Source organism: Leucoraja erinacea, chromosome 37, assembly GCF_028641065.1.
Source record: "Leucoraja erinacea ecotype New England chromosome 37, Leri_hhj_1, whole genome shotgun sequence".
In the NCBI taxonomy this organism is placed as follows: Eukaryota; Metazoa; Chordata; class Chondrichthyes; order Rajiformes; family Rajidae; genus Leucoraja; species Leucoraja erinaceus.
Window position 1 is genome coordinate 7,031,656 of NC_073413.1, and position 59,103 is coordinate 7,090,758.

The 59,103-nt window shown below is 47.0% G+C and overlaps 1 protein-coding gene across 1 annotated transcript; it reads left to right on the top strand.

The window, feature by feature from the left end:
* The first annotated feature begins 252 nt into the window (after positions 1 to 252).
* LOC129713865 (lethal(3)malignant brain tumor-like protein 2) lies at positions 253 to 48,490 on the top strand. Its single transcript, XM_055663219.1, has 17 exons — positions 253 to 384; positions 2,551 to 2,794; positions 5,222 to 5,355; positions 6,946 to 7,069; positions 8,795 to 8,874; positions 9,860 to 9,977; positions 13,100 to 13,234; positions 14,470 to 14,558; positions 15,089 to 15,320; positions 18,666 to 18,742; positions 19,385 to 19,489; positions 20,004 to 20,151; positions 23,019 to 23,098; positions 25,252 to 25,486; positions 28,382 to 28,435; positions 31,663 to 31,755; positions 48,419 to 48,490. The coding sequence occupies exons 2-17, from the start codon at positions 2,569 to 2,571 to the stop codon at positions 48,454 to 48,456; spliced, it is 1,968 nt and encodes a 655-aa protein (XP_055519194.1). The 5' UTR covers positions 253 to 384; positions 2,551 to 2,568; the 3' UTR covers positions 48,457 to 48,490.
* The last annotated feature ends 10,613 nt before the right edge of the window (positions 48,491 to 59,103 follow it).

The following is a 59,103-nucleotide window of genomic DNA, read 5'->3' on the forward strand; positions in this document are numbered from 1 at the left end:
TGTAACCTTAGTCTGCTTCTTCTTCTTGCATACGGCGTGCACAGCCTAAAGTTGGTAGACAACTTGTTCTATTTGATTGTGCACGCCGGGTTGATTGCATTCGTCGAAACTGGGCGGACAACATGAAGGTTGCAATCACCCACCCTGCCTTAGTCTCTATCTTCAGCAATAATGCTTCACAATTGGACTACATCTCCCAGAGTCCTTCGCCAACGTGCCACCTAGTCAATAGGAGCAGTGCCCATTGGTTGAGGAGGATGGTGCCCCGTCCAGTAAGGAGATGTTTTATAACCAGGTGCTGAGCTTCCCAAGATGGCCGCGGTGTGTGTAGTGTGATCTTGGTTCCATAGTCAAGTTCTGCTGGAACTGAGCAGCAGCTGAGAGGTATTGTGAGTTTTTTTTAAATAAAAGGCTAAAATAAATTGCAAAAAAAAAAACATTTTGCATCTGATATGAGCTGCAAATCGAGTGAGGATTCGCTGCTTTGCCTCTCACAATGAAGCACCTTGTTTTGTTCCTTTAACTCTTGGATTGTGTTTATAATATATTTTCAATGCTTTGCTTATAAGTTAGTTTGTATCCAGATTGTACTTCGGACGTAAAAAGGGATGACATTGTTGCAAAGAGGTGCATGAAGTGAGAGTTGGTTGGTGTTAAAGGAGGTGTTATTGTTACTAAGATAGACACAAAAAGCTCGAGTAACAGAGGCTGTTTTATGTATTACTTCTGAAGCACCAGAGTTGTGTCCAGAAACCTGGAGGTGATCTTTACTGTAACAATGTTAACACATAGTGAGGCGTTTTTTTAAAACTTTGTGCAATCCCCTGCTTAATGAACTAAAAGTAATTTTACAAGAAATAATTTATTTGTCTGAAGAAGGGTTTTGGCCCGAAATGTTGCCTATTTCCTTCACTCCATAGATGCTGCTGCACCCGCTGAGTTTCTCCAGCACTTTTTGTCTACCTTCGATTTTCCAGCATCTGCAGTTCCTTCTTAAACACTTATTTGTCCAGCTGATAGACACAAAGTGCTGGAGTAACTCAGCAGGTCAGACAGCATCTCTGGAGAAAAGGAATAGGTGATGTTTCGGTGCGGGAAGGAACTGCAGATGCTGGTTTAAAGCGAAGATAGCCACAAAGTGCTGGAGTAACTCAGAGGGTCAGACAGCATCTCTGGAGAAAAGGAACAGGTGACGTTTAGGTGTGGGAAGGAACTGCAGATGCTGGTTTAAAGCGAAGATAGACACAAAGTGCTGGAGTAACTCAGAGGGTCAGACAGCATCTCTGGAGGAAAGGAATAGGTGACGTCTTGGGTTGAGAAAAATGGCAGGTTGCATGTTTCAGGTCAGGATCCTTCAGTCTGAAGAAAGGTCTCAACCTGAAACATCACCTATTCCTTCTCTCCAGAGATGCTGCCTGACCCGCTGAGTTACTCCAGCTTTTTGTGCCAATCTTGGGTGATATTTTGGGTCGAGGCCCTTCTTCAGACTCTGAAGGGTCCTGACCTGAAACATGCAACCTATCATTTTTCTCCAGTGATGCTGCCTGACCTGCTGAGTTACTCCAGCACTTTGTTTTATTTTTAATTGTAAACCAGCATCTGTAGGGCTGTGTGTCTCCCTTGCTGTTTGATGGGTCATACAATGGGCGGAATGGCTTACTGCAATCACGTATGATTTGAAGCTGCCCACACACTGGTTAACAATTTGCCTGATCGCATCTTTGGAAGACAATGCCCCATTGTCAACACATGCCACAAACAGGGACTATTGCAGTCCTTATAATCTTACCTTCCACTGCATGGGGAAAGATTTAATAAGAATCTGAGGGGTACGTTTTTCAAGCAAAGGGTGGTGGGTGTTTGGAACGAGCTGCCAGAAGAGGCAGTTGAGGCTGGTACTATCGCAACGTTTAAGGAACATTTAGACAGGTACATGGATAGGACAGGTTTGGAGGGTTAGGGGCCAAACGTGGGTCTGTGGGACATGTTGGCTGGTGTGGGCAAGTTGGACTGAAGGGCCTGTTTCCACGCCGTATCACTCTATGACTGTGATATAGAAATGGACCATTCAGCCCCTCAACCTATGCATTCCCGTCAGCCCCACTCCCCCGGGTATTTCCTGTAACATGTTCTCTGCCATCCCCCATAGGAAGGGCCAGCCAATACTCCCCTCCCACACATCTCTCCCCCAGAGACTCTCGAGAAACTCTATGTTAGTCCTGGGTCACAAATGGCCAAAAGCAGACCCAGAGCCTTCCATCAGTTGAGATCCTGGGCTGAGATGATGAAAAACGTTTTCACCCAGAGAGTTGTGAATCGGTGGAATTCTCTGCCACAGAAGACAGTGGAGGCCAATGCACTGGATGTTTTCATGAGATAGTTAGATACACCTCTTGGGGCTAACAGAATCAAGGGGTATGGGGAGGAAGCTTGAAAGGCGTAGTGATTTTGGATGATCAGTCATGTGATCATATTGAATGGCTCGAGAGGCCGAATCTCGTAATCCCACACCTATTTTCTATGTTGCCTGTGCCCCCATTGTTGTTACAGCTGCAGAACGCTACAAGAATGGCCTATGCAGATGACGCTGATGAAGACTACAGACTATTCGATGGCTCCGACAGTCCGGAAGCACATGAGAGCTGCAGTGATTGGAACTTCAGCACTGGTGAATCGAGTAACGAGAGCTCGGAAGAGGAGGAGAGGGTTCAGCAGCAGGAATTGGAGTCGGGATCGATATCGGGAATGACAAACAATGATGAGGATTCATCCATGAATGACATTCCAGGACTGGGTATATATTTTAATGGCGAAGACAGACACACAAAGCTGGAGTAACTCAGCGGGACTGGCAGCCCCAAGAAGGGTCTCAACCCGAACTGTCACCCATTCCTACTCTCCAGGGATGCTGCCTGTCCCGCTGAGTTACTCCAGCGTTTTGTGCCTATCTTTGGTATGATCCAGCATCTGCTGTTCCTTTTTACACCTATTGTTTAACGGCGCTGTATACTTGTGAATGTCTGATATGAGTTGAATGTTGGGAGCTGAGCTGTTTTTAAAAAAAAATTATTTCAGCTGGTTTTTAATTTTCGATTCTTATCATTTCTTATTCTTTTTTAAATTTATTTATTAGAAGTAAGTACAATACAGTGGTACCATTTCTCAGGTGCCAAATATATATGTTAACACGATACATTCTCTGTACAACTCAATTTCTTTTTTAAAGAGAGAAATAAGAAAGAGAGTAGAAAAAACGTGTAGCGGTATATAAAAAAAAGAGAGAAATAGTGGGGAAGAGAAGCTGATTTTTGAGGGGAAAATATGGAATAGGTAGTTTTGCATTTTTAGGTTGTGTGTGTGTGTGTATATATATACCCTTAACTGAACGGTCCTCTTACCAGCTAGCGTGCGGTCCTAACCTCCCATCTACCTCATTGGAGACCTTTGAACTATCTTTTATCGGAATTTATCTTGCAAATAAATACTGTCTGTACAGTCTTTTTGCATACACTGTGGATTTGTCTTCTATTTGATTGTATGACGGTGCATTTGTCGAAAACAGGACGGAACCATAAAGTTGTAGGACAACGGCTTGTTCATGTATTTGATTGTGGTACACGCATAAAAAATGTTTGCATTGTACCCTCGGTACACGTGACAAAATACTTAAACTAAACCCGTACCAGACGGATTCCTGGGATGTCAGGACTGTCTTAAAGAAAGACTGGAATCTCCCACCTCTCTAGAACACTAAGATTGACGGCTTGCTTACAAAATTCTTAAGGGGTATGGACAGGCTAGATGCAGGATGTGACTGGGTAGGACAAGGGGTCACAGCAATATAAAAATCCTTTTCAAAACCGAGATGAGAAGAACTGTACCTCGAGTGGTGACACGTCTCTGACAGGGGGTAGTTGATAATATTTTAAAGTAAACCCGTACGTCAGGGGGTATGGATGAATGCAGCTACGGAATGTTGGAGATCTGATATTGAATCCCTTCCGAATGGCCTACTTGCACCTAATTTCTATCTTTCTATGTTTATTTGTTCCAACCTGATCTCTGCCTTTCTTATCTTTGGCATCCCACCCAGCTCCCGCCCCCCCTGTCCCACATACTACATCCCCCAGCATTATCGGCCCGCTTAGTTTCCACTGTTTGTATCCACTCATTATCACCAACAACAGACCATTGTGGGCTCCACCCTTGGTCATCGTTGGTGGCTGTGATTTGTTCTTTTGCTCTTTGTGCCTTCTCGTATCTCTAGTTTCCCTCCCTCATAACTCTCAGTCTGAAAAAGGGTCTCAACCTGAAACGTCACCTATTCCATGTTCTCCAGGGCTGCTGCCTGACCTGCTGAGTTACTCCAACACTTTGTGTCCAAAAAGTGATTTTTTTTTTTTTTCTTTATGGGGGAAAAAAAAAGATTGTCAGAAGGCAAACCTGGCCAATAATACATCAAGCGGCAAAAGTCACAGCCCTCTGCTCTTGTCCTGTAGCCCTGCAGATTTCACCGCTACTATTGACTATGCATCTTTTCAGGATGTGTGTTGCAGCTAGCTGTATGTGTGCAAGTACATGTGTGCGCGTGTGTACATAACTAGGAAGGGTAGAGGTGAATATAAATACAGCATTTAAAGACACTTGGACAGATACATAGATAGACAATAGACAATAGTTGCAGGAGTAGACCATTCGACCCTTCGAGCCAGCACCGCCATTCAATGTGATCATGGCTGATCATCCCCAATCAGTACCCCGTTCCTGCCTTCTCCCCATATCCCCTGACTCCGCTATCTTTAAGAGCCCTATCTAGCTCTCTCTTGAAAGTATCCAGAGAACCGGCCTCCACCGCCCTCCGAGGCAGAGAATTCCACAGACTCACCACTCTCTGCATTTTGAGAAAAAGTGTTTCATCGTCTCCGTTCTAAATGGCTTACTCTTCATTCTTAAACTGTGTGTGGCCCCCGGTTCTGGACTCCCCCAACATCGGGAACATGTTTCCTGCCTCCAGCTTGTCCAAACCCTTAACAATCTTTGATAGGAAAGGTTCAGAGGGAAGTGGGCCAAGTGTAGACAAGTAGGTCTAGCTCTGTTAGACGACTTTGTCGGCATGGATGTGTTAGGCTGGGATTGGATTTTAAACTGCTACAGTTCTGCTGTTTTTATAAAAATAAAAAACAAATCACAAATCTTGTGCTTTTCTGTTTTTTCCTTGAAGCTACATGTGAGATGTGCGGCATTAAAGGGGTCAGGGAAACCTTCTTCTCCAAAACCAAGAGGTTCTGCAGCGTCTCTTGTTCTCGGAGTTACTCCTCCAACTCGAAGAAAGCCAGCATCCTGGCTCGGTTGCAGGTGGGTCATCCTTGCCGCTTGGCCCGTCACCGTGCGATGTTCTGAGCCAAACCCTATAGCTGTCGCATGCTTCTTCCTGGTGTGCTGTGCGACTTGGCTGCATTAGGTCGCAGTTTGAAATGAGGATCTGCAGATCACAAGTAATAGGAGCAGAATTAGGCCAGTCGGCCCATCGAGTCTACTCTGCCATTCAATCATGGCTGAGCTGTCTCTACCTCCTAACCCCATTCTCCTGCCTTCTCCCCATAACCCCTGACACCCCTTATCTGCAGGGGGCAGTACGGTGGCGCAGCGGTAGTGTTGCTGCCTTACAGCGCCAGAGACAAGGGTTCGATCCTGACTACGGGTACTATCTATACGTAGTTTGTACATTCTCCCCATGACCAGTGTGGGTTTCCTCGGGGATTTTTTGGTTCTCCCCCTCTCCCGCCCCCTCTCTCCCTCCCCCCCCTCTCTCACTATCCCCTTCTCCCCCTCTCCCCCCCCCTCTCTCCCCCCCCCCCCTCTCCCTCCCCCACTCCTCTCTCCCTCTCCCTCTCTCCCTCTCTCTCTCCCCCCCCCCCCCTCCCTCTCCCCCTCTCTCCCCCCACTCCCCCCCCCCTCTCCCCCTCCCTCTCTCTCCCCCCTCTCTCCCCCCCTCTCTCTCCCCTTCTCTCTCTCCAGCTCCTCCCCCTCTCTCCCCTCTCCCCCTCTCCCCCCCCCTCTCCCCTTCCACCCCTCTCCCTATCCCTCCCACCCCCTCTCCCCCCCCCTCTCTCCCCCCCCTCTCTCCCCCCCCCCTTCCCCCTCTCTCCCCCCTCCCTCCTCTCTCCCCCTCCCCCCCTCCCCTCTCCCCCCCTCCCCTCCCCCCCCCTCCCCTCTCCCCCCTCCTCCCCTCTCCCCCCCCCCTCTCCCCTCTCCCCTCCCCTCCCCTCTCCTCCCCTCCCCCCCCCCCCCTCTCCCCCCCCCCCCTCCCCCCCTCCCCCTCCCCCCCCTCCCCCCCCTCCCCCCCCCCCTCTCCCCCCCCCCCTCTCCCCCCCCTCCCCCTCTCCTCCCCCCCCCACCCCCCCCCCCCCCCCCTCTCTCCCCCCCTCTCCCCCCCCCCCCCCTCCCCCCCCCTCTCCCCCCCCCCCCCCCCCCCCCCTCTCCCCCCCCCCCTCCCCCCCTCCCCCCCCCCCCTCTCTCCCCCCCTCCCCCCCCCCCCCCCCTCTCCCCCCCCCCCCCCCCCCCCCCCCCCCCCCTCCCCCCCCCCCCCCCCCCCCCCCCCCCCCCCCCCCCTCCTCCCCCCCCCCCCCCCCCCCCCCCTCCCCCCCTCCCCCCCTCCCCCCCCCCCCTCCTCCCCCCCCCCCCCCCCCCCCCCCCCCCCCCCCCCCCCCCCCCCCCCCCCCCCCCCTCCCCCCTCCCCCCCTCCCTCCCCCTCCCCCCCCCCTCCCCCCTCTCTCCCCTCCCCCTCTCTCTCCCCCCTCTATATATCTCTCCCCCCCCTCTCTCTCTCCCCCCCCCCTCTCTCTCCCCCCCCCCCCCCCCCTCTCCCCCTCTCGCTCCCCCTGACCGACTGATCATCTCATCAGTTTCTGTTCATGTAACAATTGCTTTCTTGTTGCTACACAGGGGAAGCCACCGACAAAGAAAGCCAAAGTGTTGAACAAAGCTGCGTGGGCATCCAAACTGGGCAAGTTTCTCCAATATCACTCTGGTGAGGCGACGACGAACAGCAGTCAGAAAGCCGGTTCTGGTAAGACATTGGAGCAAAACGCAATTGGGAAAGCCAAGCCAGGCTAGTGCAGGAGATAGTGCTCTGTTTCTGAGGTCGGACTGTGGAGTTTATTTAAGAACCTGGAGTTACTCAGGGGGGCAGGCAGCATCTCTGGTGAGAAGGAATGGGTGACCCTCCCTATGACCCGAAACGTCACCCATTCCTTCCCACCAGAGATGCTGCCTGACCCGCTGAGTAACTCCACTCCAGCATTTTGCGTGTCTATCTTTGGTTTAAACCTGCACCTGCAGTTCCTTCTTACACTTATTTAAGAAAAGTGACGGTTGTAGGAAAGTAACTGTTTGTGAGCCTGGTGTTGTGGGGCTTCAGGCTTCTGTACAACATGTGCTTGCAGCGAGCAGAGGGCACGGCCCTTGATGATAATTACTGTTAATGGCATGCTAAGAAACTCGCAGGAGACCAGTAACTCACGTGTTGCATCAATCCATTAATATGAAGAAGGGTCTCGACCAGAAACGTCACCCATTCCTTCTCTCCAGAGATTCAAGTTTTCAAGGTTTGTTTATTGCCACATGTGCCAATTAAGCTCCAGTGAAATTCAGCTTGACATTCAGACGTACCAATAAAGAGCAGCAAGACACCTAAATACATTTTTAACATGAACGTCCCCCCACATTCCTCACTGTGATCCTGTTCCCTTCTTTGTTCTCCCGCGGTCGGGGCACTCGAATCTTCTGTTGTCGGGACGATCTTGGCTCCCGCAACCGGCGGTTGAACCCTCCGCATAGGGAATGATCAAGCTCCCGTATCGGGTGGGGGGGGGGGGGGGGTCTCTGCTCCCCAGCGCCGGGCGATCGGACTCCCAAGTCGGGGCTGGTCGAACCTCCTGAGGCTTGGGGCTTCCCGATGTCAGTTTCCACCCAAGGCTGCGAGCTCCTCCATGTTGAATTCCGTTGCCGCGGTTGGAGCGTTGATGCCAGGCACGGGATCGCAGGCTCAGATGATAGGTCCACGGCCCCACAGTGGGGCTCGGAGTCGGTCTCGAGCAAGGCCGCCAGATATACGATCCAGAAAAAAATTGCAGCTCCGGCAAGGAAGGTAAGAGATTGAAAAAAAGTTTCTCTCTCCCCCCCCCCCCCCCCCCACATCCCCCCCCACCCCCCGCATCCCCCCGCATCCCCACATAATACAAACCAGAGAAACATTACACACATACTTTTTAAGCCACACTAAAAAAATAACAATAAAGGACAGACAGGTTGTAGGCGAGGCTGTGTTACTCCAGCATTTTGTGTCCAGCACCAATCTATTATTTAAAGCTCAAGTTCAATTGGGATTGAGCCCAATCATCTGGTTTAAAAACAGAAAATGCTGGAAACACACAGCAGTTCCGTCAGCATCTGTGGAAAAGTAAAACCGTGAAGGGTTCCGGTTGGTCCGAGATGCTTTATTCAATGAAAAGTCTCGGAATTGAAATTATTTCAGTGTCATTTCACTTATCATCTCTGTTCCTCTTCCCACAGACCCAATCTGTTTCTGATTTCCAGCATCTGCAGTTTTTTTTTTTTTGGGCCTTCAAAAACAACAAGATTTTCAGATCTGAAGAAGGGTTTCGACCCGAAACGTCACCTATTTCCTTCGCTCCATAGATGTTGCTGCACCCGCTGAGTTTCTCCAGCATTGTTGTCTACCTAAGATTTTCAGACCTCTTGTTTCTTCTAATCACTGTTTATTTCTTTCAAGATGCTGCCCAAGGGTTTGAATGGGGGAAATATATTGAAGAACAGAACAGCAAAGCTGCCTCTGTTGGCTGCTTTAAACATGTGAGTAGCTGTGGCATGTTAAGGGCCTGTCCCATGAGCATGCGACCTGCATGCGGCAAGCGCGACCAAACCGGAAGCGGGGGCCGCGCGGAGGTCGAGTGAGCGACATGAAGTTCGAGCGAAGTCCGCGGGAAGTTTGCGCGTGACGTACGGCGTCGAGGCGGCTGCGGGCCGTTGCCGCGCTGAATTTTTGAACACGGTCAGTTTTTCGGAGCCCCGCGTGATGTCGGGACCACAACTCCATACGGCTCCGGCGATCGAAGTGGGACCGGCCCCGCGAGGCCGTACGGCTCAAGCGACCACGTTAGGTTGCGCTTGCCGCATGGAGTCGCATGTTGGTGGGATAGGCCCTTAAAAAGTTATCTTCGTTAAAGGTGCCCCCCCCCCACCCCCAGTTCTTTCCATTCTCCGCCAGTTCCTGACCAATTGGTTGGTGTCTGAGGTCAAGAATGTGATATTGTCAAATGTCCCAGATAGAACAATGAAATTCTTACTTGCAGCAACACCACAGAACACGTAAACAAGTGCAAAACGACAATTTTTACATTTACCAAGCCAATTAACCTACAAACTAGTGTATGGGCATCGCTGGCCAGTGTGGACTCGGTGGGCCAGAGGACCTGTTTCCGCGCTGTATCTCTAAACTAATCTGGAAAAAATTGCGCTACTTCACTGAAGAGTCGACCTCGTTGTTGCGGGAATGAAGAGACGCACACACACACGCACACGCACACATACACACACACACACACACACACACACACACACACACACACACACACACACACACACACACACACACACACACACACACACACACACACACACACACACACACCACACGCCTCGATTATCTGCTCACCTAAAGCAGTATTTAAATTCATGATCTTCAGAAGTGAACGAAATGAATGTAATTCAGTCAAGTCTCATCTCGTAAAAAGCCGAGAGATGTGGACTAATGCAATCCCTGGTTTTTCTCATTTAGGTTCCACTATATGACCAGTGGGAAGATGTTACAGAAGGCATGAAAGTGGAAATATTGAATCATAACTGTAATCTTCCTAACAAGGTCTACTGGATAGCCTCAGTCATCAAATTAGCAGGTAGGTCCCTTGTCTTGTTCTTGCTTGGAATTCCACTGGATTCTCCAGCTCAAAGCACTGTCATCAAAATCCACCAGCTCCATAAAATTGGTCAAAGTGCTGGAGGAACGCAGCGGGTCAGGCTGCATCTGTGGAAGGAATGGACAGGCGACGTTTCAGGTTGGGACCCTTCCTCATAACAATGGCAACAATTTCGATCGGGACACTGCCTCATAACTGATGTGTCTCCGTTGCTTTGAGGCGATTGTGTTTGGTCCGTTGATAAGGACTCCAGTTGGGATGTTAAGTTAGAGTTGTACAGGATGTTGGTCAGGCCACATTTTGAGTGCCGTGTTCAGTTTCGTTCACCCTGCTAAGGGAATAGTGTTGTTGCTGGAAAGAGTGCAGAGAAGATTTACAGAAATGTTGCCAGGACCTGAGTTATAGGGAGATATATTGGGTCGGCTAGGACTTTATTTATTGGCGCACAGGAGGATGAGGGGTGATCTTATGGTGGTGTATAAGACCACGAGGTGAATAGACAGGGTAGATGCACAGACTCTCATACTGTGAGTAGGGGAATCGAGAACAAGAGGAATTAGGTTTAAGATGAGAGGGGCGAGATGTGAAAGGAAACTTGGGGACAATCTTTTCACACAAAGCAGTGGATATATAGAACGAACTCCCAGAGGAGGTGATTGAGGCAGGTTTATAACAATATTTAAAAGACATTTTGACACATACATGGATAGGAAAGGGTTGGAGGAATATGGGCCAAACCCATACGTAGACTAGTGCAGATGGGGCATGTTGGTCAGCATGGGTAACTTGGGCCGAAGGGCCTGTTTCGATACTATATGGCCTTTGAGTTTAGTTTCGAGATACAGCATAGAAACAGCCCCTATGTCCCACAGAGTTCACACTCACTATTGATCATCTGTTCACACTAGTCCTATGTTATTCCACTTTCTCATCCGCTCCTTCATTGATGCCAACAGAGGCAACAACCTGGCTGCTCAACCCCCGGCTTGAGATCTAACTATTCCTTTGGTTTATGTTTCATTGGCAAGAAAAAGAGATCCCCTCCACACATACTCAGGGCAATTTTACAGTGGCCCAATTAACCTACAAACCCGCACGTCCTTGGGATGTGAGAGGAAACCGTAGCACCCGGAGGAAACCGTCACGGGGAGAACGTGCACACTCCACACAGACAGCACCCGCGGTCAGGATCAAACCCGGGTCTCTGGTGCTGTGAGGCAGTAGCTCAGCCAGCTGTGCCACTGTGCCACCTTAGAACACGAGTTATAAACTCACTTTTATTCACTGGCTTTCGACACTGGCTGAGACATTGTTCCTGTTTTAGTGCTTTTAATGTCTTTTAATTTTTACTGTTTTTATAGTCCTGTCGTCTTAATGGTTTTAGTAGTTTGTAATAACTTTCTGTTGACTTCCCATGTACAGCACTTTGTGGTAACTGATGTTGTCTAAAAGCGCTTTATAAATAAAGTTATTATTATTATTATATTATAGAACGACTTAGCCAGATATCTGAAGCGAATTCAAGTAAATTTTTTTTTTTTACAACAATAGTAAATAATGAAAAAAAACATTTAAACATTTAATTTAAACAATAATAAGTCATTAAAAAAACGTTGTGTGTGCTTTAATATAAACTAACTTGCATGCTTAGCTTTTTCCATGCTGGAGAAACTCAGCGGGTGAGGCAGCATCTATGGAGCGAGGGAATGGGTGACGTTTCGGGTCGAGACCCTTCTTTTTCCATGGGGTCACTGATATAATGGTGAGGGGCAGGATGGGGGGGGGGTGTCCAGCTTCCCTTTAGCGAGTCGTTGTTCTGCCTTTGGTGAGCAGAGCGGGAGATTCAATATCTCAGCATATCCTCCCACATCCCCAAAAACTTGTGGGTTTGTAATAATAATAATAATAATAATAATTTTATTTATAGAGCACTTTAAAAACAAACATAGCTGCAACAAAGTGCTGTACATCACTAATCATTGACAAAATAGTTAATACACACCCAAAATAACAATCAAAAGAAATAGTAGGAAAAGACATGTAAAATAAAGAAACATCAAAAACACCACAAACAGAAGCAAAGCCTCAGGCATGGTCAAAAGCCAGGGAGTACAAATGTGTTAATTGCAGGTTAATTGGAGTCTATAAATTGTCCCTCGTATGTCGGGGGTGGATGAGAAAGTGGGATAACATAGAACTAATGTGAACAGGTGATCGATGGTCGGTCTGGACCTGGTGGGCTGAAGGGCCTGTTTCCTTGCTGTATCTCTAAACATAGTCGAGGACGATTCTCATCCAGAAAATTAATCAGTTAAGAGGTACAGGAGTGTGGAAACACACACCTCTAGATTCAGGGACAGTTTCTTCCCAGCTGTTATCAGGCAACTGGACATTCCTATCACCAGCTAGATAGCAGTCCAGACCTACCATCTACCTCATTGGAGACCCCCAGACAATCTTTAGTCACACTTTCCTGGACTCTCATCTTGCACTAAACGTTATTCCCTTTTATCTTGTATCTGCTCACTTGGTTGTAATCAACGTTACAGACTTTCCACATGCACCAACAAAGCAAGCTTTTCACTGTACCTTGTTACACGTGTCAATGAACTAAACTAAACTTTGAGCCAATGATCTTCCCGGATGAAAGGTTTTCAAGGTGAGATGTTAGCTGCCTGACCTGGTGAATGGCCCGGCATTGTGTGTTATTTTTGTTCTTCGGCAAATAAAACCATACAAGCATTCATGAGAGACCTCTTCCACCCCTGCAACGGACTGTTCCAGCCGCTACGGTCAGGCAAACGCCTCCGTTGCCATGCAGTGAGAACGGAGAGGTTGAGAAGGAGTTTCTTCCCAGAGGCAATTCGGACTGTAAACGCCTTTCTCACCAGGGACTAACTCTACAGAACGTTTTTCCTTCTATTATTTATTATGAATAAGAATATGTGTGTTATGATTGTGTTTATAATTTGTTTGGTTGTTTTGTTGTTTGTCTTTTGCACAAACGTCCGCGAGTATTGCCACTTTCATTTCACTGCACATCTCGTATGTGTATGTGACAAATAAACTTGACTTGACTTGACTTATAATGTTTCTTTCAGGTTACAAGGCACTACTGAGATACGAGGGATTTGAAGATGACTTGCAGCAAGACTTTTGGTATAATCTAGGGAATGCAGATGTCCACCCAATTGGCTGGTGTGCAACACTCGATAAACCACTTGTGCCACCTCAGGGTAGGTACTTGGAATATTGCGTTCCCCCCCCCCCCTGCGAGACGCAGTGCCCCCTTCCCCCCCACCCCCCCCCCCACCCCCCCTCCCACTTGATCAAGTAACATCTAAAAGATGTTTGGATAGGTACATGGATAGGGAAGATCTGGGGGGATATGGGTGAAACACAGGCAGGTGGGACTGGCGTAGATGGGGCATCTTGGTTAGCATGGGCAAGTTGGGCCGAAGGGTTTGTTCCCGCTTTATGACTAGTACAGCATGGTGGGGGTATAAGAGAGAAATGGGGAGAAGTAGTGATGTTTTCATGCCTCTTTATAAACGTTACGCTTTATAGATACAACATGGAAATTGTATCTTCGGCCCAACGTTTCCATGCCAGCCAGTGATCACCCTGTACGCTAACACTCTCCGACATGCTCAGGACAATTTTACACCGTACCGATGCCAATTAACCTGCACACCTGTACGTCTTTGGAGTGTTGGAGGAAACCGGAGCACCTGGAGAAAACCCACGCGGTCACAGTACAAACCCCGAGCAGACCCCACCCGTAGTCGTGGGTGGCTGGCTGGCGCTGTAAGGCAGTGACTCTACCGCTGCGCCACTGTGCTGCCCTAGAGGCTGGCCGAAGGGGAGAATTGGAGGGAAGTCAACTTTCTGTCCTGGCTGTGGGTCATTCAGTATATGGTGGTTGGTAGAACAGCGACTACTTAGGAGAGGGTGGGTGGTGAGGGAAAGAGTACTATCTATTGTTTGATCTTTCCAAGGAACAATGAAAAGCTTGATATTATAGATGATGAAACACTTCACAAGTATGGGCTCCACCATTGTTTAAGAGGGAACTGCAGATGCTGGAGAATCGAAGGTTACACAAAAAAGCTGGAGAAACTCAGCGGGTGCAGCAGCATCTATGGAGCGAAGGAAATAGGCAACGTTTCGGGCCGAAACCCTTCTTCAGACGGGCTCTTGAGATGGGCTCCACCATTCCTTGGTCATCTGTTGGCGACCCTGATTTGTTCTGGCCTTTCACTACATCCAGTTCCCTCCCTCTCCTCCCCCCTCTAAATCTGAAGAAGGGTTCCAACCCGAAACGTCATCTATTCTTTTTCTCTAGAGATGTTGTCTGACCAGCTGAGTTGCTCCTGTGCTTTTGTGTCTATCTACAATATGTTCAGGTCTTGATGGGAAAGTATTCTATGGTAAAGTGGCTTTGTATTAATTGGTGATATCCTCCCTGCAGCTGTGCAAAACAGAACCACGGATTGGAAAGACTATCTGTTAAAGAGACTAATTGGTTCCAAGACTCTCCCAGTTGACTTTCACGACAAGGTATGTGAATTAACCATTCTGATGGTCTCTTTTTAGTTTTCAAGAAGGAACTGCAGATGCTGGAAGATCGAAGGAGTTTCTTCCCAGAGGCAATTCGGACTGTAAACGCCTACCTCACCAGGGACTAACTCTACAGAATGTTTTTCCTTCTATTATTTATTATGTAAAAGAATATGTGTGTTATGATTGTGTTTATAATTTGTTTGGTTGTTTTGTTGTTTGTCTTTTGCACAAAAAATCCGCGAGCATTGCCACTTTCATTTCACTGCACATCTCGTATGTGTATGTGACAAATAAACTTGACTTGACTTGACTTGACTTGAGGTACACAAAATTGCTGGAGAAACTCAGCGGGTGCAGCTGAGTCTGAAGAAGGGTTTCGGCCCGAAACGTCGCCTATTTCCTTCGCTCCATAGATGCTGCTGCACCCGCAGTTTCTCCAGCAATTTTGTGTCTCTTTTTAGTTGATGCCTTTGGTCAAAACCGATTCTCTTCCGAAACCGAAACTTATTCTCTTCCTCTCTGCCCAGATGGTGGACAGCATGAAGTACACATTCCGACAGGGGATGAGGGTGGAGGTTGTCGACAAGGGACAGATTTCACGCACGAGGAAAGCCATTGTGGACAGCGTGGTGGGCGGGCGCCTGCGGCTTCTGTACGACGACTGTGAAGAGGACGATGACTTCTGGTGCCACATGTGGAGTCCGCTCATCCACTCGGTCGGGTGGTCCAGGAAAGTGGGCCACAAAGCAAGGCACGGGGGTGAGCACTGGAGAATGCCCGGCAAATGAGGGTGGATGATTCCTGGGATGTCAGGACTTTCATATGAAGAAAGACTGGGTAGACTCGGTTTGTACTCGCTACAATTTAGTAGATTGAGGGGGGATCTTATAGAAACTTACAAAATTCTTAAGGGGTTGGACAGGCTAGATGCAGGAAGATTGTTCCCGATGTTGGGGGAGTCCAGAACCAGGGGTCACAGTTTAAGAATAAGGGGAAAGCCATTTAGAACAGAGACGAGGAAACACTTTTTCACACGAAGAGTTGTGAGTCCGTGAAATTCGCTGCCTCAGAGGGCGGTGGAGGCCGGTTCTCTGGAGACTTTCAAGGGTGAGCTAGATAGGGCTCTTAGAGATAGCGGAGTCAGGGGATATGGGGAGAAGGCAGGAACGGGGTACTGATTGGGGATGATCAGCCATGATCACATTGAATGGCAGAACATGCCTTAAATACTAATATCGCACAAAGGTGAATGGCCCGAAACGTCACCCATTCCTTCACACAGAGAGTGGTGAATCTCTTGAACTCTCTGCCACAGAGGGTAGTTGAGGCCACAGTTCACTGGCTATATTTAAGAGGGAGTTAGATGTGGCCCTTGTGGCTAAGGGGATCAGAGGGTATGGAGAGAAGGCAGGTACGGGATACTGAGTTGGATGATGAGCCATGATCATATTGAATGGTGGTGCAGGCTCAAAGGGCCGAATGGCCTACTCCTGCACCTAATTTTTATGTTTCTAAATCCTCAATAATAATAATATCTTTTATTGCCATTGCACATAAGTGCAACGAGATTTGGTATGCAGCTTCCATCCGATGTCAGAACATAAATAACTAATAACATTTAGATTTAGATATTGATACCCCGAGAACATGGATTATAAAAAGAACAGTGAAATAGTCAAAACAGTTCAAACAGACTAAAGTGCGGATGTATCTGTGCGGCATGACCATCTGAGGGAGACAGTCCAGGGGGGGTGGGGGGCACTCAGCAGGGCCGGTTCAGAGCCACTATAGCTCTGGGAATGAAGCTGTTCTGGAGGTTCGGGCGTAGAAGGCCTTGTAACATCTGCCGGAGGGAAGTAGTTCGAACAGCCCGTTACAAGGGTGTGAGGAGTCTTTATTGAGTCTTGATTCAATTAAACTTTATTGTACTTCTCCGCCTCAGAGGGCGGTGGAGGCCGGTTCTCTGGACACTTTCAAGATTGAGCTAGATAGGGCTCTGAAAAATAGCGGAGTCAGGGGATATGGGGAGAAGGCAGGAACAGGCTACTGATTGGGGATGATCAGCCATGATCACATTAAATGGTGGTGCTGGCTCGAAGGGCCAAATGGCCCACTCCTGCCATTCAGCCCTTTGAGCCAGCACCGCCATTCAATGTGATCATGGCTGATCATCACCTATTGTCTATTACTGAGGTCCAGTGTAATTCTTTGTTTTGCGTGCAACCCGGTAAAGGAATGCAGCAGACCTCACCGAGGCAGTAGGTTAGATCGCCACGTATCTGGTCACAGTCACCGTGAGCTTGTGAATCTTGTGGAGCAGAGAAAGCCTGGGTGTGATCTAATCAATGCTTCAGCCCCGACCACGGATGAACACGGAGGGGAGGCTGGCTGGACTATGGTGCCACCCTCACCTTGGTGCCATTTCTGTTATGTTGTGTTGTGGACTTTCTGTGTTTGTGCTTTTTTTTAATTCAATTTCAATTTTATTTTAAATGTTTTATTATTTATGTATTATTTATTTTTTTATGATTTTTTTTAATGATACTGCCTGTAAGGGAAATTCATTTCGTTGTCTCAAATTGAGACAATGACAATACATTTGAATACAATACAATACAGTACAATTATGGGCATGTCCCACTTGGGCTATTCTTAGGCGACTGCTGGCGACTGTCATGGTTGTAGCAGGCCGCTGAAATAACAGCGACTGGACCCCGCCTTCGACATAAAATTTGAAATTAGAATCGGTACTTTAACAACGAAAAAAAACGGGTGAAAGATGATCAAGAGTATAATAAAGCATCTCCTTGTGGCGAGTGTATAATCTCCCTCCTGCTTCACTTTCCTACTTATTTCTTTTCTTTTTTTCCCCACACACACACACACACTAGACTTTCCTCTATTCTTTACTATCTCTTTCTTTCTTATCTCTCTCTTTAAAAAAAAACAAAAAAACAAAAAAAAAACAGAGAATGTATTATAGAAACATAGAAATTAGGTGCAGGAGTAGGCCATTCAGCCCTTCGAGCCTGCACCGCCATTCAATATGATCATGGCTGATCATCCAACTCAGTATCCCGTACCTGCCTTCTCTCCATACCCCTGATCCCCTTAGCCACAAGGGCCACATCTAACTCCCTCTTAAATATAGCCAATGAACTGTGGCCTCAACTACCCTCTGTGGCAGAGAGTTCCAGAGATTAACATAATTTTGGGAACCTGTTGAAAGGTACCACTGTATTGTACTTACTTCTAATCAATAAAATTAAAAATAAACAACGAGAAAAATAACCCGAAGTCATAACCGTTGACAACGCACACGTGACCCTGGAGTGACTATGACGGGACCTACGTCAGGAGATGTCAAGCTACGCTCATTGGCGTCAAACCCACTGTTGCCGGCAATTCCAAGTTGTATAAGACGACTCTAGTCAACAAATTGGCATCTTTGAATTATTTACCAGTTGAAGTGAGGCAGGGTAAACGAGCAGGGGATTCATAAAATGGATTAAAAAATCTACAGTCTTCTGATCCGCCCAGCTAAAATCTAAAATAATAATAATAATAATAATAACTTTATTTGTTAAGCACCTTTAAAACAACCAAAGCTGACCAAAGTGCTGTACAGAAAAAAGAAAACAAGCAAGACATCATAAAACAGGCAGAACAACAGAACATACAACTAACACGAGGCACATAAATTACATACAAAAATCCAAACAATAAATTAAAAAAACATAAAACACGAGTACAAACAATGCAGCAAAAACCAAGCAAATAAAGTTAATAAACAATTCAACACCTCACTGGTCGACAAAGGCCATGGAGAATAGATATGTCTTCAGGAGTGACTTAAAAACAGCTAGAGAAGGGGCCTGTTTAACGTGCAGAGGCAATTCATTCCACAATCTCGGAGCCGACACAGCAAAGGCACGGTCCCCTCTGAGCTTCCGCTTAGTCTTTGGCTCAATCAGGAGCAGCTGATCATCTGACCTGAGAGAGCGGGAGGGCGAATAAGGGTGAAGAAGCTCAGATAGGTAGGACGGGGCAAGACCACTTAGGGATTAAAAAGTAAATAAAAGAATGTCCTCATTCCTTTTGCAGATGGGGGCCACAAAGCAGACACATACCCATCATATAGGAAGATCTACTGTGATGCTGTACCCCACCTCTTCAAAAAGGTAACGGATGATACAGTGCATTTTATTTCATTCCAGGGGAGTGGCTGCCTCAGACTAAATGTCCAGGGTAGCAAGTCGACAGTTCTTCTTCTTGCGTATGGCGTGCACAGCCTAAAGTTGTAGGACAACTTGTTCTATTTGATCTCACTTGATTTGTTTTACATGTACCAAGCCAAGATACCAAGGGGGAAGGGAAGGGGAAGTGTTGTTGGAGGTTACCTGAAATTGGAGAATTCAATGTTCATACTATTGGGTGGGTTGCAAGCTGCCCGAGCGGAATATGAGGAAATGTTAGTGTGTTTGTTTTTCTACAAACATTGACTGGTTGATTGTGTGTTTTAAGCTTTCCCAGATAGTCATAGAGTGATACAGTGTGGAAACAGGCCCAACTTGCCCACACCGGCCATCATGTCCCAGCTACACTAGTCCCACCTGCTGTGTTTGGCCCGTATCTCTCCTCCTATCTATCAAACCTGTCCGATTCATGTACCCGTCTAACTGTTACTTAAACATTGGGATAGCCCCTGCCTCAACTACCTCCCCTGGCAGCTTGTTCCATACCCCCACCGCCCTTTGTGTGGTCTCGCAGTACGTTTCCAACATGTTCCAATTCTTGGATTTTTGTTTCTTTCCAATTTATAGGTTCGAGCAGTTTACACACACGATGGTTGGTTTAAGGAAGGGATGAAACTGGAGGCCATTGATCCATTGAATTTATCCACCATTTGCGTGGCCAGTGTCCGAAAGGTAAGCGTTTTTAATAAAATACTAGACCAAGTGCGGACCCGTTGGGTGTCCCCCCCCCCCCCCCCCCCCCCACCTCAATATTCCACCACTCGCCCATAGCCCCCAACTGCACCAGGCGCGGCTGACGGGTTCCCGCTGTGACGCCAGAGATCCCCGTCGTGACCCGAGCCACGGCAACCCTCCCCCAACGCGCAGGCGTGGCCGGCAACTGGGAGCATGACTGCAGCGTTTATTAAAGTTGAAAATGTCAATAACTTGTAAAATATAACATCAACGTGAAGGAAACATGTTTAATCCCAACATCGGGAACATTTTTCCTGCATCTAGCCTGTCAAATCCTTTAAGAATTTTATATGTTTTATATGTTTCTATAAGATCCCCTCTCATCCTTCTAAATTCCAGTGGGTACAAGCCCAGTCGACCCATTCTTTCATCATATGTGTTGTGTTATAATTGCTATCTGCCTCCAGCACAGAAATGTGATGCATTGTATTTTTGACCCAATGAATGGCAGGTGCTACTGGACGGGTATCTGATGATTGGCATTGACGGCTCTGAGGCGGCCTATGGATCAGACTGGTTCTGTTACCATGCCTGCTCCAATTCCATCTTTCCTGTGGGATTCTGTAAGAAGAATCAAATTGCATTAACGCTACCACAAGGTTAGTTGTTGCACGATGGCGCGGCTGGTAAAGCCGCTGCCTCTTAGTGCCAGAGACCCTGACCTCTGGTGCTGTCTGTGTGGAGAGTGCACGCTCTTCCTGTGACCGTGTGGGTGGATCCTTGTAGGCAGCGCGACTCTGGTCAGCAGCGGCCTCTGCAGCCTGTCCGCGTTTTTATTATTTTTTTGTCTGTGTTTTTATGTAGTTTTTGTTATTTTATGTTGGGGTGTGTGTGTGGGGGGGGGGGGGTGGGGTGGGAGGGGGGGGGGGGAAACTTTTGAATCTCTCCCTGCACTGGAGACCCGACCTTTTCACGTCGGGTCTCAGTTGTCGTTGGGGCCGCAGCAACGAGGAGCGGCCTCCAACAGGAAGAAGCCGGGGACTCTGGTGCTACGACTCACCGTCGCCGTCGCGGAGCTGGCCGAGACCGGAGCGGGTGGAGCGGTGGAGGAGCGCTGCCACTGCCGCTGCTGCTGCTGATGCGGAGGCTGCTACTGCGGGTCTGCGGACGGCGGCACCGGGAGCCCGTGGATCCCTGGAGGGAGACCGCTTTTCGGGGCTCCTGCAACGGCGACTTCTCCCGCCCGAGTTGTGGGGTCGAAGAGCTCCTGGAGCGGGGCCTAACACCACTGCCCCGCGCGGCTTGGAACGGCCGCGGGACTCTGCGAGCGCACGCCGGGGTCATTAACACCAAGACCCGGTGTGCGACCTCGCACCACCCGGCGTGGCTTTAATGGCCGCGGGACAATCGCCATCGCCAGCCGGGGGCTTTGACTTTGACTCTGACATCGGGGGGGGGGGGAGAGTGCAGTGGAGAGATAAGTTTTTTTGGCCTTCCATCACAGCTATGTGATGGATGTTTATGTAAAATGTAATTATGTTGTGTCTGGGGTCTATTTGTGTGTAATGTATGGCTGCAGAAACGGCATTTCATTTGGACCTCCAGGGGTCCAAATGACAATTAAATAGACTATTGACTATTGTTGGATCGTACATGGCTTGTATTCACTGGAATTTAGAAGGCAGTGGGGGTGGGAGATTGCAGCCTTCACATGATGGTCCGCCGAATGCAATCAACCTGGCATGCACAATCAAATAGAACAAGTCCTACAACTTTAGGCTGTGCACGCCACACGCAAGAAGAAGAAGAAGAAGGCAGTGGAGGCCAATTCACTGGATGTTTTCAAGAGAGAGTTAGATTTAGCTCTTGGGGATAAAGGAATCGAGAGATGTTGAAGAAGGAACTGCAGATGCTGGAAGATCGAAGGTGTACAAAAATGCTGGAGAAAGTCCACCTCCAGTTTAAATTCCATTTGGACATAAAACTAGAGGTTGTACATAGAATGGATTACGGTATGACATAGTTGGAACCTAAAATTAGGTTCCACTGTACTGTTTTGTACTGTATTAACTTCTAATAAAATGAACAAAGATAAATAAATAAATTCCATTTGGAATATTTTGGAGGACCAAGAAACCGAGAAAAAAACTCAGCGGGTGCAGCAGCATCTATGGAGCGAAGGAAATAGGCAACGTTTCGGCACGAAACGTTGCCTATTTCCTTCGCTCCATAGATGCTGCTGCACCTGCTGAGTTTCTCCAGCATTTCTGTGTACCAAGGAATCAAGAGATAGATTCCATCAAGAGATTCCTTGGTACACAGTCTGATCCATAGAATCATGGGAGAAAAAGCAGGAACGGGGTACTGATTTTAGATGATCAGCCACGATCATATTGAATGGCGGTGCTTGCTCGAAGGGCCGAATGGACTACTCCTGCACCTATTTTTCTATGCTTCTATGTTTCTATGTTCTATGAACCGCAGTCTGTTGTAAATATGGAGATAACATTTGTTTAGAGTCATAGAGTGATACAGTGTGGAAACGAGCCCTTTGGCCAACTTGCCCACACCGGCCAGCATGTCCCTGTTTGTTTTCCCCTAATGGGAAGATGATACTATTTACATTTGAACTGCGGCTTTTTGCATTCCTTTATAATGAATCCCAAACTCTTTCACAGTTAATGTCGTGCTTTTGCTCACTTGTATGATATAAGAAACCTGCCCACCTTTTTTGCAGAGGGCAAACTTGCATAAATAACTTGAAAAATGACGAGGTAATTCATTTAAGTTGTTGGTTGAGGGAAAAATACTGGGCATGGCTTCATGAAGAAATCCCCCAGTCTATAGATAGCATTGTGCAATGTTGAAGTAGCTGGGCCTTAATGTCTTTCCACATGTTCTTTGGGACTGAATTGGACTTGTTGGGGGTAGATGCTAAGAGGTTCTTTCTTCAGTTAGGAGTCTTGGTATGCCTTTATTTCTCACATGTACCAATGTACAGGTACGTTGAAATTCATTTCTATATACAGTATTACAATACCTAAGCACTCTGTCTCCGACCGGAAGGCATTGCAGAGGGTGGTGAAAATTGCCCAACGCATCACCGGTTCCTCGCTCCCCTCCATTGAGTCTGTCCAAAGCAAGCGCTGTCTGTGGAGGGCGCTCAGCATCGCCAAGGACTACTCTCACCCCAACCATGGACTGTTTACCCTCCTACCATCCGGGAGGCGCTAGAGGTCTCTCCGTTGTCGAACCAGCAGGTCGAGGAACAGCTTCTTCCCGGCGGCTGTCACTCTACTAAACAACGTACCTCGGTGATGCCAATCACCACCCCCCCCCCCCCCCGGTCACTTATTATGTCGGGGAGATGCTAAATGCATTTTGTTGTCTCTGTACTGTACACTGACAATGACAATTCAAATTGAATCTGAATCTGAAGATACATATTAGATAAGCATCTCAGTTCCAATGTAGCACACTGATACAGTATATAGCCTATGACCTGTTTTGTGTTTTATGCTTCCAGGCCACGAGACGGACTTTGACTGGGAAACATATTTAATAGACTCTGGCACTGTGGCAGCCCCTGCTAGTCTCTTTATTCGGGTGAGTGATGAGGACTATTTTCTTATGTGACTTTTGTTTAAATTAATTAAATTCCTGCAGCTTTATTGGCATGTTGCTGCCACAACACGATAAATATACAATAAACCATAATGGAATAAATGATCCACCCATACGTTCCTGCCCGGTCCCTCGGGTCAGCTGGTCAGCTGCTCCTGGAGGTACCGAGGTCTAGTCGGAGGCTCAGAGGGGATAGAGCCTTCTCTGTTGCTGCTCCGGCACTCTGGAACACCCTGCCGTTGCACATCAGACAGGCCCCCTCACTGTCCATCTTCAAATCCAGTGTTAAAACACATTTGTACTCCCTGGCTTTTGACCATGCCTGAGGCTTTGCTTCTGTTTGTGGTGTTTTTGATGTTTCTTTATTTTACATGTCTTTTCCTACTATTTCTTTTGATTGTTATTTTTGGTGTGTATTAACTTTTTTGTCAATGATTAGTGATGTACAGCACTTTGTTGCAGCTATGTTTGCTTTTAAAGTGCTCTATAAATAAAATTATTATTATTATTATTATTATTATCAATTATACCATGTAACCTGACCATAGCAATGGAAGCTGAAGCAGTCTAGTCCTGAGGGAGTGCAAAGCTCCAGGGGAGCTATCTTTCAGATTCAACAATAAAATTTGCCCCATCTTTACGAGGATGTTGCCAGGACTCTAGGGACGGATCTACACAGAGAGGCTGAGCAGTCTACGATACTATCCCTTGGAGCACAGGAGGATGAAGGGTGGTCTTATCGAGGTGTACAAAGTCATGAGAGGAATAGATTGGGTAGATTCACAGGGTCTCTTGCCCAGAGTAGGAGAATCAAGAACCAGAGGACATAGCTTTAAGGTGAGGAGGGAAAGATTTAATATGGATCTGAGTGGAAACCTTTTCACACAAAGTATGATGTGTGTATGGAACGAGCTGCTGGAGGTAGTTGAGGCAGGTACTATTGCAACGTTCAAGAAACATTTAGACGGGTACATGAATAGGACAAGTTTAGAGGGATATGGGCCAAACGCAGGCAGGTGGGACTATTGTAGATGGGGCATGTTGGTTGGTGTGGGCAAGTTGGGCTAATGGGTCTGTTTCACGCTGACTCTATGATCTACCTTCTCTGGTGGATTATAATAGTTCTTGTGTTATTCAGCGAGGAACAAGGGTGTGTTATGCTATGTGCTCATTTATAATTATACTACAGCAAGTATCACGAAATGGATGATTGGGTAATGACCACATTATGTATAGGACCTTGTGGCAACCTTAGTTACAAACCCGGAGATCCAACGCACCTTGTTTCACTGATGTATTTTGGTCGCAGAATACAATTTTGAACTTGAATTAGGGCTGATTTTCTGAGCAGATAGCAGCGGTAGTTAGGAAAATGCTCTGCCTTAAAGTTACAGATGAATTAAGTGATAGGAGAGAATTAAGCCATTCGGCCCATCAAGTCTACTCCGCCATTCAATGATGGCTGATCTATCTCTCCTTCTCAACCCCATTCTCCTGCCTTCTCCCCATAACCCTTAACACCCGTACTAATCACGAATATCAATCTCTGCCTTAAAAACATCAATTGATTTGGCCTCTACAGCCCACTGTTATTGTCCTTCAGCCTGTAGACGGGTTTTTAGCCGAAAATTCACCTATTCCGTTTCTCCAGAGATGCTGCCTGACCAGCCGAGTATTTTTTGGAGACAAACAGCACGCCGGTCCATCAAGTCCGTGCCGACCAATGATCGCCGCACATTAACACTATCCTAAACACACTAGGGACAACTTACACTTAACCTAATGAACCTTCAAACTTGTACGTCTTTTGGGTGTGGGAGGAAATCAAAGATCTCAGAGAAAAGATTCAGATTCAATTTTAATTGTCATTGTCAGTGTACAGTACAGAGACAACAAAATGCATTTAGACAACGAAAAACCCACGTGGAGAGAACGTACAAACTCCGTACAGACAGCACCCGTAGTCGGGATCGAACCCGGGTCACTAACGCTGCAAGGCAGCGACTCTACCGCTGCGCCACCGTTACACGTTACTCCAGCCTTTTGTGTCTGATCTTCAGAAGAACAATATCGTCTGATTTTACAAGTGCTACAAGCCCGTGGTGTGATGCGCTGGTTGTCCCCTTATTTCTCAGGACATTCCATATCACGGTTTTGAGCCCGGGATGAAGCTGGAGGCTGTCGACCTGATGGAGCCTCGCTTGATCTGTGTGGCCACCATCACCCGTGTGGTGAACCGCCTGCTGAAGATCCATTTTGATGGGTGGGACGATGAGTATGATCAGTGGGTGGACTGCGAATCGCCAGATGTGTATCCAGTAGGCTGGTGTGAGCTTACGGGCTATCAACTTCAAGAGCCTGTAGCACCAGGTAAGATGTCAAAAAAATTGCTTCTCCTTTGGAGACCATCTCTTCATGCAAACATAAGCATTCATCTCTGTGCAGGAAGGAACTGCAGATGCTGGTTTAAACTGCCGATGGGCACAAAATGCTGGAGTAACTCAGCGGGACAGGCAGCATCTCTGGCCAGAAGGAATGATAAGACCATGTCTTAACAAAAAACAACCCGGGCCTGTATCCACCTATAGAAACATAGAAAATAGGTGCAGGAGGAGGCCATTCGGCCCTTCGAGCCTGCACCGCCATTCAATATGATCATGGCTGATCATCCAACTCAGTATCCCGTACCTGCCTTCTCTCCATACCCCCTGATCCCCTTAGCCACAAGGGCCACATCTAACTCCCTCTTAAATATAGCCAATGAACTGTGGCCTCAACTACCTTCTGTGGCAGAGAGTTCCAGAGATTCACCACTCACTCCCCAGGCTTTGTCCTGCCCCTCCTCTCTTCCAGCTTTTTTCCCCGCCCCACCACAATCAGGCTGACGAAGGGTCTCGACCCAAAATGTCACCTATCCATGTACTCTACGAATGTTTGATCCTGACTACGGGTGCTGTCTGTACGGAGTTTAACATTCTCCCTGTGACTGCGTGGGTTTTCTCCAGGTGCCCCGGTTTCCTCCCACACTCCAAAGATGCACAGGTTTGTAGGTTAATTGTGACGATAGACAATAGGTGCAGGAGTAGGCCATTCGGCCCTTCGAGCCAGCACCGCCATTCAATGTGATCATGGCTGATCATCCCTAATCAGTACCCCGTTCCTGCCTTCTCCCCATATCCCCTGACTCTGCTATTTTTAAGAGCCCTATCTAACTCTCTCTTGAAAGCATCCAGAGAACCTGCCTCCACCGCCCTCTGAGGCAGAGAATTCCACAGACTCCCCACTCTCTGTGAGAAAAAATGTTTCCTCGGCTCCGTTCTAAATACCTTACTCCTTATTCTTAAACTGTGGCCCCTGGTTCTGGACTCCCCCAACATCGGGAACATGTTTCCTGCCTCTAGCTTGTCCAAACCCTTAACAATCTTATGTTTCAATGAGATAGCCTCTCATCCTTCAAAACTCCAGAGTGTATTATACAAGTCCAGCCGTTCCATTCTCTCAGCATATGACAGTCCCGCCATCCTGGGAATTAACCTTGTAAACCTACACTGCACTCCCTCAATAGCAAGAATGTCCTTCCTCAAATTAGGGGACCAAAACTGCGCACAATACTCCAGGTGTGGTCTCACTAGGGCTCTGTACAACTGATAGGAGCAAAGAAGGACCTCTTTGCTCCTATATTCGACAACTCTTGTTATAAAGGCCAACATGCCATTCGCTTTTTTCACTGCCAGCTCTACCTGCATGCTTACTTTCATAGACTGATGAACAAGGACCCCCAGATCCCATTGTACTTCCCCTTTTCCCAACTTGACGCCATTTAGATAGTAATCTGCCTTCCTGTTTTTGCTACCAAAGTGGATAACCTTACATTTATCCGCATTAAACTTCATCTGCCATGCATCTGCCCACTCCCCCAACCTGTCCAAGTCACCCTGCATTCTCACAGCATCCTCCTCACAGTTCACACTGCCACCCAGCTTTGTGCCATCTGCAAATTTGTAGATGTGTAAATTGTCCCCAGTGTGTAAACTGTCCCTAGTGTGTTGGATAGAACTAGTGCACTGGGTGATTGTTGGTCAGCATGGGCCAAAGGGCCTGTTTACACACTGTATTTCTAAACTAAACTAAAGAATTTACTTAGAATGGTAGAGAATAGTGCCACTGCTGAAGTAATGTGCACATATCTGGTTACACAGTGGCACAGCTAGTAAATCTACCTCGCAGCTCCAGTGACGGGTTCACTTCTGATCTTGGCCTCTGTGTGGGTTTCCTCCAGGTGCTCTGGTTTCCTCCCACATTCTAAGGATGTGCATGCTTGTAGGTTAATGGGCCACTGTGAATGTCCTCCAGTGTGTAGGTGAATGGTTCATGTTTGTGTACCAGGTGAATGGTGGAGTCTGGAGGAAACATAGAAACATAGAAATTAGGTGCAGGAGTAGGCCATTCGGCCCTTCGAGCCTGCACCGCCATTCAATATGATCATGGCTGATCATCCAACTCAGTATCCCGTACCTGCCTTCTCTCCATACCCCCTGATCCCCTTAGCCACAAGGGCCACATCTAACTCCCTCTTAAATATAGCCAATGAACTGGCCTCAACTACCCTCTGTGGCAGAGAGTTCCAGAGATTCACCACTCTCTGCATGAAAAAAGTTCTTCTCATCTCGGTTTTAAAGGATTTCCCCTTTATCCTTAAGCTGTGACCCCTTGTCCTGGACTTCCCTAACATCGGGAACAATCTTCCTGCATCTAGCCTGTCCAACCCCTTAAGAATTTTGTAAGTTTCTATAAGATCCCCTCTCAATCTTCTAAATTCTAGAGAGTATAAACCAAGTCTATCCAGACTTTCTTCATAAGACAGTCCTGACATCCCAGGAATCAGTCTGGTGAACCGTCTCTGCACTCCCTCTATAGGACGTTGATGGGGATGTCCAATAAGACTAGAGATCTCAACCTGTGGCCCAGATAGACACAAGTTAGGCACACAATGCTGGAGTAACTCAGTGGGACAGGCAGCATCTCTGGTGAGAAGGAATGGGTGACGTTTCAGGTCGAGACCCATTACACCGTCTGAAGAAGGGTCTCGACCCTATACGTCACCCATCCCTACTCGCCAGAGATGCTGCCTGTCCCGCTGAGTTACTCCAGCATTTTGTGTCTTTATCTTTGGTTTAAACCAGCAGTTCCTTCCTGCCCAGATAGATATGCTGTTTACCCTAATTACAGCTTCTTTCATTTAAGATTTCTTTACTTTGTACGCAGCTTCTGAAAAACAGGCAGCAGAAACCAACAAGTCGAAGAAGTCGAAGAAGAAACGTAAGTCTCCACACTGATCCTCTTTCAGTTTTGTGCTTCATTGAATGTTGCCCGGAAATATGAATCTGACTGTCCCCTTGGTTAGATTCGGCTTGATATCTTGCTCCCACACCTTGTACTTCCTTATCTCTGAGTCTCCCTCTCCCCTGACTCTCAGTCTGATGAAGGATCTCGACCTGAAACGTCACCCTTTCCTTCTATCCAGAGATGCTGCCTGTTCCGTTGAGTTTTTTTTATTCGTGTGGCAAATTTCACTGTACCAATTGGTGCACGTGACAATAAATGTCTCTTGAATCTTGAGTTACTCTAGAGTTTTGTTGTATCCATCGTAGATGGGGCATGTTGGTGGGCAGGGACCGAAAGGCCAGTTTCCATGCTGTATGACTCTAACTTTCATTAGTTCAAGTTCAAGTGAGTTTATTGTCATGTGTCCCTGATAGGACAATGAAATTCTTGCTTTGCTTCTGCACAACAGAACATAGTAGGCATTGACTACAGAACAGATCAGTGTGTCCATATACCATTATATACAGATATACACACATGAATAAATAAACTGATAAAGTGCAAATAACAGATAATGGGCTATTAATGATCAGAGTTTTGTCCGAGCCAGGTTTAATAGCCTGAGGGCTGTGGGGAAGTAGCTATTCCTGAACCTGGATGTTGTAGACGTCAGGCTCCTGTACCTTATACCTGAAGGTAGCGGGGAGATGAGTGTGTGGCCAGGATGGTGTGGGTCCTTGATGATACTGCCAGCCTTTTTAAGGCAGCGACTGCGATAAATCCCCTTGATGGAAGGGAGGTCAAAGCCGATGATGGACTGGGCAGTGTTAAAATTAGAATAATGTTGAAACCTTTGCTGTCCCGACTGCTCCAATTTCTAATTTCTCTATAAAGATTTTTTTCCGGACCCGAAATGTCGCTTGCCGATTCCCTCCATAGATGCTGCCTGCCCTGCTGAGTAACTCCAGCACTTTGTGTGTTTGCTCTAATTTCTCTTTGAGTGGTTTACTCCACTGTGCATGACTGCCACAAAGAAACAATCAAATTCCAAATAGCACAAGTTTTTGTGTTTAATCAACAGTTAAATAGTGCTGGACAAAAGTGCTGGAGAAACTCAGCGGGTGAGGCAGCATCTATGGAGCGAAGGAAATAGGCGACGTTTCGGGCCTAAACCCTTCTTCAGCTTCGGAGGGAGGAGGAGAACTTCTTCAAAGTAAATAGTGCTACATTAAATAGAGCCCAGATCTAACTGGCCAGAAATTAAAATTAATTGACTTTGTTATGCATGAAATGGGGCTGCTGTTATAAAGCAATGGTTGAGAGGGAAAAACATGAGCCACCATCAAATGGCAGTACGGACTCAATGGGCCTAATGCTGCTCCAATGTTTTATGAACTGATACAACAAGAAATCCAGGTAATTTAGTTTAAGGCAGTACAGATGCAGCTAGTTGGATGCTAATTGTTCTGGTTCATGTCGGTGCATATTGATTGTTAAATTGAATGTACAAGAAGCTGCCTCTTGTTTGATGCATAGAAACATAGAAATTAGGTGCAGGAGTAGGCCATTTGGCCCTTCGAGCCTGCACCACCATTCAACATGATCATGGCTGATCATCCAACTCAGTATCCCGTACCTGCCTTCTCTCCATACCCTCTGATCCCCTTGGCCACAAGGGCCACATCTAACTCCCTCTTAAATATAGCCAATGTAATCTATCAACTACCCTCTGTGGCAGAGAGTTCCCAGAGATTCACCACTCTCTGTGTGAAAAAAGTTCTCCTCATCTCGGTTTTAAAGGATTTCCCCCTTATCCTGAAGCTGTGTAGATATGTTGGTGGAGCCTTCTGCTGGGGTCCCAGCATGTTGATTCATGGTGAGATTTGGTTGTCCCTACACTGCCTTCTATGGGAGAGACGAGACAATGGGAGCAGGAGTAGGCCACCAGGCCCTTCAATCCTTCAATACGATCATGGTTGATCTACGCTGGCCTGACCTCCTCGTCCGTGCCAGTTCCCCATGAAGAAGGGTTTCGGCCCGAAACGTCACCTATTTCCTTCGCTCCATAGATGCTGCTGCACCAGCTGAGTTTCTCCAGCACTTTTGTCTCAAGATTCAAGATTCAAGATTCAAGATTCAATTTAATTGTCATTTGGGCCCCTTGAGGTCCAAACGAAATGCCGTTTCTGCAGCCATACATTACAAACAAATAGACCCAAGGCACAACATAATTTACATAAACATCCATCACATCGCTGTGATGGAAGGCCAAAAAAACTTATCTCTCCACTGCACTCCCCCCCCCGATGTCAGAGTCAAAGTCAAAGCCCCCGGCTGGCGATGGCGATTGTCCCGCGGCCATTAAAGCCACGCCGGGTGATGCAAGGTCGCACACCGGGTCTTGGTGAAGCTTCTTGGATGCGGCCTTAATAGATTACAGCCAACTTAATGCGGCATTCCAACATGAAATGGTTCCCCACCCATGATCTAGGATATTCGCCATCCAGCCCATGCCCTCTTCTCACTGTTGCTGTTGGGCAAGAGGAACACAGGTCTGAAACAGAACACAGGCTACTTCTCGATAACTATCAGGTTTCTTGAATCGACCTGCACAACCCTAATCCCACCTCAGCAACAGAATTCAACAGACCACCTCTTGCACTACCATGGACTTTCCTGTGTAGTTTTGCACTAAGCTCTTATATTAGACACTTTTTCTTTTCACTTTCTTGTACAATTTATGTGTAGCTTGTGTATAATTTATATTTCTGTGTCTTGCTGTGTCTATGTGCCTGTGATGCTACTGGTGCTAGAGAAACAAGCAACTGCAGATGCTAGTTTATACCAAAAAAAAAGACACAAAGTGCTGGAGTAACTCAACGGGTCAGGCAGCATCTGTGGGTAAACTGGAAGCTTCAAGTCCGGGAGTCAGTGTGAAGAAGGGTCCCGACCCAAAACATCATCTATCCATGTGTAAGAAAGAACTGCAGATGCTGGTTTAAATCGAAGGTAGACACAAAATGCTGGAGTAACTCAGCGGGTGAGGCAGCATCTCTGTAGAGAAGGAATGGGCGACGTTTTGTGGTGAGAAATGAAAAAAGAAGGATCTCGGCCCATCGCCTATCCTTGTTCTCCAGAGATGCTGCCTGAGATGCTGAGTTACTCCAGAACATCGTGCCTTTTCCTGGGATGAAAATAACTTTCCCACTTCATCCTTGCAGAGAAGGGGACGCCGTTGGTGAACCAAGGAATGAAGGAGCAGCCAGAGGCATTACTCAACACAAAAAGAAAGGAGGAACCGACTGAAGATGAAAGTAAGAAAAACCATGTCTTCTGTTATAAAAACAAGTTGGAAGCAACTGCAGGTTAGTCAGCACCTAAAGGAGAAAATACTAGAGATGGGTTTTATATATAGTGGCCATGTTGAGTGGCCATTCAAATGTCAGACAGGATAACAAAAATTGTAGAAGGTTGAGAAGAATTTGTACAATACCAAGAGCGATAAATTATTGTCAATACTCTGATGAAGTAGTTGTATTATTATTATTATACGGAACATACGTGGAGCAGAATTAGGCCACTCTCATCTCCCCCCCCCCCCCCCCCCCCCCCCTCAAGATTGCTTCTCTAAATAACGAGACCTTGATCAATCTGATTGTAATCAATTCTCCACATTCCTGTTTACAATGACGACCTTTCATTCCTTATTCAAGAATCTATCTACCTCTATCTTGAAAACATTCCGCTTCCTTTGAGGACGAGAATTCCAAAGAGACTCAAAGCTCCGAGAAATAACAATTTGCTGATTTGTCTTAAATTGGCCACTTCTAATTTTTTTTTTTTTTTTTTTAATAAAATATATAAGCCATCGCCCTTAACTGTAAAAGAAGCATTCTGTACCCACATAGTCCAGTGGTTCTTAACCTTTTTGGCATACGTACGCACATAAGCGAACAAAATACTGTGTGTGGTATGTACCTTTGTAAGGTTCCTAAACATGGGCTTAACAAGTGAATATGTTATTTCCCTATGTCCCCTGGTAAAGCCCCAAATGACCCCCACACTGGGGTCTCCACTCCCAGGTTAAGAACCACTGACCTGGACGATACCTCACAGGGATTTCTAATGTCTCAGACAAGCTTCCATCTCACTCTTTCAATTCTAGTGGAGACGCCCGGAATGTCCAGCCTTTCCTTGTAAGATAAGCTGTTCATTGCAGGTATTAATCTAGTAATAATAATAATAATGTTTATTTATATAGCACTTTTCAACAAAACCAGTATTTGAACCAAAGTGCTTTACAGATGCAAATGTGAACTGCTTATAAACTGAAGTGTTGTGGGCTTAACTCAACGAAACACCAGTGAAGGGAGGTAGCCATGTGATAATCCCAATGATATACTTGCATCTATATCATCAGTTTTTTTTATGTACTGACTGGTTAGCATGTTGGTTGCTTATTATTGCATATGGAGTTAGTTATTGTTCTTAGCATAAGCGTGCATATACATGCAGTATAGATACTAGGTAGACACAAAATGCTGGAGTAACTCAACGGGTGAGGCAGCATCTCTGGAGAGAAGGAATGAGTGACGTTTTAGGTCGAGACCCTTCTGACACAGTTTAGATACTGCTCTGGGCTTGGTCTTCTTGGTTGAGCACTTATCCTGGTGTTATAGCACCTACTGTACGTCCATGGTCGAGATAAACTCCTCGCTTAGTTCAGAAGATTACCTGAATGACGATAAACATAGAAACATAGAAATTAGGTGCAGGAGTAGGCCATTCGGCCCTTCGAGCCTGCACCGCCATTCAATATGATCATGGCTGATCATCCAACTCAGTATCCCGTACCTGCCTTCTCTCCATACCCTCTGATCCCCTTGGCCACAAGGGCCACAGCTAACTCCCTCTTAAATATAGCCAATGAACTGGCCTCAACTACCCTCTGTGGCAGAGAGTTCCAGAGATTCACCACTCTCTGTGTGAAAAAAGTTCTCCTCATCTCGGTTCTAAAGACTTTCCCCCTTATCCTTAAGCTGTGACCCCTTGTCCTAGACTTCCCCAACATCGGGAACAATCTTCCTGCATCTAGCCTGACCAACCCCTTAAGAATTTTGTAAGTTTCTATAAGATCCCCTCTCAATCTCCTAAATTCTAGAGAGTATAAACCAAGTCTATCCAGTCTTTCTTCATAAGACAGTCCTGACATCCCAGGAATCAGTCTGGTGAACCAGTGAAAGAGTTGCTTCCTTACAGCACCTGAGACCCGGGTTCGATCCCGACTACGGGCGCTGTCTGTACGAGTTTGTACGCTCTCCCTGTGACAGCGTGGGGTTTTTCCGGGCGCTCCGGTTTCCTCTTGCATTCCAGAGAAGTACAGGCTTGTAGGTTAATTGGCTTCTGTAAATTGCCTCTAGTTTGTAGGATAGAACTAGTGTGCGGACTCGGTGGGCCGAAGGGCCTGTTTCCACGCTGTATCTCTAAAAAAACATACCAAAGGTGTGGAAACGTGGGTTACGAATATAGAACGCTTGGGTAATGCTTTTCAAGAAAAGGTTAGACGTGTGACAAGATTAAAGCCAATGGAGAAATTAGGAAAGATGAGGTCGGGAAGAAATTCAAGAACAAAAAACCAGAGTCGTAAGGTGGAGAGACTCGTGGAGGGAACTCTGGAAGCTGCGGTTGTTAGACATGGAGATGCAATGAAGAAGTGAGGTGACAATGTTAAAGGACTGGGGCTCTGAAAGGTTTGAAGCACTGAAAGAGGTAGAGTAATAAATACAGCATGGAAATAGGCCCTTTGGCCCAAGTCGTCCAGACAGACCAAATTGCCCCATCCAAGCTTGTCCCATTTACACAGTTTGCCCCATACCCCTCGAAACCTTTCCTGTCCATATACCTGCCAAAGTGTATCTTTAAATGCTGCTGCTGTATCTGCCCCAACTGCTGTATCTCCCCCCGGCAGCTTGTTTCGTATATCCATCAGATATAAGCAGTTAAAGCCATGGAGAAATTGGATGTAAAACTCAGACCTTATAAAAAGAAATGACACGTTATTGCAAGGAAATCGGTCTGACGACCAGCTTCTTCCTGTGGCATAACTCTATAGAGTCGTTCAGCAGCTCCCCAGTTGCCAGTATCACAGCAACACCTCCTGATTTGCACTGGTGACCTCTCGAGAGGTCTGTCTCCACACTAGGAGCAGTGAGCTCGCACAGATGAGCTGCAAGTCAACCTCCTGTGTTTGTTTACAAACATATTGAACGGACCAGTCCGAAAAAGTGTCCCTCGACCCGAAACGTCACCCGTTCCTTCTCTCCAGAGACGTCGCCTGACCCGCTGAGTTACTCCAGCATTTGGCGATCCTATCTTCAGTATTGAACAGGCTGAGGGTTTCAGCGAGTTCGGCTCGATTGAGGGAAATATTCCTGTTCTGTGCTTTATCTCCCTCTCTCCCCTCTCTCCCTCTCTCCCTCCCCCCTCCCTCTCCCCCTCTCTCCTCCCCCCTCTCTCCCCCCCCCCCCCTCCCCCCCCCCCTCCCCCTCTCCCCTCTCCCCCTCTCTCTCCCTCCCCCCCCTCTCCCTCTCTCTCCCTCTCTCTCCCTCTCTCTCCCCCCCTCTCTCTCTCTCTCTCTCTCTCTCTCTCTCCCTCTCTCTCCTCTCTCTCCCTCTCTCTCTCCCCCTCTCCCCCTCTCCCCCCTCTCCCCCTCTCTCCCCCTCTCCCCCTCTCCCCCTCTTCCCCCCCCCCCCTCTCCCCCTCTCCCCCTCCCCCCCCCCCCTCTCCCCCTCTCCCCCTCTCTCTCCCTCCCCCTCCCCCTCCCTCCCCCCCTCTCCCCCCCCCCCCCCCCTCCCCCTCCCCCCCTCCCCCCCCCTCCCCCCCCCCCCCTCCCCCCCCCCCCCCTCTCCCCCCTCTCCCCCCTCTCCCCCTCCTCCCTCCTCTCCCCCCTCCCTCCTCTCCCTCCTCTCTCTCCCTCCCCCCCTCTCCCTCCTCTCCCCCCTCTCCCTTCTCTCCCCCCTCTCCCCCCTCTCCCCCCCTCTCCCCCTCCCTCTTTCCCCCCCACTCCCTCCTCTCCCCCCCTCTCCCCCCCTCTCCCCCCTCTCCCCCCCCCTCTCCCCCCCTCTCCCTCCCTCCCCCCCTCACCTCCTCCCCTCTCTTACCCCCCCCTCCTCCCCCCTCCCTCCCCCCCTCTCTTCCCCTCCGTTCTCCTCTCTCCCCCCTCTCCTCCGCTCTCCCCACCCTCCCCCTCTCTCCCTCTCCCCTCCACCCCTCATCCCTCCCTCCCCCACCCGGCCTCAGGCGTCTCTCTCCCCCCCCTTCCCCCTCTCCCCCTCTCTCCCCCTCTCCCCCCCTCTCCCCCTCTCTCCCTCTCTCCCCCTCTCTCTCTCTCTCTCCCTCTCTCCCTCTCTCCCTCTCCTCTCTCCTCTCTCCCTCTCTCTCTCTTCTCTCCCTCTCTCTCCCTCTCTCCCTCTCCCTCTCCCTCTCTCTCCCCCTCCCCATTCATTGCTGTTCAGGTGAAGGAGGAAACCGTTGAGTTAGCAACATCGGCGGATCCCAACAACATGCTGTTCCCTCCGGAAAACCTTAAGCGGGAGCGGGAGGACTGAGCATAGTCGGACTCCGACCACAACCAGCCGGGACTCGGTCACACTCCTGATCCTGTAAGTTTCCTCGGTTGGGGACTGGTCTCGGTGAAGGAATACTGCAGACAGACAGACAGAAGCTCCCAGACTTTGAAGCTGTGTTCAGTGAAGCAAGCTGGTTCAATCTGGCTCGGACTGGATCCAACTATACGTACATACTGGGGCTCTTTTGACACTCCTAAGTCTCCGCTGCCGGAATAAACTATGATTTATTAATAAGAATTGCGCAGTGAAAAGCTGAAGCAGTTCTAGGAGAGTGTTACAAAAGCTGCCGTGCAGACAGTGTTATTTTTCTCTTAAGTCATCGGTATGTCACCCGGTTTCTTTTCAATTGATATTACCACCCATTGTATTATATTAAACAGACGTCCTGATGCAGAGGCCCGCTTGCCCTCTGTCACACCCAAGTGGACAATCTTTGCATGCAAGTGTGGACAACAGATAGACATGAATCATTTAACCACTGGTTGTAAATGTGTAACTCGCTGCTGCTCCAGTGCAGTGTGGAGGTGGTGTCACTGCTGTGGCCAGCAGCGGTAACTGGCTGTATATTTCCTTGTGCAGACCTTTATTCAGACTGGCATCCCTAATCCCTGTATTTGTCCCAGCTATGATCGCGTAATGAGCCGCAAACAGGCGCCCTTGGTCTGTGTTAGAAACATAGAAATTAGGTGCAGGAGTAGGCCATTCGGCCCTTCGAGCCTGCACCGCCATTCAATATGATCATGGCTGATCATCCAACTCAGCATCCCGTACCTGCCTTCTCTCCATACCCCCTGATCCCCTTAGCCACAAGGGCCACATCTAACTCCCTCTTAAATATAGCTATTGTCATCGAAACATAGAGGCATAGAAAATAGGTGCAAGAGTAGGCCATTCGGCCCTTCGAGCCAGCACTGCCATTCAATATGATCATGGCCGATCATCAAAAATCAGTATCCCCGTTCCTGCTTTCTCCCCATATCGCTTAGCCCTAAGAGCTGTATCTAACTCTCTCTTGAATACACCCTCTATTGTAGAGCTCAGTGTACTAAATAGCAGATCCTGGCCACCTCCCGTTCCGTTAAAGTTCTCTGCTTTATGACCACGCGAGGCCGCATAAGTACCACAGCGCATCCCAGAGGCTTTTGAGCTGTTATTTACGCAAAAAAAAAAAAAATCAAATTGCTGAAAAACTCATAATGCCAGGCGGCATCTGTGGAGAGAAATGGACAAGACTGCTTTTACGGGTCAGGGACCCTTCAGACAATGATTCATCCATTACCTCCACAAATGCTACCTGACCTCCTGAGTTCCACCAGGACTTTATATATATATATATATATATATATATATATTTTGTTCAAGATTCCAGCATCTGCTGTTCCTTGTGGTAGATATTCTGAGGCAAGCATCAACAGACCTTGCTGTGGTCAGGTGAGAAAGGTGACGGTGAGGTGAGGGTGATCTGACGGTCACCTGTGGCATGCGTCTGGCCTGATGTCCTCCTGTAGACCATCCCCAGGTAGGGATATTTGGCTCGCTTGATCTGCGTCTCACCCCGAGCCTCGTACTGAGGCTAAATCCAACTTAGAAACATAGAAATTAGGTGCAGGAGTAGGCCATTCGGCCCCTCGAGCCTGCACCGCCATTCAATATGATCATGGCTGATCATCCAACTCAGTATCCCGTACCTGCCTTCTCTCCATACCCCCTGATCCCCTTAGCCACAAGGGCCACATCTAACTCCCTCTTAAATATAGCCAATGAACTGTGGCCTCAACTACCTTCTGTGGCAGAGAGTTCCAGAGATTCACCACTCTCTGTGTGAACTTCACTGCCACTGAAGTGGCTGACACTGGATATCGTCCCAGGATCTGCCCCCTTGTGACTCTGCCCCCTTCGAATAAACGTCCCGATAAGGAAGAGGGGTGGAGTTCTCTTTTTTTTCCCCCCCTTTAGTGAATATTAATAGAGACGAGAAAGGTCGATGAGCATCGGAGACGGATGTAAATATGAAATCTGATTAAGGATATGGAGAAGCTGTATATGAAGGGCAGCAGGGTGGCGCAGCGGTAGAGTTGCTGCCTTGCGGTGCCGGAGACCCGACTACGGGTGCTGTCTGCGCGGAGTTTGTCCATTTCCCCGTGAACGAGTGGGTTTCCTCCAGGATCTTCGGTTTCCTCCCACACTCCAAAGACGTAACCAGCTTTGCAGGTTAATTGGCTTGGCGTGAAAGTAAGGATTGTCCCGAGTGTGTGTAGGATAGTGTCGATGTGTGCGGGGATCGCTGGCTGCCACTGGATCTTTAAACTAAAAGAATCTGCCATTACGGTAACTATATACCGCTGTTTGCGGACCACAGTGTGATTGTCGACCTGAAGGCTGCATCCCCTTCCAATGATCCAAGCACACACAGTTGAGGCTGATGCTCTATTGCAATGCTGAAGGCTTGCAGTTGTGTCAGATGCCAGGACACGTGGATGGCATGTTTAGTTTAGTTTCAGTTTAGTTACAGCGCGGAAACAGTCCCTTTCGGCCCATCGTGTCCACGCCAGCCAGCCATCCCTGCACACTAACACTATCCTACACACACTAGGGGCAATTTTTACATTTACACCAAGCCAATTAACCTACATACCTGCACGCCTTTGGAGTGTGGGAGGAAACCGAAGATCTCGGAGAAAACCCACGCAGGTCACGGGGAGAACGTGCAAACTCCGTAGAGACAGCACCCGTAGTCGGGATCGAACCCGACGTTGCGTTCGCTGTAATGCCCCTGTCCCACTTAGGAAACCTGAACGGAAACCTCTGGAGACTTTGCGCCCCACCCAAGGTTTCCGTGCGGTTCCCGGAGGTTTTCGTCAGTCTCCCTACCTGCTTCCACTACCTGCAACCTCCGGGAACCTACGGAAACCTTGGGCGGGGCGCGAAGTCTCCAGAGGTTTCCGTTCAGGTTTCCTAAGTGGGACAGGGGCATAAGGCAGCAACTCCCCCTCTGCGTACTATGCCGCCCCTCGGAACGAATGTGCAGGAAGGAACTGCAGGTGCTGGTTATACACTGAAGATAGACTCAAAATGCTGGAGTAAAGAGGCTGGACAGGCAGAATCAGTGATGCTGCCGGTCCCGCTGAGTTACTTCAGCATTTTTTTGTCTCACTTGGATAGGATGTTATACTGAAGGTCTGTCTATTGTCAGGTGGATGTTGAAGGGTCCTATGGTACTGCTTCAGTGAAGCATGAGAGAGATTCCACCTGCGGCTGATCCCTTGATCAAGGTCATTGAAGGTGTACTTGGTCGATTTAACATTGTGGTGGGAATGAATTGTCTATTGCATTGCCTACATCATAACTGTACTGCACAAGGTTTTTGTTTTTTTAAATCAGCTATAAAGCTCCCTGTGGTCCTGAGGTTGTGTCAGGAGCTGCGGAAATACAGGTTTTTGATCTGGGGAGGGAGAAAAGTTCCGCATTTTTTTTTTTTTAGAGAAACTCAAGATTTATAATGTTGGTTGCAAATAGAAGTTAAAAAGCGGCTGAACGGCCTGTCCCACTTACGTGATTTTTTTTTTTTTTTAATGGCGACTTGCCAGCACCCGTCATAGTCTCAGCAGGTGGCCGAAAGTTTTCAACATGTTGAAAACCCAGCGGAGACCAGAAAAAGGTTCGACTCTTCGGGCGACTACTCACGGCCATACAGGCGTCACCCCATGACATGTCGACGCGTGATCGCGAATAGTCGCCCAAAGAGTCGTGCCTTTTTCTGGGCGCCGCTGGGTTTTCAACATGTTGAAAACTTTCGGCCACCTGCTGCAACTATGATGGGTGCCGGCAAGTCTCTGAAAAAAAGTGGGACCCGCCCTTGTGAGATTAAAATGTGGGGCCCACTTGGAGATGCCTCCGTGTTTTATTAATGGCTTTTAAAGCATTTCCAATGTTGTGCAAAGCTGACACGCAAGTCCGTCATTAAATTACTGATTCCCAAATGATCTCTGAAAGCCTGATAAATTGGGCTAAGTGGCATTTTTACAAACATCAGCCGAATAATTTGAAGGCTGAGACACAATTATGGGAACAAATACCACGGTCTTAATAATTTGACAATCGGAAATGCTCGTTCCGGGCACGCTGAGAATGTCACACCTCAGATTCTTGCATTGACCCGTCCAGTATTAGTCCTACATCTCCCTGTTGTGCATTCAATTGTCTATGAAATGTACCATCTCCCAGTATCATGTTACTGATGGGGATCATTCCCTGTGAAATAATTTCTCCTCTGGTGCTTCCATGTATTTTAAATGTATTTATTGTCCGCAAATGTCTGCGGGTGGGCTGGAGATGGTCCAGCTCGTATGACTGAGCAAATGGTCTTGGCTGCAGCTGTTTTTATTCAGAAAGCAAATTAAAAATTAAACTGCGAGTGCTGTTTATTAAAACAAAAACTGGAAATGCTGGTAATTCATAGCCTCCGTGCAACATGAAATGGTTAATATTACAGATCGGGGGGACATTTTCAAGGGTAGAATTTGAGTTGAAATCCATATGGGACAGTGGGGCTGGAAATGTGAATGAGGAGGTGTGATTGTGAATGAGTGAAGAAGGGTCTCGACCCAAAACGTTGCCTATTTCCTTCGCTCCGTAGATGCAGCCTCACCCAATGAGTTTCTCCAGCATTTTTGTCTACCTTCAGATTCAGATTCAGATTCAATTTTAATTGTCATTGTCAGTGTACAGTACAGAGACAACGAAATGCATTTAGCATCTCCCTTGAAGAGCGACATAGCAAACGATTTGAATAAATAATAATAAGTGTCCGGGGGGGGGGGGGGTGGTGATTGGCAGTCACCAAGGTACGTTGTTGAGTAGAGTGACAGCCGCCGGAAAGAAGAGTGAATGCGGCTGCAGGTTTCAAGTCCGAGCCCCTTTGTTCTGGCCTAAAATGTTACTCTGATCCCCTCTCCAAACCTGCTGCCTGAACTGCTGAGTGTTTCCTGTGTTTTCTGATTTTATTTTCTGAAAGCAGTCTCTTTAAAGCTGCTAGCAAATGGGATAACCTGGAACCGGTGTGAACAGGTGATCGATGGTTAGCATGGACTTGATGGGCTGAAGGGACCACTTCCATGCTTTATATCCAGACTAAACTAAATAGGGATAACACTAACTTCTCCCTTTACTGACTGGCACACTCATTTTCCTACGAGTGAACGAAAGTTGTAGGTAAATAATGTATATCAAGCAACACCAGCCAGTAACTGCAGATCTGAGCAGTGTCATAAAACTCGGTGGGTTGAAGGGCCTACTTCCCTGCTGTACACCAGGGAGACCAGCCCGTCAACCCACCATGTTCGTGCCGACCACCAATAATCCATTGGTAGACAAAAATGCTGGAGGAGCTCAGCGGGTGAAGCAGCATCTGTGGAGAGAAGAAATAGGGTCTTCCAGGGCCTCATAGAAACATAGAACATAGGTGCAGGAGTAGGCCATTTGGCCCTTCGAGCCTGCACCGCCTTTCAATATGATCATGGCTGATCATCCAACTCAGTATCCCGTACCTGCCTTCTCTCCATACCCCCTGATCCCTTTAGCCACAAGGGCCACATCTAACTCCCTCTTAAATATAGCCAATGAACTGGCCTCAACTACCTTCTGTGGCAGAGAATTCCACAGATTCACCACTCTGCATAAAAAATGATCCTAAAAGACTTCCCTCTTATCCTTAAACTGTGACCCCTATCCTGCACACCAAGGACAATTCACAATTTTTACCAAAGCCAATTAAATTACACACCTGCACGTCTTTGGAGTGTGGGAGGAGACCAGAGGACCTGGAGAAAACCCACGCGGTCACGGGGAGAACGTACAAACTCCGTATAGGCAGCACCCATAATTGAATGAATGAATTAATTTATTGGCCAAGTATTCACATACAAGGAATTTGCCTTAATGCTCCGCCTGCAATTGACAACATGACATACAGTGGCAGTTAGGAATGACACATAAAACATTAATAAAAACCACCCACACTACACTGCTGGCAGGGCTGCAATGAAAAGAGTATTTGGAGTATTATTAAACATTAATAATAAAACGTTATCGATTAAACAATTTAATTAGGATCGGACCCGGGTCTCCAGCGCTGTAAGGCAGCAACTCCACTGCTGTGCCACCGTTCTTTGCTCTGTGTACAGCAGCTAGCAGGTTCCGAGGCATTGGTCCTCGTTGTGGTTGCAATTGAGTTGTGGACTTGCGCAGATCTTGACGACACAATGGCACAACTGGTAGATCTCCAGCGACACGCGATGAATCATGAGCTCGGGCGTGGGTTGTGTGGAGTTTGCCCATTCTCCCCGTGACTATGGGCTTCCCCCGCGGGTTCTGCCTTCCTCCCACGTCCCAAAGAAAAGTTGGTTGGCAGGTTAAGTGTCTTCTGTAAATTTCCCCCAGTGTGTGTGGTTGAGTGGCAAAATTTGGGGAAAGTTGCTGAAACTCTCAGTGGGTCAGGCAACATCTATGGAAAGAGAGAGTGCAAACAAATCACTTGATGTCAACCTAGATCCTAGCACTTTGTTTTAGACAATAGACAATAGGTGCAGGAGTAGGCCATTCGGCCCTTCGAGCCAGCACCACCATTCAATGTGATCATGGCTGATCATCCCCAATCAGTACCCCGTTCCTGCCTGCTCCCCATATCCCCTGACTCCGCTATTTTTAAGAGCCCTATCTAGCTCTCGCTTGAAAGCATCCAGAGAACCGGCCTCCACCGCCCTCTGAGGCAGAGAATTCCACAGACTCACCACTCTCTGTGAGGAAAAAGTGTTTCCTCGTCTCCGTCCTAAACGGCTTACTCCTTACTCTTAAACTGTGGCCCCTGGTCCTGGACTCCCCCAACATCGGCAACATGTTTCCTGCCTCTAGCGTGTCCAAGTCCTTAACAATCTTACAGGTTTCAATGAGATCCCCTCTCATCCCTCTAAACTCCAGAGTGTACAAGCCCAGCTGCTCCATTCTCTCAGCATATGACAGTCCCGCCATCCCGGGAATTAACCTAGTAAACCTACGCTGCACTCCCTCAGTAGCAAGAATGTCCTTCCTCAAATTAGGGGACCAAAACTGCACACAATACTTCAGGTGTGTGCAGACCTTTTATTTTGTCTGTGCAGCATCTGCAGTATTTTGCTTTTGGTCCATCTTGAAACATTGCGATGGGATTTTGTGCATGTTTGCAGTTTACTCGCTCGGAACCCAAGCAAACACATGCGATCAAATTGGGCAGCTTGGATTTATTTACATGGGGGATCAGGGATGCCTGATAGTGGTGTCTGGCCACCGAACCAACAAGATTAATGTAAAACTATTGAATTAAAGGACTGAAATTAGAGTCAATTGCTTGTGTAATGCAATAAAATAGATTCAAATTAAAATCCTTGCCTCCAGAAAGGATAGATTGGAGATTTTGAGGTGTTTAATATATGGATACAGTAATGGTGGTTAAATTGGTCACTGAAAATGGAAGGCTGTGATGACTCTTCAGATCTCTATGGCTTTCGTTCTGAAAGGAAGCCAGTGGCGGTGGGCAGTGTGCTTTTAATCATGTCTTTCCAGCTCGATTTCCCAGAAATCACGTTCGATTCGTTGCTTGGAATTGTGTCTCACATGTATCATGTTAACTAAAGTCGCAAAGTCCAGTTTAAAAAATGTTTGTATTAAAGACGAAGCTTTTTCCTGTGAAAGCTTGCACATGAGCGTGTACTTTCATAGCTGTTAGATTGCTGTGGGTGCACATTAATAGAGGCTTTCTGCACATTTGTATCCGACAACTGATGGGGACTCTGCAGTCAATTCCCCTCCACCTCACCAGGAATAAACCTTCCTATTTAATTGCATCAGCAGGAATTGGACTTGCAATGGCGTGATGCCCCCGTCCCACTTAGGAAACCTGAACGGAAACCTCTGGAGACTTTGCGCCCCACCCCCCAAGGTTTCCGTGCGGTTCCCGGAGGTTTTTGTCAGTCTCCCTGCCTGCTACCACTACCTGCAACCACCTGCAACCTCCGGGAACTGCACGGAAACCTTGGGCTGGGTGCAAAGTCTCCAGAGGTTTCCGTTCAGGTTTCCTAAGTGGGACAGGGGCATAATGCCCCTGTCCCACTTAGGAAGCCTGAACGGATTCAACGATGGATGGACTTAACATTGTTGGCCCATTTTTCCTTTTCCGTCATCACTCCATCTTTTACCAATGTGTGTGTGTGTGTGTGTGCGTGTGTGTGTGTTGGGAAGTTAAACGTCTCGGCCAGATCAGTAGCACAACAAACATTGTTCATTTTGCTACACACCCTCCATAAGATGATCCGTCTCCATAAGGCTAGATCGAGTTTCAGAATTATATATTACCATGTTATTCACAGGTAATTAGGTCGCAATTAAATTTGTTTTGTGATGAAATCTACCAGGGAAAGTCGACCATCGTAGCAATCCAATTCCATTCCATGGCCCAGTCCATTTAATTAGATCTTGTAACCCAGTCCTAGACTCCAGTGGAGTGAGGCTGAACTCTTGGAAGTCCTTTGTCCAAAGCACTCTCTGCCCCGATGGGTTGCATGTAGGGGTTTCAAAATACTGGTATCCATGCAGGATTGCAAAGCAACCTTTGTTGGGAAATCATTGGAGAAGAATTTATTGTTTCATATGGAGGTACACCGGTCAATATTTCATATTTTTTCATTTTATCAGAGGGGATTGCTCTCCTTTCCAAACCGATGGATTTTCAACCTGTAATATTATCAATTGTACTGGTCTGTAAAGAGATGAATCACTGTAATGAATTTCATTCAAGAGAATAAACCCACATAGTTTAAAACAATCATTTGCGTTTCCTATTTTTGTCCTCCTGAAAATGTGACTTGTTTCTTCCTCCTGTTCTTTGAGGTTGTAATTTGGTTCCCTCATTGGTAAGGGAATGGAAGTGAGCATTAGGACTTGTATGAGTAGCTATCGGAGGACGTGGTTGCTTAAAGCAGTGTGTAGCATGGTTAGAAGACAGAGAGCCCCTCAAGTCTATGTCACTATCCATGCCAATGCCGTGGGTCCATTATTGCCATGGCCGTTATCTAATAGATAGATAGAATCTTTATTTGCCACGCAACCAGGGTTGGTGGTATTTGGGGTTTGGTACATGATGCTACACTGCTTTAGTCACATTAACACATATAACAACACAGATCATAGTTATAAAGCACACCCATACCACATCACAAATCACAAATCTCACCAACAGAACATAGTGCAAAAGAACAGACAAAGACCATAGACAAGACACCATATACATCAAGAGTCCTTAGTGTTGTCTGTCATTGGAGGGAATTGAGTGTTCTTAATGCTGAGGGGAAGAAGCTGTTTTTAAAACGGGTGGATTTTGTGGCAAGTGACCTGAAGGGAGAGACTGGAAAAGGGGGTTTGCTGGATGGGAGGGGTCCGAGATGATCTTTATTGCCCGTTTTGAGGTACGTTGGAGGTAAATGGAATGGATTGAGGGGAGGGGGGAGTTGATGGTCCTGGAGGCCAGGGAGACAATGCGCTGTATTCTGTGTAGTGAGTGACTGTCAGTGTTTCCGTACCAGACTGTGATCGGCCGAACGCACTATGGGAACTTCACTCACCCCCCTGCAGGAACTATACAACAGGAGGTGCAACTCCAGAGCAAACAAAATCATGAGAGACCTCTTCCACCCCTGCAACGGACTGTTCCAGCCGCTACGGTCAGGCAAACGCCTCCGTTGCCATGCAGTGAGAACGGAGAGGTTGAGAAGGAGTTTCTTCCCAGAGGCAATTCGGACTGTAAACGCCTTTCTCACCAGGGACTAACTCTACTGAACGTTTTTCCTTCTATTATTTATTATGTAAAAGAATATGTGTGTTATGATTGTGTTTATAATTTGTTTGGTTGTTTTGTTGTTTGTCTTTTGCACAAAAGTCCGCGAGCATTGCCACTTTCATTTCACTGCACATCGCGTATGTGTATGTGACAAATAAACTTGACTTGACTTGACTTGACTTGAGGAGGTGATGATGCTTTCGATAATGGATTGATAGAAACGGACCAGGAAATGTTTGGTGGACTCTGAACCTTTTGAGCTGTCTGAGGAAGTATAGGCGTTGTTGTCCTTTCTTAATGATGTTTGCATGGTCACTGAAATTCTCCAGGCAGGGACACCAGCATGGTTAGCATTCTCGCCTTCATTCACAGATTATTGCATCAAGTCCCACTTGGGGATTTGAGAACCTATCCTGCTCTGTCTTCCACTGCAAAGGAGGAGTTCCACATAGTTGGAAATGCCATCTTTTGGACGAAAAGTTAAGCTAAAGGGGCTGTCCCACTGTACGAGGTAATTCAAGAGCTCTCCCGAGTTTAAAAAAAATCTAACTCGTGGTAAGTACGTAGAATGTACGTAGCGGGTACGTCGGAGCTCGTGGATGTCTCGTAGCGGCTCGTAACGCTAACGGCAGGTACTCGGGAAACGCGGTAACTCGTGAAGTTTTTTCAGCACTGTGAAAAATCTCCACGAGAGCCCCGAGTACCTACGAACGGCCATTACCGTAATTTTCCGAGTTCGAATCGGGGGAAACTCGGGAGAACTCTTGAATTACCTCGTACAGTGGGACAGGCCCTTCAGTCTACAATCTGCCCTCTTAGAAGGACATACAAAATATCCAGGGCAATAGAACCAAGAGATACGCCCGTTCGTGGAGCTGCCTGGTGCGTTATCTCTCCACCAACATTGCTCCACCATTGACATTAGTTTTCGAGAGACAGCGTGCAAACTGGCCCACCAAGTCCGCGCCGAACAGTGATCACCCTTGCACTAGTTCTTATTCTGCGCACTAGCGACAGTTTACAGAAGCCAATTTGCCTACAAATCTTCACGCCTTTGGAATGTGGGAGGAAACCAGAGCACCCAGAGAAAACCCACCAGATCACTGGGGAAAAAAGTGCAAATTCCGTACAGACAGCACCCGTAATCTGGATCAAACCTGGGTCTCTGGCGCTGTGAGGCGGCAACTCTACCGCTGCACCACCGTGCTGCCCTCGGCCATTGTGTCATTGGTCTTTCTGGGAGCTTGAGGGATGGCCAGTGTTAGTTGTCCTAATTTGACCACCATGTTTTACCGATTACATTACGGGTGACTACTTTTCAGAAGCCCGTCATCAGATGGTAATATGCTTTGTAGCAGCCTGGATACAAATGGACATCTTTAAAAGTCGGTCATTAAAGGAGTGTAGACATCAGTCACGTTCAGACATCAGTCAATGTCCTCTCTGTCCTGGGCCTCCTCCATGGCCAGAGTGAGCACCACCAGAAATTGGAGGAGCAGCACCTCATATTCCGCTTGGGCAGTCTGCACCCTAGCGGCATGAACATTGAATTCTCCAATTTCAGGTAGCCCTTGCTGTCTCCTCCCCTTCTCAGCTCTCCCTCAGCCCTCGGGCTCCTCCTCTTCCTTTTTTCCTTTCTTCTCCCCGCCCATCCCCCAGCCTACATCAGTCTGAAGAACGGTTTCGGCCCGAAACGTTGCCTATTTCCTTCGCTCCATAGATGCTGCTGCACCCGCTGAGTTTCTCCAGCACTTTTGTCTACCTTTGATTTTCCAGCATCTGCAGTTCCTTCTTAAAAACTATCACACTTCTGCTGGATTTCGATTAGAACCAGCTGGCGATTGTGTGAAGACCCTGTCGATCACGACTATCATGTTGCCAGTGGACAAAGAGCTTGTTCTCATCGATTGGGTTCAGCCACGCAATGATCACTATAGCAGAATAACAGCCACGAAAGAGGAGTGAGATGAACTACTAAAAATAAAATGTCTATGCGGCAGCTTAATGAGAGTACTGTGCAAGATTCTAAGTTTAGCCAAAGGAAGTCACATAGTTACTGATGAATCTGAGGAGCTTTATTGCTCCTGCCACTGTCCTTTGAGGGCAGAGAGAAGAATTGAAGCAACTCCACTGGCCTTCACGCTCCTTCTCTTGTGCCACAAAGCCATCCAATGTTTTCCTGAAGTCGTCGAAATCACGCAGGCTTTCTCCTCTTTGACTCTTTTCAGATCTGGCACAATGGCACAGTCTCCTCTGCGACAGTAGGCAGGACTGAATGCGATCCTTCTGCCCATTGGGCAGTTGCCAGCTCATTGGGAGGCCTTTACACTTGGTCTCGGTCCCCTACTCTTGCTCAACGCTTGACAATTTTTTTCCGAGCATCTATCCAACTCCCTCTTGGAAAGATGCCTTTGAATTCACTTCTATTGCCCTATTTTGGGCAGCACGTTCCAGATCATATACCTCTTTCTTTCTCTCCTCTAGGTACGGACTTGTTTGGGCTCCTGCCCGGCAATGTCTGACAATTCAGCCGATGTGACTGCTCTTCTTGGACGGTGAGTGAATTATATGGGAGACCTAAAGCATCGCCATCAGATTCAGGTGTGCCGGGCCGAGCCACTTTGGTCTCGAACTGTCGATCGTCGAGCTCGAACACTAGGGTGGACCTGGCCGAACAATCAATGCCGACCTGGGTGGTCAGCTGGTGGGGTGGAGCAGACGACGGAGTTATGCCCCCGTCCCACTTTGGAAACCTGAACGGAAACCTCTGGAGACTTTGCGCCCCACCCAAGGTTTCCGAGCGGTTCCCGGAGGTTGCAGGTGGTTGCCGGAGGTTGCAGGTAGGGAGACTGACAAAAACCTCTGGGAACCTCCAGGAACCGCACGGAAACCTTGGGTGGGTCGCAAAGTCTCCAGAGGTTTCCGTTCAGGTTTCCCAAGTGGGACAGGGGCATTACTCTTCACCAAAGATCCTATAGCGAGCAAGATAGGTCACGCGACGAAAAAGATGTAGTGCGGTCATGGGCAGATTCATGGGTAATTTTCGGCCCCATTTCCGTAACCGGCTTCCGTCTCCGCACCAAAGATCCCGTCACAGCGGAGCAAAGATACTAGTGCGGAGACGGAAGCCGGTTACGGAAACATCTTCGTAAAAATAAAATTTATTTGGTAAAAATCTTCTCATTTTCAGAATTTTAAATTTATTAACACAAACTGTTCCCCCGCAACGTTGATTACACTGCGAGTCGGGTCGGGTCCGGTTACTGAAATGGATGAAAAAAAGGCCCACGTTCCGCTCCATTGCGTACTACACGTCCGCCCATTGCCTTTAGCAGGAGTGGTCTATCTGGCTCCGCTATAGGATCTTTGGTCTTCACTTCTCAGTCAACATATTAACACACACACACACACACACACACACACACACACACACCTTGCCCTTTTGTACTAATTGTTGAGCTGTATCGTTTAAATATTAAACTGAAAGTTTATACAACACGTGGACCTCTTCACAGGGACAGTTTCTTCCCAGCTGTTATCAGGCAACTGAATCATCCCACCGCAACCAGAGAGCAGTCCTGGACTACTATCCACCTCTTTGGTGACCCTCGGACGATTGCAACCTTCACGTGGTCCGCCCTTTTTCGACTAATGCAATCAACTCGACGTGCCCAGACGGAAGATCAAATAGAACAAGTTGTCCCAACAACGTTAGGCTGTGCACGCCACACAAAAGGAGAAGTGACCCTCGGACTATCCTTGATCGGACTCTGCTGGCTTTACCTTGCACTAAACGATATTCCCTTATCATGTGTCGATACACTATGAAATGTGTAAATGGATTGAGTGTGATTGTGTGTTGTCTTTCTGCTGACTGGTTAGCACGTAACACAAGCTTTTCACTGTACCTCTGTACACGTGACAATAAACTGAAGTGAAGCGTATCCCCGATGAGCATGCCTGTGTAATGCCTGGACCGCTCGACACTGGATTAGCGACATGAAACCCAATCTCTCTGAACCAGGTGCCTAACAGTAGCTCTTGCTGTTAATTTAAAATACATTAAGGATTGAATTTACGTTCTGTGGGTCAGTTTTAACCGGGCACTGACCTTGACAATGGAGCCTCTGCTGTTGTTTAGGAATCGTGTAAAATGTTTCAACCACGGTGGCACAGTGGTGGAGTTGCTGCCTCACAGCGCCAGGGACCTGGGTTCGATCCTGACCACGGGTGCTGCCTGTACGGAGTTTATATACGTTCTCCCCGTGACCTGCGTGGGTTTTCTCCGAGATCTTCAGTTTCCTCCCAGTTTCCTCCGATGACGTACAGGTTTGTAGATGAATTGACTTGTATAAATGTGAAATTGTCACTAGTGTGTGTGTAGGATGGTGTTAATGAGCGGGGATCGCTGGTTGGGGCGTTGGCGGGCCGAAGGGCCTGTTGCCACACTGTAACTCTAAAACTAAACAGTGGTGGGACCCCGTAAACCAAGGGTTCCCAACCTGGGGTAAATATGCCCCTAGAGGGTAAATTTTGCTTACACAGGGGGTAAATTTGTTGATTCTGGATTTGTACATCTTTTTTCTCATTGACTGACTGTGTTTGGTTCTGGTATACCGGTATCTGTTCATCATGTTAATCCAGTGTTAAAAACGCATTTGTACTCCCTGGCTTTTGACCATGCCTGAGGCTTTGCTTCTGTTTGTGGTGTTTTTGATGTTTCTTTATTTTACATGTCTTTTCCTACTATTTCTTTTGATTGTTATTTTTGGTGTGTATTAACTTTTTTGTCAATGATTAGTGATGTACAGCACTTTGTTGCAGCTATGTTTGTTTTTAAAGTGCTCTATAAATAAAATGATTATTATTATTATTATTATTATCATTAGTCGTTCATAAATAAGTGAAATAACGTTGTGTTCAAGAAGGAACTGCAGATGCTGGAAGATCAAAGGTACACAAAATTGCTGGAGAAACTCAGCGGGTGCAGCAGTGAAATAACGTCATTATGTGCTATTAATGTTGCCGGGGGTAAACGGGATGAAAAAAGTTGGGGACCCCTGTTCTTAAGAACACCCCAGGAAAAGAAGGGTTGTGACATTTGCATCGTATCATCCTCATCTTTGACTAACCTCTTGGTCGCTATTATGAGGTTCCCAGGAAGGAGCTCAATGAAGTAGGCACAAGAAACTGCGGATCTTGAACTTGAACAAAACACACAGAGCGCTGGAGGAACTCTGCGATTCGGACAACATCTGTGGTGGGAAATGGGCGGACGGGAGGCAGGGTCGCTGGAACGAGGGACAAGGAATGCTCAGTCTGAAGAATGTCGTATGTTGTAGGACTTTCTGCTGACTGGTTTAGCATGCAACAAAAAGCTTTCCACTGCACCTCATGACAAGACACTGGAAGTAACTGCGGATGCTGGTTTAAACCAAAGATAGAAACATAGAAACATAGAAATTAGGTGCAGGAGTAGGCCATTCGGCCCTTCGAGCCTGCACCGCCATTTAATATGATCATGGCTGATCATCCAACTCAGTATCCCGTACCTGCCTTCTCTCCATACCCTCTGATCCCCTTGGCCACAAGGGCCACATCTAACTCCCTCTTAAATATAGCCAATGAACTGGCCTCAACTACCCTCTGTGGCAGAGAGTTCCAGAGATTCACCACTCTCTGTGTGAAAAAAGTTTCTCCTCATCTCGGTTTTAAAGGATTTCCCCCTTATCCGTAAGCTGTGACCCCTTGTCCTGGACTTTCCCAACATCGGGAACAATCTTCCTGCATCTAGCCTGTCCAACCCCTTAAGAATTTTGTAAGTTTCTATAAGATCCCCTCTCAATCTCCTAAATTCTAGAGATAGACGCAAAACGCTGGAGTAACTAGCAGCATCTGCGGAGTGAAGGAATGGGTGACGTTAAGGGTCTCGACTGCCCCAAAATGTTGTATGTCCATTCCCTCCATAGATGCTGCCTGACCCATCGAGTTCCTCCAGCACTTTTTGTTTTGCACAAGAGAATAATCTGCAAGGCCCACTGTTCAATATATCATGGTTGATCTGTCTCGGACCTCAACGCCTCCACTGTGCCAAACATCCCCCCAAATATGAGGACTTTGGACTTCAAAACACGGCGACTGTGCATTTGTGAGTTGTGCAAAAGAATTTCACCGTGCAGGCGTGACAACAAAGAACCATTGCAAGGAACCCCGACCTTTCAAAAATGTATCAAACCTCACTTAATTGTAATTGTAATTGTAATTGTAAATCTTTATTGTCATTTCCTGAGTATTCGCATACCCAGAGGAAACAAAAAAACGTTGCTCAACCAGTGTCCATTCAGTTTGCATTAAAAAATAAATAGGAATTAAAAATTAAAAAATACATGTCATGAACAAATTTAACACTCTACTAAACATTCAACAGCCGTTCCGACCGGCAGCGGCACAACAGTGGCTCTGCTGCAGTGTGGGGGTTTGTGCGCGATACTTGGCAGGGGGCAAAGTCCATTTAACAGTCTTATAGCCTGTGGGAAGAAGCTGAGGAGCATCCTGCTGGTTTTGCAGCTAATGCTCCTGTACCTCTTCCTAGATGGGAGGATGGAGAAAATGTCATGCGATGGGTGGTAAGGGTCTTTGATGATGGAGATGGCTCTGTTGATACATCTCTTCTTGTATATGTCCAGCAGGAAGGGGAGTGGAGCACCAATAATCCTGCTTGCGGTCTTCACTATCCTGTCCAGTTGGTGCCGTTCGTACGCCTTGCAGCTCCCGAACCAGGAAGTGATGCCGTATGTCAGTGTGCTCTCGACAGTCCCCCTATAAAAAGTCCGTAGGTGTGTGGTGGGGAGGCCTGCTTTACATAGTCTTCGTTTTTTTAAAAACTTCTACTGACTCCAGCCCTCACAACTCTGCATTGGCAGAGAATTCCAGAGACTCGCCGCCCTCTGCGAGAGAAAAATCCGAGTGTCTCACGATGAAACACAACCTTGGAGCTGTTTAAGAAGGAACTGCGGATGCTGGAAAATCGAAGGTAGACAAAAATGCTGGAGAAACTCAGCGGGTGAGACAGCATCTATGGAGCGAAGGAAGCCTTCGCTCCATAGATGCTGTCTCACCCGCTGAGTTTCTCCAGCATTTTTGTCTATCCTGAAGCTGTGTTCCCTTGTTTGAGATTATCCTACTAGTGCAAGTATCACCACCTACCCTGTCATGCCTTCTGAGGATTTTGTATAGAAACATAGAAAATAGGTGCAGGAGGAGGCCATTCGGCCCTTCGAGCCAGCACCGCCATTCATTGTGATCGTCCCCAATCAATAACCCGTGCCTGCCTTCTCCCCATATCCCTTGACTCCACCAGCCCCTAGAGCTCTATCTAACTCTCTCTTAAATCCATCCAGTGACTTGGCCTCCACTGCCCTCTGTGGCAGGGAATTCCATAAATTCACAACTCTCTGGGTGAAAAAGTTTTTTCTCACCCAAGTCTTAAATGACCTCCCCTTTATTCTAAGACACTGTGTGTGGCCCCTGGTTCTGGACTCGCCCAACATTGGGAACATTTTTCCTGCATCTAGCTTGATTGATTGATTAATTGATTAGATCCTTTAATAATCCTTTACAGGAAATTACAGTGCCGCAACAGCTTCAAGCCAGACATAACACCACACATTTCCTCAGATAGTTTCCATACTTAATAAGTTAAAATACAATGAATGAATACTAAAAAAATGCAAAATTACTTTTGTGCATTGTAAAACCTTATAGCAGCTGGTATACAAGACTAACTATATCTCTCAGTTTTGCACATTGGTGCAATCAGTCTCTGACATAGAAACATAGAAATTAGGTGCAGGAGTAGGCCATTCGGCCCTTCGAGCCTGCACCGCCATTCAATATGATCATGGCTGATCATCCAACTCAGTATCCCGTACCTGCCTTCTCTCCATACCCCCTGATCCCCTTAGCCACAAGGGCCACATCTAACTCCCTCTTAAATATAGCCAATGAACTGGCATCAACTACCCTCTGTGGCAGAGAGTTCCAGAGATTCACCACTCTCTGTGTGAAAAAAGTTATTCTCATCTCGGTTTTAAAGGATTTCCCCCTTATCCTTAAGCTGTGACCCCTTGTCCTGGAGCTTCAAGCCAGACATAACACCACACATTTCCTCAGATAGCTTCCGTACTTAATAAGTTAAAATACAATGAATGAATACTAAAAAAATGCAAAATTATTTTTGTGCATTGTAAAACCTTATAGCAGCTGGTATAGAAGACTAACTATATCTCTCAGGTTTGCACATTGGTGCAATCAGTCTCTGACTGAAGATGCTGCTCTTGATCTCCTTCAGGGCGTGGAGTGGGTGAGTGGGGTTGGTCATTATTGAACCCAGTTTGTTCAGAGTTCTGGCCTCTGCCACCTGCTGGACCGTTAGTTGCTCAGCCCCGACCACTGAGCCGGCCTTCCTGATCAGCTTGTCCAGTCTGTTTTTGTCCGCTATGCGGGCGCCTTCTTCTGATCAGCTTCTTCTTACTAGACCAAGTGCAGACCCGTTGGGTCTGCTCCCCCAATGGTGTGATCCCCCAACCCAATATTCCACCATGCACCCGTCTCCTCCAATGGAACTGAAGCCGTTCTGAAAAGTAAGATTCCAGCACTGCCCTGCCTCTTTAAAAAAAATCCCTGCCTGCTGCAGCAGTGAAATGTTCAGTGTTCCTGTCTTGCAACTTTGTTTCGAAGTGTGTTGGAAGCTGAGGAAGGAGCAGCCGTCAACTAATCGAAAGGCAGGAAGGGATCCGTACTGCAGGCGGACTGATTTGAGTTTTATATATATATAGATAGATAGATATGTTTCTTCCAATAAAATCTTTCTTCTAAACTCCAAAGAACATGGACCTCCTATTTCCAATGTTTCATTTGGTCTTAAGCATTGGAATTCCATCTGTAAACCGCTCAAGGCACTTATTGTCAATACTTCATACTTAGACTGTATCATTTTTTTTTAACAATGTGTTTGTAATGCCTCAGGGGACATTCTGTTACATCTCCAGAGGCCTATTGTCCATGTGAATTAGACATTGATAGTTGGCCCTGAAATGTTAATTCTGGTTTCTCTTCCCACAGACACTGATTGACCGGCTGAGTGTTTCTAATGTTTTCATTGTAATTTGGATTAGATATTTACTTGTTCCCCTGGCTTTGAAATGGGAGGATCTGTTCTATTGTTTTCTTTTTCTTGTCCTGCTTACTTACTTACTCACAGCTTAAGGATAAAGGGGAAATCACAGCTTAAGGATAAAACCGAGATGAGAAGAACTTTTTTCACACAGAGAGTGGTGAATCTCTGGAACTCTCTGCCACAGAGGGTAGTCGAGGCCAGTTCATTGGCTATATTTAAGAGGGAGTTAGATGTGGCCCTTGTGGCTAAGGGGATCAGGGGGTATGGAGAAAAGGCAGGTACGGGATACTGAGTTGGATGATCAGCCATGATCATATTGAATGGCGGTGCAGGCTCGAAGGGCCGAATGGCCTACTCCTGCACCTAATTTCTATGTTTCTATGTTTCTATGTTTCCTTCTTATAACATAAAACTAGAGGTTGTACATAGAATGGATTACGGTATTACATAGTTGGCACCTAAAATTAGGTTCCACTGTACTGCTTTGTGCTGTATTAACTTCTAATAAAATAAACAAAAAAAACAACAACAAAAAAAAAGAAATGGGGGGATCTGCGAACCTATTGAAAGCATGATCTCAGCCGAGTTAGCCAAGTCATTCTTCCTAGAGTAATACTATTCGCATCAGGTTAATTTATCATTCGTTTCATTGCTATTAACAAACCTTTCTGTGCATAAATTGGTTGCCCACCAGGTATGAATCAGAATAAGAATGCCGTTTATTGTCATTTTTTTTTTTTTTTTTTTTTTTATTTATTTTCTTTTTCTCATTTTTTGTTTTTGTTTTTTAAGAAAAAGATAGAAGTAAGGCAAGTAAAGAAAGTGCGCAAGAGTCGTGAAGTGCAAGAGTGTTGGGAAAAGAAAGCCCCTTAGAAAAGAAGTTAGAGAAGGAAGTAAAGTGAGAATATAGACCCTAGAAAAGAAAGAAAAAGAAAATAGGAACAATCGCTCTATTATAACATTAAACTCCGCAGAAAGGGGACTACCAACCAAGTCTGTTTTTGTTGTTTTACCTCCCGTTACCAGGTCCTGATACCATTTATTTATTTATTTAAATTACTATTGCGCCTCATGCTTGCAATAGGTCCAGAAACATAGACCACGTCTTTTGGAATTGGTCTGCTTTACCTGCTAAGAGGAATCTCATCTCTTCCAGATGTAATGTTTCAAACATAATTTGATATCCACATTTTTATTGTTGGTGTGGGCGCATTTTTCCAGAATTTAAGTATAAGCTTTTTTCCCCATTATTAGCCCGTAATTAAATAAATTCTTCTGAAACACGTTTAGTTCAGGGTTACCTTTATTGTCATTTAAACATACGGGCAGGAGATTAAAACGTTTCCCCCCCCCCCCCCCCCCCCCCCCACGTATACACAGCTAAAATTAAAATAAAAACTAAAACCAAAACATACACAAAACAGGACAAAAAGAAAAAGAATGCCGACAAAATAAGGCAGACATTGGCTCATCATGTCCTAGGGTGAAACGCAATAAAGGAATTACTTTCGAAGGGCGATCATGGGGACAAGATGGCCGCTGCCGTGAGGCAGCGGCCATCTTGTCCCCATGATCGCCCTTCCAAAGTAATTCCTGTGAGGCAGCGGCCATCTTGTGAGCGGCCATCTTGATGTGCATAAATTGGTTGCCATCCCGTGAGGCAGCGGCCATCTTGTCCCCATGATCGCCCTTCGAAAGTAATTCCTTGATCGTGTTTCACTCTAGGACATGATATGCCAATGTTGTTGTTTTTCCCTTGTTGGTTTTGAGTGCAATGGATCTTTCCGCTCCAAGAACTGAGCCTGAATTAGATGACTCTCCATTGCAATATCGAATGGTAGAGCTGCAAACTGCGGGAACAGGCCCCCGCGGCCCAGCTCATCCACGCCGTCAGTGTTATCCAACGGAGCGGGAAAGGGACCTGATCGTTGGGAGTGTGTGGATGATGGTAGATGGAGTGGGTGGGGAGAAAGCTGGATGAGAGTGAGTGGGATGTATTTAGGGAATGTGTGATATGTGTGAGCAGCTCTGGAAAGGAACATGGGTCAGGACTTTCATGTTCTCCAGAGGTGCTGCCTGACCAATTGAGTCTGAAGAAGGGTCTCGACCCGAAACATCACCTATTCCTTCGCTCCATAGATGCTGCCTCACCCGCTGAGTTTCTCCAGCATTTGTGTCTCCCATTGAGTTACTCCACCACTTTGTGTCCTAGAGCCACAAGTTAAACTAATCTCCTCTCCCTGCACGTGATTCATGTCCTTACATCCAGTGTTTGCAACCAAGGACATATTATTAAAGTGAAACTTACAAAATTCTTAAGGGGTTGGACAGGCTAGATGCAGGAAGATTGTTCCCGATGTTGGGGAAGTCCAGGACAAGGGGTCACAGCTTAAGGATATGGGGGAAATCCTTTAAAACCGAGATGAGGAGAACTTTTTTCACACAGAGAGTGGTGAATCTCTGGAACTCTCTGCCACAGAGGGTAGTTGAGGTCAGTTCATTGGCTATATTTAAGAGGGAGTTAGATGTGGCCCTTGTGGCCAAGGGGATCAGGGGTTATGGAGAGAAGGCAGGTACGGGATACTGAGTTGGATGATCAGCCATGATCATATTGAATGGCGGTGCAGGCTCGAAGGGCCGAATGGCCTACTCCTGCACCTAATTTCTATGTTTCTATGATACATATTTAAGGTGCCAAATTCATATTTTCATCTATTTCTATTTTTGTTTTCAGATCTTTCCATCCGCTGATCTGGACGCGCGCTCCATCTGAGCCGATGGACTCAGTACAAAGTGGGAGCGGGATCAAGGACTTCTCATCCCAGTTCTTGCTTTGAATCCATTTAATCTCATCATCCAGTGCCTTCAACACCTCATGACCAACACCTACCCAACAAGTAAGCTTGTAAGTTGCAGTGACCAAAAAATGTTATGATATTATTAATATGTTTAAGATGAAGCGCGGGTCCACCTGGCAGATCTTTTCCCATAGCCGACTTCCCAAGCCGAATTTCCTGTCCGTTATCTCGCCCCCCCTCCCCTCCTCCACCGGCCCGTGACTTCTGTTGGTCTGGCTAAACGGATAATACGCAAGGCTCTGGAACCAGAAAATCGGTGGTGGACCTGTACTTTAAATGGTGCTAAAACAAAATAAAAATGATTTCCATCGTACTTTATGGAAAATGTTTTGCAGTTGGTAAATTAGTTTTGGTCAGTTTTATGTCATTTACCTAGAAGCTGATTTGGAGATATATTGTGGAAACAGGCCATTCAGCCACTGAGTCTAAACTGATCAGTGTTAACCTGTTCCCATTAATTTTGCATCACCTTCTTAGCCATTCCTTAAACACTGGGGCCAACATACAGAGGCCGCTTACATTTTATCTTTGTTTGCTTTGTTGTTAACTTCTCCCAACCAACAATGGTCTATTCTACATTTTCCTTCATCTCCATTCCCTTTGTCCCCTTTTCACACCTTACACTTCCTTATCCGTACACTTTATCTATGTGCCGCCTATTCCCCGGACATCATTCGGAAGAAGGGTCTCGGCCCGAAACATCGCCCATTCCTTCTCTCTAGAGATGCTGCCTGTCCCACTGAGTTACTCCAGCGTTTTGTGTCTATCTTTAATCTACAAAGGCATATGTCTTTGAGATGTGGGAAGAGCCCAGAGCAACCAGAGGAAACCCACGCAGTCACAGGGAGTACATGCAAACTCCACACAGACCGCGCCAGAGGTCAGGATCGTACTCCAGCCACTGGTGATGCAAGGCAGCTGCACTACCAGCCGCTGTACCAACTCAAATCTGGGACCTTTTTGTTTTGTGTCCTTCAGGATCAATCCAGATATTATATTTAAGAGGCTTACCATTTGATCGGTGAACAATTTAATCAAAAGAATACCCCAACATTATTAATGGGCAGTGCACAATCACACTGCCGTAGAAATTATGCAAGAGATTTATTTTTGACTAGCTGAACTCAAAAGTT

Bases quoted from the DNA above. Each gene is read 5' to 3' on its own strand.
- LOC129713865 (XM_055663219.1), top strand. From the start codon at position 2,569: ATGGCCTATGCAGATGACGCTGATGAAGACTACAGACTATTCGATGGC. The intron at 23,099-25,251 runs GTGAGTGATGAG...CTTATTTCTCAG, and splicing joins CTGCTAGTCTCTTTATTCGG to GACATTCCATATCACGGTTT. The intron at 25,487-28,381 runs GTAAGATGTCAA...CTTTGTACGCAG, and splicing joins TCAAGAGCCTGTAGCACCAG to CTTCTGAAAAACAGGCAGCA.